A 72,089-nucleotide genomic window follows, 5' to 3' on the forward strand; every position below is an offset into this window, starting at 1 on the left:
ATGTAAACTTATGTTATATGTTATATATATATAAACAACATATATAAGTATATGTTAAATTAAACATGTTATATATAAACATGTTATGTATGTTATATATAATATGTTAAATATAAATATAACATATAAATATATATAAATGTAATCTCATATTTTTAATTCTAGCGTAAACCTATCCCATACCTCCCAAGTGGTATATCCAAGTTACTCAAGTTTTCATTTGTATCTCTCACACCTAACATACCTAAAACTAAATTTCCAACCTTTGTCCCCCAAATCTGCTCCACTCACAGCCTTTTAAATCCTCAATAAAGGCCGGGCGCAGTGCTCATAGCTGTAATCCCAGCACTTTGGGAGGCTGAGATGGGCGGATCACGAGGTCAGGAGTTTGAGATCAGCTTGGCCAACATGGTGAAACCCCATCTCTACTGAAAATACAAAAATTAGCCAGGCATGGTGGCAGGCACCTGTAATCCCAGCTACTCAAGAGGCTGAGGCAAGATAATCGCTTGAACCTGGGAGGCAGAGGTTGCAGTGAGCCGATATTGTGCCACTGCATTCCAGCCTGGGCGACAGGGCAAGACTCTATCTCAAAAAAAAAAAAAATTCTATTGGTTTTACTTTCAAAAATGAACAAATCAGATACTCTAATACCTCAGAACCTTTGCTCAATCTGTTCCTTTGGCCAGAAATGTTCTTGTCTCAGATAAATGCAGTTTATTCCATCTTCTTCTTCAGATTTTCTCTCAAATGTCACCTTCTCTATCAATCACACCCTGAACATTACATTTAAAACTATAATCTTTCTCCCAGAGCTCCTATTCCTCTTTACCCTGCTCTATTTTTTCCTCCATACATTTTTATTACCTTTTAACATACTCTACTAAATTCTTATATGACATATCAGTGTCCAGTTCCTGCTTTTAGAATTTAAACTCTATGAAGGCAAAGATTATTCTATTCCAGTAGCTAAAATAGGGTCTAGCACTTAATAGATACTATTAAATATTTAGGCCAGGTGTGGTGGCTCACACTTGTAAACCCAACACTTTGGGAGGTCGAGGTGGGTGGATCATGAGGTCAGGAGATCGAGACCAACCTGGCTAACACGGTGAAGTCCTGTCTCTACTAAAAATACAAAAAATCAGCCAGGCGTGGTGGCGGGTGCTTGTAGTCCCCCTACTCAGGAGGCTGAGGCAGGAGAATGGCGTAAACCCGGGAGGCGGAGGTTGCAATGAACCAAGATCGCATCACTGCACTCCAGCCTGGGCGACAGAGCGAGACTCCATCCCCCCCCCACAAAAAAAGCCATTAAGTATTTAACAAATTAATGGACTATAAACTAGGATTTATACATTCTATTCATTCAAGAAATACACATTGTCGGCTGGGCACGGTGGCTCACGTCTGTAATCCCAGCACTTCAGGAGGCTACTGGAGTTAGAAAAATCAATAAGAGGCATAGGTAAAGAACGGCTATTTATTAACTATCTACTATGTGCCAAGCACACACATTATTTGTCAGAATCTAAAGTAATTTCCTCAAGGTTACATAGCTAATAAGTAGAAAAATGAATTTCAAACATTAGTCAACTTGACTCTGAAGTCCACATTCACTCCACTATACCAGGCTGCTCCTTCATAAATTATACTAATCTCTGTCGTAAAGCAAGATTTGATACTTGGGTATTATTATTTATCCCAAAATACAAATGTTTCTAATACTTTGGGATACAATTTTACCTATTCCAGAATACATTGTAGAATCAAATATCGACTTTATTCAGAGTATCAATTAGAGAATTAATGAAGAAGGCAAGGCAATCTTCTTAACTTACACCTTTAACATGTTCGAAGGTGACATTTTTCATCTGGACAGGATCTACTGCAGAATCAAGCCCCATTGTTGTCCAGAAGCGGACTAAAGGGAAGAAAAGAAATGTTTATATTTGATAGGTTAATAATATTCCAATCACTTTACTTTTTAGATGTAAGAAAGCAAAGCCTAGAAAAATTAAATATCTAAGAGAACTAACTTCACATGTCAAATCAGAATGAGAAATAGAAACTAGGTCTCCTGGATTTCTAAACTATTTTCAAAGAGTAAGCGATTCACATTAAGAAGACATATTTCAGTTGCTCTGCCTATGGAGTAGCCATTCTTTTATTCCTTTACTTTCTTAATAAACTTGAAAAAATAAAAATTAAAAAATAATAAGACATATCTGTACTTTCCAGTTAATAAAATCAAAAATTATTTTCCACTTCTCATTGTAGTATCTAATGATAGAAATCTTAAATCAGCATTTCTCAATCTTTGGTGTGAATAAAACTCACTTGAGAAATATGTTAAAATGCAGGTTCTCAGGCCACAGCACAGAACTATGTTTGGAAATTTGAGAAAGGGCCCAGCAGAATTTGCATTTTTAACAAAAACTTTGATTATTCTGATATAAGTGGTCACAGATCTACACTTTGAAATATATTGCCTTAAAGTTAGCAGAAAATACTGACACACATTAATAAGAAACTGAAGTTTAACACATTATTACACTTTTCTTGTAGTCTTCTTCCTCTGAAAACTGTTATTACTTGCCCTCAAATGGCCTATCAGTTCTGACATCATTAAGTACAACCAAGACAGAACAAGTCTGATAGGACAGGAAAATATTTGAGATCAGTTTTGGAGAACTATTACAAGGATTTCTTAAATATTTCCCACTCATGTAGAAACTTCCAAACTAGAGCAGTTATAAATGAGTAAATTGAGCAAACTCTAATTTCCTCAAAAGAAGCCCAAAAATACTTTTAAAATAGGCTGAAAAATGAGTTGGCAAAATACAGGGTTAAGAAGAAATCCTTAATAAATCAAGAACACGGAAGCTGGGAGAGCAAATTTAAAATAGTAATTCTAGAATGAACACTAATAGTTTTAGCCCACTAAAGTATTTTTTAAAGAATCTGTACATATCCTTAATAATAAAGAGAATAGAGAACACAGGGTGAAAACTGCATGGTGGTTGAAAAGGTAATTGGAACCACTTAAGTCTGACACTATTACTTCATTTCAGATAAGCAAACTATAAAAAAGGGAAACATTTAATGTGATTTTATTAGTTTATCTTTGAAATAGAAGGCTTGTATTGCTTGTATCAGCTTGTTTTGCTATTATAAAATTCTTCCAAGTAATTTTTAAATTAATTAAATAATTAATTTTCCTTTCACCTTGTTGATCAGGATAATTTTTAAATTTTACAACTGGACAGGTATCATTTCCAAAAATCTGGAAAACTAATCACTACTAGGAATGAAAGCCTAGCTTCTAGAACTATAAACATTAATGTGTTCTTTCTTTAAGGCTTAGATTAAGCATTGAAAAGAATCACGTATTTAAAGGAATAAGAAGCTAATACGTTAGATTAATAAGAAAACTTTTAACAGATAAAAATGGTTTTTTTAAAAGTCCATAAATGCTGAATAGCAGCAGAATGAAGAGAATCAGACAGGTTCATCTTAGGGAATCTAGGGGAGAAAGAAAAAGCCTTACATCAAATAACATTAATGAAATATGACAGCTCAATGAAATGCAAATATTAGGTTATTGTTGATAATCACATTTCATCACATGCAATTTTGGAATCTGGCATTCTTTTTCATAACTGCTATGATTTCCTGTAAGTACCCTATTACCAGAAACTTCATTAAAGCTGAGCATCGTGGCTCATGCCTATAATCCCAGCACTTTAAGAGGTCAAGGCAGGAGGATCACTTGAGCCCTGGAGTTCAAGACCAGCCTGGACAACATGGCAAGATTCCATCTCTACAAAAATTAGCTGGATGTGGTGGCATACGCCTGTGGTCCTAGCTAGTCAGGAGGCTGAGGTGAGAGGGTCACTTGAGCCCAGAAAGTTAAGGCTGCAATGAGCCGTGATTACACCACTGCACTCTGGCTTGGGCGATGAAGCAAGACTGTGTCTCAAAAACAAACAAACAACAACGATGACAACACACACACACACACACACACAGAAACAAAAAACAAAGAAACAAAAACCTTTATTAAGCCACTCACACTTCCTGTTCTTCAATTTGGTTTTTCTCTTGAGAAAGGGAAACCATCAGTAGAATCTCCATTTCTACATAAAATTACAAATATAGTGGAATTCAATCAGTAGAAAGATGGATGGTCTTAGAAAGTTACTTAAAACTTCAATGTAGGATTATGACTTCCTTTCAGTTATTCTTCTCAAACATGAATGGTTTCAAATCAACTTATCATTGGTTTTTTTTTTTTGAGAGTGCTTGAGCTTTCAGAAAAGCTTCTGCAAACCCAGTTTTCAATGCATCTTGGTGAGCTTCAGGAATGTTTTTGGTTTTCATGAGTTTGTCCAAACTCTCAACATCTGATCCTCTGTCCTGCAAAAGAAACCCCTGAATACACGAACAACACATCAATACTGGTTAACAACACAGTGACACTCCCCAGCAATATTGTGACCACTCAAAAAAATTCACTAAAATTCCATACTTTTTACTGTCAATGTGAAGAAACAGATTAAGACTCAACAATGAATTAATCAATAGCTCGGAAACTAACACTAGATCCTATTCCTGTATTAATCAATTAATAGTATCAAGAAAGTGGCATTATTCTCTGCAAGAATACTATACTGCAAATAGGTCACATATTATCTTAGGGTTTGATTGGCTTAATGTTCACATCACCTTATCTCTGCTAGAGGAAAAATTTCATTAATTTACTAAATGTCTACTAAGCACCATTCACATACTTGGCCTTATATAAGTTCTGAAGATGTGGCCAGGCGTGATGGCTCACACCTGTAATCCCAGCACTCTGGGAGGCCAAGGTGGGCAGATCATGAGGTCAGGAGATTGAGATCATCCTGGGTAACATGGTGAAATCCTGTCTCTACTAAAAATACAAAAAATTAGCTGGGCGTGGTGGCTGGTGCCTGTAGTCCCAGCTACTCAGGAGGCTGAGGTAGGAGAATGACATGAACCCAGGAGGCAGAGCTTGCAGTGAGCTGAGATTGAGCCACTGCCACTCTAGCCTGGGAGACGGCGCAAGACTCTGTCTCAAAAAAGAAAAAAAAAAAAGTTTTGAATATGTAAAGATAAATAAACCACTGGTCTTTAAGTTTTCAGTCTAGTGAAGAAACATATGTAAACAGCTGGGTTTCTTAAATCATTTTGATACCATATTAGAAGTATTATGTATGGTGGTAAATAAATGCTACCTCAGGAAGACAGGAAAGGCCTTACAGAGCATAGGACATCTGAAACACCACTATACAAATTCTACTATATTTGTAACTTAATCGATGTAGAAATGGAGATTCTGCTGATGGCTTCCCTTTCTCAAGAGAGGAAATAAACACCATGAACAATCTGACAGGGGTATGAAACAATTAGCCTCCAGTGCTCAAGAACTACCAGCAATCTTATGTAAGACTTCAATGCCAAGAGAGGAGCAGGAAACGGAGGGGCATATCAAATGGTGAGAAGAGAAACATGGCAGGTAGAGACCAAATAATGAAATACCCAGCGTATCAGGTGGAGGTAAGAAATAAAGCAAAGTAATGTAACTAGATCATCATTTTAGAAGGACTGATAGGTAGCAGTCTGGAGGTGGGACTGAATGCAGCAAGACTAGAGGCAAGGAGACTAAACAAGTATTAGAGTAATTTAGGCAACAAATGGTTATAGGGTATCTATGGCAGTGGGACAGATTTAAGAAAGATTTAGGAGGTTGGGTCAACAGAACTTCAGTGGTTAATGGATGTGGGAGGTGAGGCAAGATGAACAAATGTAGGTTGACAGCCAGGTTTTTAGCTTGGGTGAATGCTGCTCATTAATACAGAGAACACCTAAACAGGTCTAGGTTTGTGGGAAAAAAATATAGTAAGTGGAGAGGTAAGTCTGGTGCCCAGAAGAGTTAGAGGTATAATGATGACACAGGTTACTAATCCCTTATTATTAGTGGAAAGAAGGAAAAAATCTATCAGCCAACAAAAGAAATCAGATATTGAAGCTCCTCATTTTTTGTTTGTTTGTTTGTTTGTTGTGGTTTTTTTTTTGAGATGGAGTCTCACTCTGTCACCAGGCTGGAGGGCAGTGGTACAATCTTGGCTCACTGCAACCTCTGCCTTCCGGGTTCAAGTGATTCTCCTGCTTCAGTCTCCCAACTAGCTGGGACTACAGGCATCCGCCACCATACCTGGCTAATTTTTTGTATTTTTAGTAGAGACAAGGTTTCATCATATTGGCCAGGATGGTCTCGATGTCTTGACCTCGTGATCTGCCCGCCTTGGCCTCTCAAAGTGCTGAGATTACAGGCACCAGCCACCGCACCTGGCCAAATTAAACAAATTTAAGTTGCACACCTCCTGACCAAATAAGATTTTCAAAAGATGTTTATCTAAGAAATTAGATGCTTACTTCATTAAGACTTCTCAAAAGTTTTATTGGATCTGCTGCAAATTAGTTTAAATTTAAAAAGCAATTGAATGAAGTATATAAAATAACTTAAAGTTGTGTTCCCATAGATAAAGGCAATTTTTTTTTAAAGGTGTACCATTTAATCTCAATCAGTCATGCTTGGTACCTGTTACACTTTCTTTCATAAATGTCAACAGGTCACATTTTCAAAATCCTTGCTATCCAAATGTAGCCAATAAAATGCCTATTATTTTATTTGGTTTTGTTTTCTTTTTCTTTTTCTTTTTTTTTTTTTTTGCTTCTTTTTTAGACGGAGTTTTGCTCTGTTACCCAGGCTGGAGTACAGTGACGCGATCTTGGCTCACCACAACCTCTGCCTCCCGGGTTCAACAATTCTCCTGCCTCAGTCTCCCAAGTAGCTGGGACAACAGATGTGTGCCACCATACCTAGCTAATTTTTGTATTTTTAGTAGAGATGGGGTTTTACTATGTTGGTCATGCTGATCTCGAAATCCTGACCTCATGATACGTCCACCTTGGGCTCTCAAAGTGCTGGGATTAACAGGTGTGAGCCACTGCACCCGGTCCATTTTCATTTTTCAAAAGCATGTTCTTTAGACATCAATGTTCCATTTCTTTTAAAGTTTGAGAACATAGAGGAAGCATATTTCAAAGAAAGTTATACATGGTATGCACCATCAGATTTGGCCTTATCATGATATCTACTCATATCTGAGCACCAAAACTCACCAGTGGTTCTCTATTTTTGACCAGACGGATTATTTTTACTGAGTCTTCCTCATTGTCAATATCTTCAGGCATAGGAGGCAACACAGGGTCATAATTCTTCTGAGCCACAGTATTATGTACAGAGAGCAAAGCCTGTAACATTCAAAGGTATATATATATAAAAATGACACACACACACACATATATATATATCATTTAAAGCACATCAAACTATAAAGAAAATCAAAACAGCATTACGGTTTTGACATAGCAGTGGTAATAAGGCAGTTACTTGAACAGGTGCCTTTTACAAATGGAAAAGTGCTTGTCCAGAGAGCAGATGGCAGCTCTACTTAGCAGTCACCTCTATCCCCAATGTCACTGATGTATGTAAAGAATCAACATATAATCTCCTCTAACCTGTACATTCTCTGGTTTATTCTTATAAGGGTATCATTTTGGGGCAAGAGTGCAGGGGATGTGACTTTTGGAGGAAGGGAGAATACGAGGGCTAAAGATGCATTGTCAATGAGAGTCTGAGAATATTTTATATTTTTTTCTTTCCTACTATTTTTCCTCCTATTAGCAGAAAACACAACAATGATCAATATGATGGATTCTTTTGTTTTTTTTTTCTCACTTTAATTGTTTGTGCAACTGGTGACCACTATGTGTATAAAAGAATAAAAGTAATTCTGGACCAAAGATGAGAAGAACACTGGAACTTTGACATGTCACTATTCTTCAATGAACTTGACCCCTAATAAGCAACACCATTATTCATAAATTACTCAAACCAAAAACCTAGAAATCATCCTTGATTCCTCTCCTCTTACTGACATTCTCAACATCCAATACATATTCTATTTAAAAAAATTTTTTTTTAGACACAAGATCTCTCTCTGTTACATAGGCTGGAGTTCAGTGGTGAGATCATAGCTTGCTGCAACATCAAACTCCCAGGCTCAAGCGATCCTACTTTGCCAGTCTCCTGAGTAGCCAGGATTACAAATGCATGCCCCAATGCCCAGCTAATTTTTTAATCTTTCTTTCTTTCTTTCTTTCTTTCTTTCTTTCTTTCTTTCTTTCTTTCTTTCTTTCTTTCTTTCTTTCTTTCTTTCTTTCTTTCTTTCTTTCTTTCTTTCTTTCTTTCTTTCTTTTTTTTTGACAGAGTCTTGCTCTGTCACCCAGGCTGGAGTGCAATGGCATAATCTTGGCTCACTGCAACCTCTGCCTCTTGGATTCAAGCAATTCTCTACCTCAGCCTCCCAAGTAGCTGGGACTACAGGCACCTGCCACCACACCCAGCCAATTTTTTTGTATTTTTAGTAGAGATGGGGTTTCACCATCTTGGCCAGGCTGGTCTTGAACTCCTGATGTCATGATCCACCCACCCCAGCCTCCCAAAGTGCTGGGATTACAGGCATGAGCCACTGCACCTAGTCCATATCCTATTAAATCTACTTCCAAAGTACACCTAAATTTTTTCTTTACTCTAGATCAGAGATTGGTAACTACAATATCTGTCTTTGTAAATCAGGTGTTACTGGAACACAGCCATGTTTGTTCATTCATGCATTGTATATGGCCACTGTCATGCTACAGTGGTGAAGTTTAGTAGGTGGAACACACTGTTTACATAAAAAACTGGCAGGTCCCTGGTCTAGATCATAGATGCCATTATTTTTTGCCTGGAGCACTGCAGTAGTCTTTAATGGCTCACCGGAATTCAACTCTGGCCCATTTTCAAGTCCACAATTCACAGTGTAGCCAGAGTAATTATTTTTAAAACTTAATCACATAACTAACCCCTTAATAGCCCTTCTAAAGTTGCCCATCGATCTTGGGATGAAGACCAAACTCTCCAGGATGTCCTAAAAGTCCTGCATGCCTCTCCAACCTTATCTTACACTGCCCTCCACCTCACTCAACTTGAATAACTCTTTCTTGTAGAGGTCTGGCCAAAACATCTCATAAAAGCAGATACCTTGGTGACTCGATCCCCTAACACCTTGTTCTTTGCCTTCATATATGTCCATAATTTATAATCATATGTGCATTTTTATGTTCATATGGTTAATGTTTGCTGTTTAGTGAAACAGAAGTTAAAATGGCAAATACTGTCTGTTTTTAATCAAACTTTTGAATCGACTATAACATGTATACAAAAAGTACAAATCATAAGTATATAGTATACAATTTCAAACATGAACATGCCCACATAAACACCCCCCAAACAAGAAATACAACATTAACCAAACTCCAGTTGTCCCCACTTATGCTCCTTCCTAGTCATCATGCCCTCTATACCCCCCAAGGTGTGAATCTTTGCAACTATTTGAAAATTATACAATTAGGATTCCAACTGTATGTAATTCATTATATAATTGCTGTTGGGAATAAGCCCCCCAAAATCTGGCCATAAACTGGCCCCAAAGCAGGCCATAAACAAAATCTCTGCAGCACTGTGACATGTTCATGATGGCCATAGTGCCCACACTGGAAGGTTGTGGGTTAACCAGAATGAGTTAAAATTCAGGGCAGAAAACTGCTTAAAGGCATTCTTAAGCCACAAACAATAGCATAAGCGATCTGTACCTTAAGGACATGTTTCTGCTGCAGTTAACTAGCCCAAACTATTCCTTTAATTTGGCCCATCCCTTCGTTTACAATAAGTGATATTATTAGTTAATTTAATACCTATAGAAACAATGCTAATGACTGGCTTGCTGTTAATAAATACATGGGTAAATCTCTGTTTGGGGCTCTCAGCTCTGAAGGCTGTGAGACTCCTGATTTCCCATGTCACACCTCTATATATTTCTGTGTGTGTGTCTTTAATTCCTCTAGTGCCGCTGGGTTAGGGTCTCCCCTACTGAGTTGGTCTCGGCAATTGTATAATGTACATTACATAATTATATAAAAATGTGTATTCATTGCCCAGGCATGGTGGCTTACGTCTGTAATCCCAGCACTTTGGGAGGCCAAAGTGGGTGGATCACCTGAGGCTGGGAGTTCAAGACCAGCCTGACCAACATGGAGAAACCCTGTCTCTATCAAAAGTACAAAAAAATTAGCTGGCATGGTGGCGTGTGCCTGTAAACCCAGCTATTTGGGAGGCTGAAGCAGGAGAATCACTTGAACCCGTGACACGAAGGTTGCAGTGAGCTGAGATTGCATCATTGCACTTCAGCCTGGGCAACAAGAGTGAAACCCCATCTAAAAAAAAATGTGTATTCATTTTTTTCCAAAATTAAGTTAGTGAAATTCACCCATGCTGTTACTGATGGTAGAAGTAATTAATTTTCCTTCTTATATAGTATTCCAACATACAAATATCTTACAGTTTCCTTACCCATTGTGCCTTTGAGGGGCATCTGGGTTGTTTTCAGTTCTTGGCTAATATAAACAATGCTGGCATAAATGTTTCATGTTTTTTGATGAACATCTATACATATATATATACACACACACACACACACATATATATAAAAATACACAATGTTAGTAAAGTATATTTAAGAGTAGAACATCTGGGTCATGGGTTATATAGTAAGTACATTCAAGATTAGTAATGTTTTCAATTATACTTCCACCAACAATATATGTGAGTTCTAGCTGTCTAACATGATCCCAGACATGCCTCCTTAAAATATTTGCATGTTTTTCATATTAATTTGCATCTTTTTCTTATTAATTTGTAAGAACTATTTATAATACACTGATCCAAGTCTTTGTCAGTTATATGTACTACAAATACATTCTCCCTTTTGGTAGCTTGCCCTTTCACTCTCCTTCTTGGTGATTTTTGCTCAATAAAGGATCCTAATATTTATGACCTCAATTAATGTTTTTTCCTTTGTGGTTCATGCTTTTTGTAGCCAATAAGACTTTCAAAGTGGAAAAAATAAACAACATCAAGGTGATAAAACACCTAAGAAGATAATGGCTGCAAATTTTTGAGAACTGATGAGAGAAAGACTCTAAAGGTTCAGGAAAGATATATCAGGAAGCCTGATATATCCTTTAGGAACAAGGAAAAATAAAAAGAAACCTATGCTTACTACATCATAGCAGAACTGCAAAATGGCAAAGGCAAAGAGAAGATCTTAATAGTACTCAGAACAAAAAAGACAGATCATCAGAAAGGAAAGAAGAAAATTGATTGACAGCTGAATAACAGCAGCAATGGACACCAGAAGATAGTTCAAATACTTTCAAAGTGCTTAGAAAAAATAAAAGCTAATCCAAAATTGTGTATCTAGCAAAAGTATCTTTCAAGAATAAGGATGAGGACAAAGATGAGGTTAACAGGGATCCACCTGAAAAAACTAAAAATAAATAAAAATAAAGGATAATGAAACAATAGTTTTCAAAGACGCTGGACATCAAGCAACAAAGGGCAGAGATCATTGAGAGACAGGAAGCAACGTGAACTTATGATTGCACCAGCATTACCACCTGCAGTTTCCAGGCTGTGATGGGGAAAAAGAAACACAGTCAAAATTCAGTGGTCTCCTTGAGTTGAGAAAACAGAGCTGAGAATCCAGGAAGGCCAACTGACTAAAGTTCTCAGGGAAGCCTATAGAAGAGGAAAGGGTGGCAGATACAAAATTTGGGAGATCTGTAGGAGGTCTCCCTTGAGTCCTGAGCAAAGTCTTTAGTCATGGCAGGCATATAAGAAAACTATCAGAAAGGATTAGAGCAGTAGTTCCTAATTGAGAGCAACTGTATTCCCTTGGAGCCACTGGCAATATCTGGAGACATTTTTTGATTGTCACAATTTAAAGGATATTATGGTCATCTACAGTACTGAGGCCAGGGATGCTCTTAAACATCTGATCATATACAGGACAGTGCCCTCTCCTCCAGAAACCATTATTCAGCCCATGAATGTCAGTAGTTTTAAGCTAGAGAAACTGCATTACAAGGAATAATCCCTGAAGTTAGAATAGGGAAGAAATAGCTCTTGTTATCATCAGTTAGCAGGAAAAACTTCATAATTCATAGGCACTGAGAAGAGTTATGGGACGGATATTGTCTCAATAGTGGAAAAAATAAGCCCAAGATTTAATGCTGCTATGATTTCACCTAAAAAAAGGCTTAGGGCCAAGTACAGTGGCTCACACCTGTAATCCTAGCACTTTGGGAGGCTGAGGTGGGTGGATTGCCTGAGCTCAGGAGTTCAAGACCAGCCTGGGCACACGGTAAAATTCCGTGTCTACTAAATAATACAAAAAATTAGCCAGGGCATGGAACTGGGAGCCTGTAGTCCCAGCTACTCGGGACACTGAGGCAGGAGAATCACTTCAACCCGGGAGGCAGAAGTTGCAGTGAGCCGAGATCACACCACTGCACTCCAGCCTGGCGACAGACTGAGACTCCATCTCAGAAAAAAAAAAAAAAGAAAAGAAAAGAAAAAAAAAAGCTTAAAAACAAGCCTCTGGAAGATCAAAACGTTTCCCATTGATTTAACTGTATAACAAAATGAAGCTCAATAGTACTATCTATACAGGTGTCTTCAACCCAAGGCCACAGACCAGTACCCATTAATGGCCTGTTAGGAACCAGGCTGCACAGCAGTAGGTTAGTAGTGGTGAGCGAGCAAAGCTTCATCTATATTTATAGTTGTTCTCCATCACTTGCATTAACGCCTGAGCTCTGCCTCCTGTCAGATCAGCAGCAGCATTAGATTGTCAGAGGAGCATGAACCCTATTGTGAACTGAGTATGTGAGGATCTAGGTTGCATGATCCTTATGAGAATCTAATGCCTGATGATCTGTCACTGTCTCCCATCACCACTACATGGGATCATCTAGTTGCAGGGAAACAAGCTCAGGGCTCCCACTGATTCTACATTATGGTGATTATGTAATAATAATAGAAATAAAGTACACAATAAATGTAATGCACTTGAATCACACTGAAATCACTCCCAACCCCACATCTGTGGAAACATTGTCTTCCATGAAGCCGGTCCCTGGTTCCTAAAAGGTTGGAGAAGGCTAATCTACAGAAACACAAAAATACCCGGCATCCAACAAGACAAAACTCACAGTTACTGGTAGTTGATCAAGATAAAACTCACAATGACTCAGAATTACTAGGTATGCAAAGACAACAGAAAATATTGCTCCTAATAAAGGAAAAAAACAATGAAACCAAACCCTGAAATTACACAGATGATAAAACCAGATAAAACCAAAACCTAAAATTACACAGAGAAAAATATTAAAACTTGTTATTATAACTATATATCAAATGCTAAAAAAAGTTAAAGACTGAACATGAGATATGGAATATATAAAAATCACTCAAATCAAACTTCCAGAGATGGAAAATATGAAATAAGAAAAAAGTACACTGAATGAGATTAATATAGATACTGCAGAAGGAAAAGTTATCTTGTAGAGTAAGTAACACAAGCTGTCTACAATGAAACACAAGGAGAAAATATACTGAGAAATTATGAACCAGACTTAGTGCCTATCTGGGGAACTACTTTAAATGGCCTAATATTTATGTTAACTAGCATCTCCAAAGAAAGGGAGAAGTTGCTGCAAACTATCTAAAGAAATACAGCAGAAAATAGTCCAAATATGATGAAAAAAGTATAAACCCACATGTTCAAGAAACTCAATGTACCCAAACACACAGAAAACATACAATACCACCAAATTGCTTAAAACCAGGAAGAAAATATTAAAATCATCCAAAGGAAAAAAACACACTCTATATAAAAGAATAAGGATTTAAAATGACAGCACACTTCTCATCAGAAACAATGTGGGCCACAAAACAATGGAGCAATATCTTTAAAATACTTAGAGAAAAATACTGTTGACTTAGAATTCTATATCCAGAAAAACTATCTTTTAGAAATAAAGGGGTATTGAAGACTTTTTAAAGATATGTAAAAGCTAAAAGAATTAATCACCAGCAGACTTGCATTGCAAGAAATGTCACAGGAAGTCTTTCAGACAGAAGGAAAATGTTGGCAGAAGGAAATGTGAGCACATACAGAGGAATAAAGAACACTGGGAATGTCTACTATCTGTGTATCTGTGGCAACTATCTTGCCCATAGTAAAATAGAGATAGCTGAATAAAATGTTTTTAAATAAAGCAATTTTGATAATTGACAGGCAATATTAAGAACATCAGCTAAATATTTTTTTCTCCTTAGCTTTGTTCCACATATAAATTCCAAAACAATTTCATAGACATTAAGTTCATAATTTTAATAGCTTTATTTTACAAATATTGTTGAATAGCAACATTTTTAATTTTGGACAACTAAAACAAATTTTGGATTCCATTATCCTGTTTTAATTGAGGTGATTTTATTCTTTAATATACAGACTTGCCTTTCAAAAGGCAATACTTAAATGGAAATCGTATTTCCTTTTTTTTTTAAAAAATTATTATACTTTAAGTTCTAGGGTACATGTGCATAACGTGCAGGTTTGTTACACATGTATACTTGTGCCATGTTGGTGTGCTGCACCCATCACCTCGTCAGCACCCATCAACTCATCATTTACATCAGGTATAACACCCAATGCAATCCCTCCCCCTTCCCCCCTCCCCCTCCCCATAGTAGGCTCCGGTGTGTGATGTTCCCCTTCCCGAGTCCAGGTGATCTCATTGTTCAGTTCCCACCTATGAGTGAGAACATGTGGTGTTTGATTTTCTGTTCTTGTGATAGTTTGCTGAGAATGATGGTTTCCAGCTGCATCCATGTCCCTACAAAGGACACAAACTCATCCTTTTTTATGGCTGCTTAGTATTCTATGGTATATATGTGCCACATTTTCTTAATCCAGTCTGTCACTGATGGACATTTGGGTTGATTCCAAGTCTTTGCTATTGTGAATAGTGCCACAATGAACATACGTGTGCATGTGTCTTTATAGCAGCATGATTTATAATCCTTTGGGTATATCCCCAGTAAAGGGATGGCTGGGTCATGTGGTACTTCTAGTTCTAGATCCTTGAGGAATTGCCATACTGTTTTCCATAATGGTTGAACTAGTTTACAATCCCACCAACAGTGTAAAAGTGTTCCTATTTCTCCACATCCTGTCCAGCACTTGTTGCTTCCTGACTTTGTAATGATTGCCATTCTAACTGGTGTGAGATGGTATCTCATTGTGGTTTTGATTTGCATTTCTCTGATGGCCAGTGATGACGAGCATTTTTTCATGTGTCTGTTGGCTGTATGCATGTCTGCTTTTGAGAAATGTCTGTTCATATCCTTTGCCCACTTTTTGATGGGGTTGTTTGTTTTCTTCTTGTAAATTTGTTTGAGTTCTTTGTAGGTTCTGGATATTAGCCCTTTGTCAGATGAGTAGATTGCAAAAATTTTCTCCCCTTCTGTAGGTTGCCTGTTCACTCTGATGGTAGTTTCTTTTGCTGTGCAGAAGCTCTTTAGTTTAATTAGATCCCATTTGTTAATTTTGGTTTTTGTTGCCATTGCTTTTGGTGTTTTAGACATGAAGTCCTTGCCCATGCCTATGTCCTGAATGGTATCACCTAGGTTTTCTTCTAGGGTTTTTATGGTATTAGGTCTAACATTTAAGTCTCTAATCCATCTTGAATTAATTTTCATATAAGGAGTAAGGAAAGGATCCAGTTTTAGCTTTCTACTTATGGCTGGGAAATTGTATTTCCATATGCCAGAACCACCAATCACAACTGATGGGTTTACCTGTTGCTCAGAAGAATCTGCAGGAAATTGAACCCTAAGCCTTGTAACTCATCAGACTCACAAGAACTCACTGCACTATACCCCCTGGGGTCAACTTTATGTTCTAAGTATCTGTCAGGTTCCCAGAATTAAGTGTCCAGCTTATAAGGATGAGCAACATTGATTTATCCCTCCAGAAGGAAGCTTAACTTTTTCCTTCAGCTTGCTTTAATGAAGCTTCATCCATCCTGCATGCTCAGGCAGTGAGTAATTTCTGTTAAGTGAATATTTGGAAGCTAAAAATTACAACAAATCTTCTTATATTATTGCCCTTTAAAAAAAAAACCAAATTTTCCATGACTTCCAAAATTATAATGCTGCATTCTAGAGATGATGTCACTTCATTGTTTTATCAAAAGTGAGTCCCCGGAATGATGACTCATGCAGGTTAATTTGCCTTTAATGTGGTAATTTGATGGTTAGAAGTGGTTCTGATTTATTAATGACTATCTTCGCTTCCCCTAGAAACAAAGTCTGTGTATAGAACAACATCCCTCCATCAATGCTCCTAAATGTTATGAACATTATTGCTTTTGTCTATTTCATTACTGCAGGAAGAATTCACATTTAATCTAGTTAGGCCTTTGGCTACTTACTTTTACATTTTCAGACATCTGTTTTTATACTGTATTTATTTTCCTGAATTGGATTTTGTAGACATTATTGACTAATAAGAATAATCCATTTTTTAATATGGCAATTGACTGATCAATTCATTCTGGGTATAATCTTTCAATTTTTGACAGTTCTCTGGTGACACTATTGTTACAGAATAATAAGTCATTTCCTAACTATCAAAGACTTGACAGTAACAGGTTATACAAAAGAAGTATTGGCATTCTTCTGAACAAAGCAAGAGATTCCTAAAGAGTAAAATGAACAAAATTGCAATCTTATACTACTATGAATTAAAGAATATGTAAGAAAAGTTTGAATGTCATATAAATGTACAGAATTATCTTATATGAGGAGACAAAGGAGGCTATAATGGAATAAAAATTCCACCAAACATTTAATAATTTACATTGAATTCAGTTTACTGGGAATTCCAATGTTCCAAACACAGTGCTACGTGCTAGAAACAAAGATAAGAAGACCATCCTGTGCATCAGTAAGAAAGACATACTTGTGTTCTTTATTAAGTGTGGAACACAGAAAATCCCTGAAATACACACACACACACACACACACACAAACACACACACACATCTGTTAAATGTCCTGTTTAGTTTCTGGATACATGTTTTTGAGCTTTAGTTTTCCTAATCTTTAGAAAGAATTAATATTAGTTGGGCACGGTGGCTCACACCTGTAATCCCAGCACTTTGGGACACCTAGGCGGGTGGATCATGAGGTCAGGAGATCGAGACCATCCTGGCTAACATGGTGAAACCCCGTCTCTACTAAAAATACAAAAAGTTACCTGGGCGTGGTGGCAGGAGCCTGTAGTCCCAGCTACTCAGAAGGCTGAGGCAGGAGAATGGTGTAAACCCAGGAGGCGGAGCTTGCAGTTAGCCGGGATCAGGCCACTGCACTCCAGCCTGGGTGACAGAGTGAAACTCCATCTCAAAAACAAACAAACAAAAAACAGAGTTAATATTAGTACCTACTTAATAGGGCTTCGCAATGATTAAAGAGATAACACATGAAAGTGCACAGCAAAAAGGCTGCTCCATTGAAAGACTTCATCTTATTGGTGTATTAGCTGTTACAATTAACTTTAATGATTATCTTATTTTCAGGAATAGTCATTTTGAATATTTAAGTTTGTCTATAAACTTGTAGAGGACCATATATACATTTAAGAAAATTCTTTCCATATAGCTATTCTTTTCCTTCATATATTTGCAAAAGTTGGCCAAACTAGCAAACCTTTAACAAATTTTACATTAAAAAGGTTAACAAGTTGTATATTGTGATAAAAATGCATCAAACTAGAAATTAGCATCTGTAAATATAAAAAAAAGAAACCCAAACAACCTCCCAAATTTAAATAAGTCAGGATATTGAAGTTATCAAAATTTATTATAGAAAATCAAGAAATTAATATCAATGCCAATATGACATACATGATGTCCATGGAAGATGACAAAATTTAAAAGAAAGCCACATACTCTTAAATGCATTTGTAATTAAACAAGCGTGAAAGCTAAGTATTCCACTAAATGAAATCAAAGATAGATATAAAGAAAAGAGTTAGACTGGGTGCAGTCACTATCTCATGTAATCCCAATACTTTGGGAGGCCGAGGCAGGCAGCTCACCTGAGGTCAAAAGTTTGAGACCAGCCTGGCCTAAATGGTGAAACCCCATCTTTACTAAAAATACAAAAATTAGCCAGCCATGGTGGCATGTGCCTGTAATCCCAGCTACTTGGGAAGCTGAGGCAGGAGAATTGCTTGAACCTGGGAGGCTGAGGTTGCAGGGAGCTGAGATCACGCCATTGCACTTCAGCCTGGGTAGCAGAGACTTAGTTTAAAATAAAAAAAGGAAAAGAAAAAAAGAAAGAAAGAAAAATATATTTGATAATAAAGAGCCAGTTCTTTTGAGAGATGAGATAATAAGGCATTTCTGGTATGCACAGCAAGAAACCAGAGGAAAAAAATATTGTATATTAATAGCACTGAGAAACCAGACAGAACTTCAGATACAAATCAACAGAATAAATTGAACACCATTCCAACGTGCTTGAAATCATAATAAAATATTAAGTTTCCTGGGAAAAAATAAATAATGAAGTAACTCTAGAAGAACTTGAAAGCTGGATTAACTAGATAACTACTGAAGAAATTGAAAGCACTATCAAAAAATTTTCCCCAGAAATGGCATTTGAGCCAAATGAAGGGTCATATTAAAGTTTACTGTTTTATTTGTAGCATTCCAACACATAATAAAACATAATGTTTCTTTTTCAAAGGTCTCACAAGCCAAATGCAAAACCTAACCAGAAAGTATAAAAAGATGACAGCACAACTTTGGTCTCAGGATGATTTTTTAAAATACCAAAGTAATATATTACAAAATCAGATATAAAAATCTTCTTTTATAGAATACATTTATGCAGCCAACAAACATATGAAAAAAAGCTAATCATTACTGGTCATTAGAGAAATGCAAATCAAAACCGCAATGAGATACCATCTCATGCAAGTTAGAATGTTGATCATTAAAAAGTCAGGAAACAACAGATGCTGGAGAGGATGTGGAGAAATAGGAAAGCTTTTACACTGTTGGTGGGAGTGTAAATTAGTTCAACCATTGTGGAAAACAGTGTGGCAATTCCTCAAGGATCTAGAACCAGAAATACCATTTGACCCAGCAATCCCATTACTGGGTATGTACCCAAAGGATTATAAATCATTCTACTACAAAGACACATGCACATGCTTATTGAGGCACTGTTTATTGAGGCACTGTTCACAGTAGCAAAGGTTTGGAACCAACCCAAATGTCCCTCAATGATAGACTGGATAAAGAAAATGTGGCACACATACACCACGGAATATTATGCAGCCATTAAAAAGGATGAGTTTATGTCCTTTGCAGGGACATGGATGAAGCTGGAAAACATCATTTTCAGTAAACTAACACAAGAACGGAAAACCAAACACCGTATGTTCTCACTTATAAGTGGGGGTTGAACCATGAGAACACATGAACACAGAGAGGGGAACATCACACACCAGGGCCTGTCAGGGGATGAGGGGCTAGTGGAGGGATAGCGTTAGGAGAAATACCTAATGTAGATGATGGGTTGATGGTGCAGCAAACCACCATGGCACGTGTATATACCCATGTAACAAACCTGCATGTTCTGCATATGTACCTCAGAATTTAAAGTATAATAAAAAACAATCTTCTTTTATCAAAAGGAAGATTTAATCCCAATAATTTAATGTTTTGTCAATATAAATATCTGCACATTATTATTTATACTAACAACTAAAAAAGTTTCTATGATCACTTTGATAAGTACCATAAAGGCATTTGACAAAATGTAATATAATCTTGATTTTTTAAAAAAAGACAGAACAAAATTTTGTAAAATATTCTATCAGAAAACAGTAACAAACATCATACAGGATGTTTGATGATAATAACATGAAGCACAGAAGTATAATAACAGGAAGCACAGAAGTATCCCTACAAAAGTACAGAAAAATAGGAGCATACCCTTTACTGCATGTTTTCAGCATTTTTTCATGTAAGCCATATCAAGGCAATAAAGTAAGGGAGGAAATGATCTATAATTACTAAAAATGAAAAGATTTTTTAAAATCTTGTCAATAATGTAACACTGAAAATTTTTAAAAATGAAATATTTCAGTAAGGTGATATAAAATAAGTATTATGGAAATTAACATGTTTACCATATAGAAACAATATGCTTGTTAGAAAATACTCAATAAATAGTATATATTGGAGAAAATTAATTTATACATATGTATATGTGTGTATACATATAAATATATGTGTGCATGCACACACACATACACATCAGGTCTGGGAACAGACCAGCAGGAAATATTCCAGGTTTATACAAGAAACTATTTGACCTAAATAAATATATTGCCATGTTCTTTGACTGGAAAATTCAACTGCATCCCAATGGGTTTTTTAAGGACATGAAGAGAGAATTCCAAAGTTCTTCTGGAAAAATACATTTGCAAGAATAATGATAGAAATTTGGCCTTAGCAGGTATCATGCTGTAATTACTAAAACGATAAGATAACCAAATTTACAACAATCAACCAATAGTTCAAAACAGATTCATATACATAATAAAGACAAATCAAACTGTGAGAAAATTGCTATCCACTTGAATTAAAAAAACTAGAACCACATCTTATACCATACACCAAACTTTCATACAGATTAATGATTTCAAACTGTAAAAAATCAATTTAAGTCAAAATAAAACAGGAAAGCAAATTTTCCTGAACTTGTCATGAAGAATGGCAGTCCTAAGTTAACTCAGTGCCCAGAAGTCATAAAGAAAAAAGCATACCAAATTCTCCTACATAAAAGTACATATTTCTACAGTTTTAGAAAATGCATGTAAGACTAAAGAAAAATAACTGAGGAGAACTATATAATAATGATTTTATATCTTTTTATCACTCACAATTCATTAGGAATAGCACAAAATTTTTACTAACCATTATTTAATCTTGCAGTACTGACTGAAACCTTGCTGTACGTCTGCAATTTTTATTCCCTACTGTCATGTAGCTTATATTCTAGTGGTGATTAACTAGCAAAGCTAAAAAAGAATATTACTTGAGGCTGTGTATGGTGGCTCATGTTTGTAATCCCAGCACTTTGAGAGGACTAGGTGAGTGGATCACTTAAGGCCAGTAGTTCGAGACCAGCCTGGCCAACAGGTCAAAACCCCGACTCCACAAAAAATACAAAAATTAGCCAGGTGTGGTGGTGTGCACCTGTAGTCCCAGCTAGTTGGGAGGCTGAGGCAGGAGAATCGCTAGAGCCCAGAAGGTGGAGGTTACAGTGAGCTGAGATTGTGCCACTGCACTCCAACCTGGGTGACAGAGCAAGACTCTGTCTCAGAAAAAAGAAAAAGAATATTAATTAAAAATAGTTTTTACAAATTGCAACTGCATAGGGAAACAGGCTTTCTCATGTACTATACAGCAGGTGCTCAAGAAGGTCTGTCTTAACAACAAGCTGGAAATAATGATCAAAACTCTAAAATGTACAAACATTATGTATGCCCCAATAATTTACTGTCCTAATTAAAGCATATTTTGACAAAATCCATAAAATTGTCTAATAAACAAAAGATGTGCATCATAGTCTTATTTAAATAGCAGAAAAGCAGAAATAATAAAGGTTCATCTATAAGAAAAAGTTAAATAGATAATTTTGTTGACACAAAGAGAAGGCTACAAAATGCCAAAAATATTAAAAGCACACACACAAAAATCACAGTAAGTAGTGCATTCTATGATCCCATAGAATAAACTAGAATAAACTATGTGTATATATATACATATACACACATACACATATACATATACATACAGAAATGGTTGCAAGGTAATGCAGCCAGCCAAGAGCAGTTATCCCTAGAGGTATATGAACACACAATTCACAGAAGAAATAAAAACATATAACTTTAGGAAAAGATATTCATCCTCACTAATAAAGCAAGGAGGATAGGGGCTATCGCTTTCTTTATAAATTAAATGAAAAATACAATTATGTATTATCAAAAAAGAATATCTCTATTTCCTTTTAAGTCTTATCAAGTCACTTTGTAAAAGGTAAAATAAAGTGAATGTAATAAATTAAGACATCTTATTAAGGACAAATATCATAAATCATGTATATTAATAAATGATTCCTTCTAACCTCACTTATGGATTTTAAAATATTCTTTCCTTTATGGGTGCATGTTTGTGTGTCTGTATGTGTGTATTCCTGTCTTTGTGTTTCAAATGTTTCTCTATTCCATGATCACATAACTTTATTTCTTTTCTTTTCTTTTTCTTTTTTTTTTTTTTTTTTTTTTTTGAGATGGAGTCTCCCTCTGTAGCTCAGGCTGGAGTGCAGTGGCACAATCTCCACTCAGTGCAAGCTCCACCTCCCAGGTTCATGCCATTCTCCTCCCTCAACCTCCTGAGTAGCTGGGACCACAGGTGCCCGCCACCATGCCCAGCTAAGTTTTTGTATTTTTAGTAGAGATGCGGTTTCACTGTATTAGCCAGGATAGTCTTCATCTGGTGACCTCGTAATCCACTCGCCTTGGCCTCCCAAAGTGCTGGGATTACAGGGCGTCAACCACTGTGCCTGGCCCATGATCACATAACTTTCAAATTTTCTTCTAATATATATTTTTTCAATTAAAAAAATTTTTTTTTCTTTTGAGATGGAGTCTCGCTCTGTCACCCAGGCTGGAGTGCAGTGGGGTGATCTCGCTCACTGCAACCTCCGCCTCCCAGGTTCACACCATTCTTCTGCCTCAGCCTCCTGAGTAGCTGGGACTACAGGCTCCCGCCACCACGTCTGGCTAATTTTTTATATTTTTAGTAGAGACTGGGTTTCACTGTGTTAGCCACGATAGTCTCGATCTCCTGACCTTGTGATCCGCTTGCCTTGGCCTCCCAAAGTGCTGGGATTACAGGACTGAGTCACAGCCCCCGGCCCAATAATATTCTTATGGTTCAACTTCTTACACTTAAATTTTTAATATTTTTGGAGTTCACACTAGTGGCAATTGTTCTTTTTTTATCCCAAAGTATTAGTTATTCCAAGACCACGTATTGAAGTTGTCCCTCAAGTTGCCCATCCCCCATGCTTCCTTCCACCCATCCCACACTCTTTCATTAGGACTTCAGTCGTATGCTTGTGTGTGTGTGTGTGTGTGCATGTGTGTGCAAGTGTGTGTGTGTGTGTGTGTGTGTGAGATAGAGTTTTACTCTTTCACCCAGGCTGGAGTGAAGAGCACAATCTCAGCTCACTACAACCTCCCTCTCACAGGTTTAAGTGATTCTCCTGCCTCAGCCTCCCAAGTAGCTGGGATTACAGGCATCTGCCACCACGCCCAGGTGATTATTGTATTTTTAGTAGAGACAGAGTTTGGCCATGTTGGCCAGGCTGATCTCGACCTCCTGACCTCAGGTGATCAGTCCACCTTGGCCGACCAAAGTGCTAGTATTCTATCTGAATTATTTCTACAGGCTACCACTGGCCTTTCTCCATTCAGTATTGCATTTCTCCCATTCTACACCTCCCAATGCCTTAAAAGGCTGGTCTTAGACTACATATGGAGTGACATATCACTTCCTGCTTCAAATCCTTTGAATGGTTTTCCACTTTTTAATAAGCTCACGATTTCAGGTGTGGCCATATAATTTATCCCCCAAATAGGGAAATGATTGAAAATGGGAGAAAGGCTATTTATTTGTAATAATGCTGGAGCTGCAGGCATGAAGCAGACTGTCCTTGACAAACCCTGTTACCCCTTCCTCCTTCGCAAGCCATCCATTCACCTGTTCTAAGGCTGGTTTTGCATTTTCACATCTTCAAACTGAAAGTTTTTCCTTTATGGGACTTTACGTGCTCTTCCCTGTACCGAAATCATTTCTTTTTCACATCCCACCCCTGACCCATCTCCCACTTCTTTGTCCCCTTCTGTTTCCCTCATACTCCACCATGAGGTCTCACTTATATGCCACTTCCTCTGTAAAGTTTTCTTCAATATTCTCCCCCTGCCCAAGTTTGGGTTTAGCACGGTTCCTATGTATTTCATATCATTTCCATGCACTCCCTCTTTTAAATCCAGTATTTCTCCTATCACCTTCACTAGTGTACATATATCTTCTATAATCTGCATCCATAGGGCCTGGCACACAATAGACATTAATAGAAAAATATCTAAGAATAAATGAATGGGCCGGGCGCGGTGGCTCAAGCCTGTAATCCCAGCACTTTGGGAGGCCGAGACGGGCAGATCACGAGGTCAGGAGATTGAGACCATCCTGGCTAACACGGTGAAACCCCGTCTCTACTAAAAAATACAAAAAACTAGCCGGGCGTGGTGGCGGCGCCTGTAGTCCCAGGTACTCGGGAGGCTGAGGCAGGAGAATGGCGGGAACCCGGGAGGCGGAGCTTGCAGTGAGCTGAGATCCGGCCACCGCACTCCAGCCTGGGCGGCAGAGCAAGACTCCGTCTCAAAAAAAAAAAAAAAAAAAAAAAAAAAAAAAAAAAAAAAAAAAAAAAAGAATAAATGAATGGCTGGGCGCGGTGGCTTATGCCTGTAATCCCAGCACTTTGGGAGGTTGAGGGGAGTGGATCACAAGGTCAGGAGATTGAGGCGTTCCTAGCTAACATGGTGAAACCCCGTCTCTACTAAAAATACATAAAAATTAGCTGGGTGTGGTGGCACACACCTGTAATCCCAGCTACTCAGGAGGCTGAGGCGGAAGAGTCACTTGAACCTGGGAGGTGGAGGTTGCAGTGAGCCGAAGATCGCGCCATTGCACTCCAGCCCAAAAGACAATGGAAGACTCTGTAAAAAAATAAAAGAATAAATGGATGAATGAATATCTGTCCCTGGTGACATTTAGGAATTGCCAAAGAAAATTATACATTTTTTCAGGAAGAATTGCCAGATTTTTGAAATATGTGTATTATCTACCAGAATGGGTGCATATTTGGTTGTGTGTGTGTGTGTGTGCGTGCAAATGCATGCATCTGTGTTTTTTTAAAGTTCTATTACTTTGAAGATATACTTCAACTTTACTTTTAGTACAATGAATTAAGTATTTAAAATGAAGTAGCAAATCTTTACAAAGTAAATAACTTCCCTAACCCACTAGAAATGAAAGATAATATTCAAATTAACACACTAGAGTTGGATTTTTCATATTTTGACTATCAATAAAACTAACAACCTACATACCTTGCTTCTGTTTAAAAGGAAAACAAACAAAGATTTTAGTTTACTCCAAGGACAAAATAGATTAACTGATTATATCTTGAAATATTCTTTATTTGAGGGTTTAACTTCTTGAAGTAATATGGAAATGAGGTCAAAGTGATGGTAGATAATATGAATGACTTCAAGAAAAGCAATGTTAAATGTTAGATCAAAAAGGGAAAAAGGATATTTTCTTCCCAAGACTAGCTAACTACAAACTGACATTGCCAAATGAAACATCATGTATCCTGGAATATTATCTATTTTGTATACATATTTCCTACATATATGAATATATGTCTTTCATGACAACTTTACACCATTCTTTAGTCACATTGCTAGATAAATATGAAAAATAAACAAATTATCTACCTAAAATATTTTCCACCTAATAAAATTTAACTATCTAATTATAATGTTTTATCAAATGGCCCTTCTTAATACTGTCTAAAGTCATACCTCTTTCTTGAGCCAAATACCAGTTCTCATCCAGTATAATATTACATAATTAGCTATTCCATTTGAAACACTCTTGAACCAAATACCATAATCAGGGATTTTTGTGTATGTGTGAAACATGCTGTTTTCATTTCTAATACCCTTAAACCAAAACAATAATCTCAAAAAGGAGTTTAAGAAACTACTCATAGCTCACCTCTCCCTCCCGTGGATGATACTAACTTCTCAGGTGCAGACTAAGGCCAAATGAAGAAATCTTCAGAAAATTCTCTGGCTAAAAATCTCCTTCTCTTAATGTTTTTACACACTTTGCTTTTAACATCAAGGAACTTTTCTGCTCTAATCTGATCCTTGTTCTTTTAGAACAAAAATTTAATGACTTCCTGAACCACTACAGATCAATTACCCTCACATCATTAATCATAGCCTATTTAGCCTTTATAGCAATATATTCATGTACTTATATTTACTTATAGGGATTAGGTTTTACAGTCCATGCATGTTTTTAATGTCATTTTTTAATTTAATACCATCTCTCTTTTTATAAAAATAAATGTAAAACCAACTACAGCACAATTCCAAAAGCTATTTCTCAAAAAACGTAGGAACTAGTTTTTGTATCTAGGCAGAAATTTTCATTCAACACTCTACATATGATCACTAGTAATCATCTCAAGCTAAATGATCATTTTAATTATGTAATTATGTAATCCATATGCAATTCTGACTCACAGAACAATATCTGACACATAATTGTGACAGTGTGAAGTCCAAAATATATACAGTGCAGGATTTAGTGCAGTAATGACCTCAGAATAACTGCAGGAAAATTCTTAAAAGCCTGCTGTAAACTGATCACATTTGGATGAAAAATAAGTGATTAACTCAGGAGGCAATGGGAAAGGGAGAACTGAAATCTGTCTGCCAATATTTTATGGGTATTTTACACTGGAAAAATGCTCTTCTCTGTAAAATGGAATGATATTTTGAAACATAAATTAGTAAAGGGACAGGAAATGGGGAGGTGAAAGGGGAAATAAAGAGGAATATTGAAATGATCCTACAGAAAAATAGGTATATTTGTCAAACATATTGGAATCCCATTAACTACCCAAGTAAAATGGACCTAAACAAAATCACTAGTAGGTTCTGTATAATGTGCTCTTTATTTAAAATGAAAATGACCTTGAAGCTACATTATATTTATCAGAACTTCAATTCTGAGCTTCCCAATTAGAGTATTTTATAGTTTCTCATCACATTATAATCAAAAGCTCACCTCTTTCTTATTCATAGGATTTAGGCTATTAAAATACTATGCCTATGTGAAACACATTTACTTGAGAATTGATGCTTAAAACAAAATTCATCTGAAGGCTCAGAAAGTGGCCCTGTTTGAAGATATTTATTACCAGCGCAATATGTCCTCACCTTCACACTGGGTTTTGACAGTAGTTTCAACAGCTCTCTGATCTCACTGTTTAATGGATTGTTCTGAAGCTCTTCAGCCAGCTGCAAGGGACATTACATTGACACAAAGAACATTTAGTATGAGCATCGTTAGGTTGTGTGTGTGACAACTGAGAATCTGTCTTGCTCAAGGCTATTGCTTTCCAATGTTTAAGGAGAGGTCACCATAAAAGAAAACAGATCATCAATCATTGCTCTTCCTTTTAGGCCTTCCCTAGTCCACATTCGACCCCAGGCTCTCGGCTGAGTACAAATCAAGTAATCTTATCCGCCAGATCACCTTCTGATTTATTCCAAGAAGGGCAAACCCTAGCACTTCGTCCATGTGAATGGTCTTTTGTATCTAGCCAAAGGACCACTTGTGAGAAGAACTGGATAAAGCCTTGACACGTAACCTCCTGCATCCCCCACAAAAACAGAGCTTCTGAATGAGGCAGTGAAATCCACAGGGTTTCCAAAAACCTATGGGGATTCCAAAAACCCATAGTAGCTGTACTGTTTAGAGCTAGGGTAAAAATAATTAGAATGCCCCTAATAGAACAAATGGCCTGAAACTCTTATTATGTTTACTTATTCAGATGAAGAAGTCTGTTAAATACCAACCAATTGTAATATCAATTGTAAAATGAGCTATAATGGGTTGACAAATACCCTGGTACCAAAAATGCTGACTGTACTCTACTATAATAACCAAGACTTCTCATTTGGGTTCTACATAAAGAAAATGTTAGAACTTCAAACCTGCCTCATGTCTGCCATTAAGAGATATTCCTATCAATATTCCAATTCAGTTTTCTTAAGAAGAAAACCAAGACTCGAACAGGAAAAAATGTTAGAATTATGAAATATGTGGTATATATATATAAGTGCATTTTATTTAAAAACCCTTCTTAAAATCTTGCATGAAATTTCCATTTGCCCCTATTTTGTCTACCAAGCTAAAAATAATTGTTCATATCTCTCTGGAAAAGGACTTTTCTCTAAAAGAAGGGCATAATATAATTTATACACAAAAAATAAAATCATAAAAAATTTTACAGTCATTATCATTAACTACCTTTCACAAATTGCTTTTACTTTTTTGAGGTAATATTTCTACAGAACTTTTAATCTACAAATGACATAAAGGTTATTTGCATACTTCAGTCACTTAAAACATAATATATTTTAAAATTTAAATATACTGCTCTGACAAATTACAAGATACTATGGTTTATCATATTTACATAGCAGTCTCTAATTTTTTATAAAGCAATATTGTTGCAGTATAATTGGGCCACAACAACATTGGTTTAAAAACAAATGTTTCCCAAAACTTTGCTTTCTTGGGTGGAAACTGCACCTTACTTGAGCAACCATATCTACATCTTTATTCACCTTCATGTAAAAAGTTTTGGTTCAATAATGCAGAAGTAAGTTTCCTCATTAAATATATATTGAAACATACTTGTAATCTTTGTAGATAAAAATAGAAAGGAAAATGTTTGGGAACTAAACAAATAGCACACAACTTGGATATTTATTACATATGCATATTTTCTAAATTAGAATATAAAGTAGGTCAAATAAAATCAACTTCTCAAGATGGCCAATTTTTTAACTATATTATGGCCTGGATATTTTACCACATTGAATTATAGCTTGTTTTATCAAAAATAAAGGAAAAAATATTAAAAAGCAATAAATAAGCTATGGGATGTCATTATAACCAGCCTTCACACTAAACATATTTCTCGTTCAACTTTGGGTCCTTTATAATTTATCCTGGTGCATTCTCAATTCATTTGAGTCTGTAAGTTAACAGTAAGAATCAGTGAGTTAGTGTCCTTCCCCCAAGTTTAAAATAAAATTATAGCTACAGGAAATTAACTACTCCATCAATGTCAACTGCTTCTAAAATTTATTTTTTGATTATGAAGGTAATTTGGAAAAATCTAATATCCATAAATAATTACTATGTTTTGCAATCCATTTTAAAAACAATCCTGTCTTTTTATGTATTTCATATGCTTAGTTAGTATCCTAGTATCTGTCTTTTTTTTTCTTTTTTTTGAGATGGAGTCTCACTCTGTTGCCCAGGCTGGAGTGTGGTGGTGTGACCTCGACTCACTGCAAGCTCTGCCTCCTGGGTTTCACCATTGTCCTGCCTCAGCCTCCCGAGTAGCTGGGACTACAGGTACCCACCACCAAACCTGGCTAATTTTTTTGTCTTTTTTTTAGCAGAGACGAGGTTTCACCATGTTAGCCAGGATGGTCTCAACCTCCTGCCCTCGTGATCTGCCCACCTCGCCCTCTCAAAGTGCTGGGATTACAGGCATGAGCCACTGTGCCTGGCCCTGTCTTTTTTTTTTTAAATATAGAAAAGAATACAGACCTTAAAGCAATAAACTTTTGTAGCTTTAAGGTTTTGTTTGATACAAGAATAGCTATTCCTGCTTACTTTTAGTTTTCATTTTTGTGAAATATCTTTTTCCACCTTTTTACCTTAAGTTTCCTAAGTCCTTATGTGTTAGGTGACTCTCCTGAAAACAGCAGATAAGTGGTTGGTGGAGTTTTATCCATTCTGTCATTCTATATTTTTTTTATGTGGAGCATTGAGGCCATTTACATTCAATGTTAATGTTAAGATGTGAGGTACTGTTCAGTTAATCCTGTTAGTAGTTACCTAGACATTTTTTTTTTCATTGTGTTATTGTTTTACAGGCCCTGTGAGGCTTATGCTTTAAGGAAGTTCTATTTTGATGTATATAAAGCTTTTGTTTTAAAATTTAGAACTCCCTTTAGCATTTCTTGTAGTGCTGGTTTGGTAGTGGCAAATTCCCTTAGCACTTGTTTGTCTGAAAAAAGTCAATGTGAAGGAAAGAGTTTTCTGTGAGAAAGATATTCTGTGAGACAGAGTATCAGTATCAGGTAACCTATAAAAAAATCTGTCAGACTAATAGCAGATTTCTCAGCAGAAACCTTACAAACCAGAGGGATTGGGGCCCTCCTGCTTTTAGCCTGAAACCATATAAATGCCAGTCAAGAATTCTGTGTCTGTCAAAACTAAGCTTCATAAATGAAAAAGTGATAAAGTATTTTTCAAGCTTTTTAGTATATAGTTTGTGGTTTTGTTTTCTTCTATATAATTGCCTATATACCAAATACAGAATTTTCAATTCTTTTTATTTTTAACATACACATTTTCTATTTCATTATAAAATTCTTTTAAATATTTTAACATCATTTAATTGACTACATCAGTAGAATTTTGCATAATTTTCTTTTACAGTATTCTGTAAATCATATGTGCCTTTTATGCCTAGATAAAATAATAGATGCAATAGTACTGCAAAAAAACTAAATAGATATAATCCTTGCCTTTATGAAACTTAAAGTGAAGGGAATAGAGATTATAAAATCATACACATATTAATGTTATCATAAAAGTAAAGTGTGCTTTAATAGAATTTTAAAAGGTAACCACTGAGATTAACAGTTTAGGGCAGGTGTCTCTGCAAAAAGGACACATCAACTAATAAGAAATCCTTAGAAATAATTTCTGTTGTTTTAACTTATTCAGAATTCCTTTCATTTCTTTCCCAAATCACATTCTCTTTTCTATTGGTGAGTTGAACCTTCCACATTTCATACCCTCTTGGCTCATGAGTGAACACGTTACCCATGCCAAGACAATAATAGTTTCTCTTAGGTGTTTAAACCTTAAACGTGTACTCAAAAGAGCAGAAAATGATCAGACCTATGTTAGTCCAATGATAGTAAAATGAAGCCTATTGGTTAATTCTTGTTCATCTAACTCTTAAAACCAAGCTTATTTCTGTCATTCCAGAATTACGAAATAGGCTTTGCCTTTAATTCTCTACAACAAGCATAAAAAGGCAATAGATTCCTCTTTTTGCTTAAATTGCACAGAATTCACTTCTGTGGCTTATGTAACAGTCAACCCTAGCTGATACAGTCATTATTGTATAGTAAGAAAAGAAATGAGATGCTCACAAATGAAGCTAGGAGTCAACTGGTGTAGGTTTTCAGGGCATAAAGGACTTTTGAATTTCATTCTAATGGAAAGCCATTTAAAAATGTTAAGCAGGAGACTGCACAATCAGAAGTATGTTTTCATAATAAAACAGCTTCAATATCTGGACTAACACTTGAGGTTCACTGTCTCACAGCTATGGTAAACAAAGTCATGAACACACAAAGAGTGAGGTTGAGAGCAGAAGTTTAATAGGCAAAAGAAAGAGAAGAGCTCTCTGCTGCAGACAGGAGACTGGAGAAACTGACTGCCGGTCTGTGGTGAAATGCAGGGGGTTTCATAGATAAGCTGGTAAGGGGTGGTGTCTGACTTACACAGGGTGTAAAAAACTGGTTAGACCAGGTGTTCCATTTGCATAGAACACAAATCTTTGGTAGCTCCCACCCTAATCTTTTATTATGCAGGTGGGTTTATTATGAAGGTGTGTTAACTCTTGTTGAAAGTGAGCTAGGGGGTTATATGCTAAATCAACTAAGAAGTCTCTTGCCCTAAAAGAAAATCATTTGTAAGAAAAGATCATCATCATCCATGCTGCATTTCAAAAGGGTTCAGACCTAACTTTGAAGGGATATTTCTTACCCACAGTAAAGCCATGGAAAGAAGAGTGACCCAAAGAAGGCGTGTTCCTTGGGACAGTTGTGTTGCAGGGCTTTTACAGGGCTTGAGGAGGCCCTGCATTTTTGGATTATTAATAATGGCTTCTAGCCCTTTCCTAGAATCCGGCTTTACGGAAAAAAACCTGGGATCCATAAGGTGGATCTGGACTGGCTTAGTGGCTATAACTTGACCTATTCTTTCATGAGTTGCCCACACTTCTGGATTAATATTAGCTTCCACCAGGGGGAAACAAAGAGTTTGTCCTGGGGTTATAAGAACGCTACCCCCATGTGAGCTAAAATATCTCTACCTAATAAAGAAGTGGGGCTTTTAGGCATGATTAAGAAGGCATGTATAAACAATAGGTCCCCCAAACTACAGCTAAGGGGTTGAGAAAAGTATCTGGTTAGACTCTTTCCTGAGATGCTTATCACAGTCATGCTACAGGAAGAGAGGAGACCTGGATTAGAGAGAAGTAAAAGACTGTCTGCAGCATTCAGAAGGAAGTCCACTGTCTTTCCTTCAATTTCCAGAATCACCAGGGCTTCTGAGCAATAATGGCAGTTTGAGCCACCGGAGTTGGGAGTCTGATCCCAGGGACCCATCAGTCCTGTTGGACCATTGGTGAAACCAGTTTTGGGACCTGGTGACCTCCATCTCTGAGGGCAGTTTGATTTCCAGTGGTCACTACCATGTGCTGGACAGTGTCAAGATGGTTTCTTCTTGCTGTGTGGGCAATTCTTCTTAAAGTGCCCTGACTTGCCACATTGGTAGCAACTAGCAGATGCACCTCAGGGATCCTGGATCTTGCAAGACTGTAAAGCAGCTACTACAGCCTCTGTCCTTCTCTGGGTTTCCTCTGTTTCTCGTGGGCTTCCTCTTGGTTCCTATCATAAAATACCAAGGTGGCCACCCTCAAGAGGTTTTCCAAGGTGGTATCTGGTCCTATAACCTGCTTCTGCAGTTTCCTTCTAATATCAGGAGCTTCCTGTGTAATCTGTGTAATAAACTTATCTTTTAAAATTAGCTGCCCCTAGACTGATTCAGGTTGATATGGAGTTGTGTTTTATTAGTGTCTCTCTCTGCCTTGCCATAAAGGTTGTGGGATTGTCTTCTGGATTTTTGTCTATTATGGAGATTTTAAAGTAACTAAGAGGTTTGGCACTAATTCTTCATAGCCCCTCCAATATGCACATTAAAAAGTGTTTTCTTTTCCATTCATCTGTGGAGTCATTGGGATTCTAATCAGGATTGTCAAGAGATATTTCCTCTCTTTCAATTGGGAATGGTGTTTCCCCTTTTATTTGTCCTTACCTATTTTCTCTTTTGCTTTTTGGCCTACTATAGGAGACATATTGCTCATCTTTGAATTTCTCTGGTGCCTGCAGAGTTGCCTGTTTTTCAGCAGCAGTTAGAGCTTGGCTTAGGAGCAGCATAACATCCCTCTATGATAGGTCGAACATGTGAGATAAATTTTGGAATGCTTCTATATACCTATCAGGGTAATCAGAAAATCGGTCTAAGTCTCCCTTTATTTGCCTAAGGTCCTGAAATGAGAAGGGAACTTGAACCCTAGTGGCATCACCTTCATTAGACATTTCCTATATGAGTAAGAGCAAAGCTGGAGGAGTATGGAGTTTTGGAGATGGTGGAAGTGGAGGAGCCTATGGTGTGGTTAGAAGATGCCCTGAATAAGGGTGGCAGGAAGGGCTGGGACACTAGATTGCTCCCTCACATGGTTCTCCTAGAAGTTGCCTTTCTAGTTTTGGAGAATTATTCCTTTTGGACCTGCCTGATATGACTGCTAAAAGAGATGGGTCAATTGTGCAATGCTTGCAAAGGTCTGTCTAGGTTGTCTCATAGGGCAAAGAAAACCTCTATATAGAAAACCTTGAACCATTTGCTCTCTAATCTACAGAGAAAATCTAATTTTTGATAGTATTAAAATCAAGGCTTCCCTCCAAAGCCAGGTTAGTTCAAGATGGCAAGAAGGCCACACCCTTGTGTAAAAGAAAATGAACCGCTTTTTCTTTAAAGTCTTTGGGTCATAGAAGTCCTAGTGCTTCAGAAGGCACTCCAGAGGAGTACAGGCCAAAGATGGTCTGTTACCCATCTAAAAAGAGAAGTGAGAAAAACGTATCCGTTTAGTCTCCTTCCTTTCTTTTGGAATGATCCAGGGTGAAGGGGGTGACAATGGTGGTATCCTTTCCACTGTTTCCTTCCTTGGTTCCCTGAGCCCCAGCATCCATTAAATGTGGATGCAGACATCACCCTCAGGTATGGATCCAGAGGAGCTAAGCAATGGGATTAGTCCCATTTACCAATGAAACTTTAGTCCTCTGTTGGTGATTTCCCTTTGACTTTCTAGACTTCTGTGATCCGCGTGACTTCCCAACAGATGGCTCTCAGGACAGACTATGTAACAGTTTTATGTGAGCAAGGCCCCTTAATGGAGAGAGAGTACTGGGTTGCGCCCTATATTCTGTTTTTATTTCCCAGATTAAAGTATATATTCTTAGGCAGTGGTTCTGGTTAATATCCATACTACATAAAATCCCCTTATTATTTAAGTATCATTCTAACTGGAGGTAGAATAGATGCCTTAACAAAATGTAGGGCCTGAACGGCAGTTTTTCTGCTGAAGGGAAATTATTGACACAAAATTTGGTTTTGGGAAACACTTTCCTCCTTGTTGTTGAGTTTTCCCATTCATAGATGGGGCATAAAGCTTGGTTTATAGTTGAGGGGTGCAAAAAGGGAATAGAATTGGGAAAATAGAATGTTCCAGCAAAGGCCTGATGAGGAACCTCTTGGAGAGGATTCCTATTTCCACTAGGTGGCACTGTAGGTCTTGAAATACCATGTGCTTTCCAGACAAAGGATAGAGAAAAAGACGTACACTGGGTGGGGGAGGGGAGACCTCCTGTTCCTAGAAAAATCACAAAAATGGCAATCCCTTAAGCTATACTCCCGGTTACTATGGCATTTGCTGATCTTGCCTAACAGGATTATTTCCTTTAATTGTAAACATTCCCGCAGCATTGCATATAGAGAGGGGACAGGAGACATAGTGGTTATGAAGAAGAAAGAAAAATTGATGATAAAAACTTGGTGATTCTGCTGCTAATGAGCAGTGAAATGCTGGAAGAGTAAGAATCAAGAAGCATTTGGGTAACACTGGGATGTAGCCTTGTCCAGGAATAGCCAAATGTCTCTGGATCTCTTCCAATCCTACATGATGGCTAGGCTCTTTGTGAAAGTCAACCAGTTCAAAACAGAGCCAACATTTCTAGCACTCGGAGGGTGCTGGGGGATTCACTCAGTATTCCCCAGCAAGCCTGTCACCTGCATCTTGAGAATGCAGGTAAGCATGACTGGCCATCTCTTAACTGTCCATCAGACACACAGTTTTAAGTTTTACTATACAACTTAAAATTGAGGACAGAAGGCCTCAAAAAAAGTAGAGAGTTGGGATCCACTCCTATACTTACTCTTCTGATGAATCTACCTTGGATCCTGGATGAGCCCCCACAATGAAACAGCTTCTTCTAGAGTAACACCCATGAGTAACACCCATGTTCCTTGTCTTATGGCCATGGAAAACTAGGATGCAGACACACAAAGAGTGAGGTTGAGAGTGGAAGTTTAATAGGCAAAAGAAAGAGAATAGCTCTCTGCTGCAGAGAGTTGTTCTGGAAAAATGGGTTGCCTGTCCAAGGCAAAATATAGAGGGTTTTAAAGATCAGCTGGTGAGCAGGCATTGTCTGATTTGCATAGGACATGAAAAAGTGGTTAGACCAGGTGTGCTATTTACATAGAAGGTGAAACTCTGGTAGTCCCATTTTAAGCTTTTATTATGCAGGCAGGTTATCTGCCTGAGCTGTGCCATGTTGCCCATTTCTTTGTTCCTGTAAACACGGTAACTAAAAGGGAAGATGGAGACTCCATGTTGAATATGTGTGGCCAGCATTCCCCGGTGTAAGCTTCCAGCTTGTTTATTTATGTCTGAAGCTTGATTTTTCAGGCTGCTCTTTGTTAGAAAAAAGAAATAATTTTCTGGGCTGCTTTTTGTTAGAAGGGAAGCTCTGTCAAAGACTCTTTATCCCTCATTATCTGCCTAAGTAATTTTTTTCCACATAGCTCCTGTATCAATAAGATCACTTTGGGCCAGGCACGGTGGTTCATGCCTGTAATTCCAGCACTTTGGGAGGCTGTGGCGGGTGGATCACCTGAGGTCAGGAATTCAAGACCAGACTGACCAACATGGTGAAAACCCATCTCTACTGAAAATACAAAAATTAGCTGGGCATATTGGTGGACACCTATAATCCCAGCTACTCGGGAGGCTGAGGCAGGAAAATCACTTGATTTCAGGAGGCAGAGGTTGCAATGAGCTGAGATTGTGCCACCACACTCCCGCCTGGGCTATAAGAGTGAAACTCCACCTTGTTGGGGGCAGTGGCTCACACCTGTAATCCCAGCACTTTGGGAGGCCAAGGCAGGTGGATCACCTGAGGTTGGGAGTTCGAGACCAGCCTGACCAACATGGAGAAACCTTGTCTCTACTAAAAATACAAAATTAGCCAGGCATGGTGGTGCATGCCTGTAATCCCAGCTACTCGGGAGGCTGAGGCAGGAGAATCGCTTGAGCCCAGGAGGCAGACATTGTGGTGAGCCAAGAACATGCCATTGCACTCCAGCCTGGGCAAAAAGAGCGAAACTGCATGTAAAAAAAAAAAAAAAAAAAAAAAAAGAAAGAAAGTAAGAAAGAAAAGAAAAGAAAAAGAAAGAAAAGGTGTGAAACTGTACCTCAAAAAAAAAAAAAAGTCACTTTAACTGTAGTGTGGACAATGCCTTGAAAGACAACAGAGGAGTACTATCAGGGAGATCACTTCAGTAGCTATTGTCATATTGGAGACAAAATATTTTAAGTACTAAAATCTGGTAAAAATTATGGAGTGAGAAAGGCAAATGCCCAAAGAATTTTTATGCAATTTAGGATACAACAAAGCTATGGGAAAACTAAAAATTGCCAGAATAGTAAGACGATGGAATACTTTGCAGCCATAAAGAAGAATGAAATTATGTCCTTTGCAGAAACAGGGATGGAACTGGAGACTGTTATACTTAACAAACCAGTGCAGAAACAGAAAGCCAAATACCAAATGTTGTCACATATAAGTGGGAGCTAAATGTTAACACATAGACCCATAGAGGGGAGCAACAAACACTTGAACCTGTCAGAGGGTGGAGGGTGGGATGAGAGGGAGGATCAGAAAAAAAAATGAATGGGTTAATACAAGATAATAGGCTTAATACAAGAGTGATAAAATAATCTGTGCAGCAAACCACCATGACACTAGTTTACCTATATAACAGACCTGCACATGTAGTCCTGAAAAAATAAAAGTGAAATAAAAGAAGAATGAGAAAGTCAAGCTAAGCACACTGTTACAAAAACAAATATATTAAAATATTAAAGTAAAAAATGTTTCTGACAGGAATGTCTCAATGAAAACATTTTTGATGAAATGTTGCCTAAGATGAAGACAAAATATTCACTGACTTGGCAACGTGAAAGTCATTCCTGACCTGAGTGGAGTTGTAGTTGTAGAGGTCACTAAAGATTGGTTTGTAAAATAAATCACTGAAAGAATTTCTGTTTCCGGTAAGACGGCAAACTAGACAATCTAAAATCTATCCTAATTAAGATTACTTAAAATGAATACCTGAGTCCACAAGAAACTAAGAAAAATCTTTAGGGGTCAGAAATAAAATGCAAACCTTAAAACTTAAAGCTCAAACAGGTTGCCTTAGAGAAGTTATCCTGTCTCAATAATGTATGAACTTTGGTTTTAATGTTCCAAATAAAAAGACATCAGGCTTCTAATGAATGGAAGGTAGAAACTGATGAGACCTTGTTCATATGGCTGAGAATTTCAAAGGGGTGCCCTTTCAGCGATAGGGTAGAACATTTAATGATAGAAACAAACAAACAAAAAAACATACATGCACAGAAATCACAAAACCCAAAATCACAGCATTGGGAGACAATAATAAAGCTTGCCCAATTTGCTCTATGCTCTGGAGAGGAAGTAAAAAGTGTGCTATAAAAATGTAGAGCCAAACAGGCTATAAATAGATTTTGGGTTTGAATTTACACTATGTACCTGGTTTAATAAACCCCAAACTTTAAATTGACGTGAAGAATCAGGTGGTGGAGTAAACACAAAACCTCAACCCAGACTGAAACATAAATTTACAATAGAAAATAAGAAAACATGAAAGGAACCAACCCCTATGATGACAAATTAATGGATACAAACATTTAGACTACTCTCCAAGCATCTTACAAAATAGAAAGGCAAATAAAGATGATAAGATAAGTATTTTCAGTGATTAAGGACCTAAGAGGAGGAATTTAAAAATATTAGAAACAAATAACACTCTATATAAATGAGAGGCACCCAGAGTATCTTCTTGGGGTAGGCAAAATTCTCAAGAAACCCCCATTTCCCTATCCACATGTAATTCAAGGAAACACGAATGTAGGTTCTGCTGCAAAGGGACTTTGCAGATTGAATTAAGGTTACTGGTCAGCTGACTTCAAAATAAGTAAATTATCCTGCATTATCCGGGCATACCCAATGTAATCACATGAGCCTTCAAAAGCAGAAGGGGAAGGCAGGAAGCCAGTGGAAGACGTGGCAGAAGAGAAAATAAGAGACATATAACAGAAGGGGAAGTCAGAGAAATTCTAAGCATGAGAAGGATTCAACTGGTCTTTCTTGGCTTGAAGATGTAGGGACACATGCAAAGTCCTTATAAAAGCCTCTAGGAACTAAAGGTGTCCCCTGTCCTGCAGCTGACAGCCAGTAAGGAATGGTTACCTCAGTCCTATAAATGCAAGAAAGGCAATGGATTCTGCTAACAGCATAAATGGGCCTGGAAGAAGTTTCTTTCCAGAGTCTTCTGATAAGAGCCCAGCTGGCTAACACCGATTTCAGCCTTATGTAATGTTTTCTTGTAGAATGTTTTCAAGGAGTTTTAGAACTTGGCTCTGAAATTCTCGTTTTACTTAGAAATTACTTATGCTTGCTCAGCAATCATTGTGTATACTTGAGAACTCTTGAGATATAAGAAAGCCTGTAAGTTGTTTCTAAATATGATAAACTTATCGTGCTTCCTAAGCTTAACAATTCTTACAGCTGATATTCATTTTACAATGTTTTAAGTGTTTCTTAATTTTATTATGCAGAGGTTTCCTGCTCCCCAATTTTTGGAGCCTATAAATATGTATTTTTTCAGGTCCCAAAGAATGTTGTAGGTCCTTAAAACTCTAGTAGATTCTGAGCCCTGTGCTTAAGTCATGTGAAAGATAGAACAGTCCTGTGCCTGCCTCAGCCACATGTAGTGGTTGTATATACACCTGCAGTAAAATCAGCCTGCTATCCCCACATATTCACAATTTTAAGCTTATTGAATACAGTGCTTTTTGTGTTGTTGGCTGATTATTTTTTAGTGACTAGCATAGGTACTATAAAATAATGGCTTAATAAATGTACTTACTTAAAGTAATCAAAAATCCACAACTTCAACTATATGTCATAATCTCCTTCCTAAAATATCTATTTGAAATTATACTTCTAAAGACTCTCAAAATTTTTGGATCCTCTTTAACAAAAAAATTGCTTATCTTTATTGTGTTAAAAGATGGTACAAATAAACAAAATATAAAACCATACGCAAAGTGGGAATCCCTATAAATATTTGACTTCTAGATATGTGTTTCATTAGATGTTAGTTACAGATTTCTTTCTAAGCATTTATAGAATCATATTCAGAATATTCTAGACATTCCATATCCTTAATACAGCAATGGCTTCCTAGTACTCTGAAAATTTTTCTCAGGACCAGGGAAATTTTCCTTGGTGGTATAGAGATTTTAACAGAGTGTGCTCTGAGAGCATCTTAACATACATGATGAAACAAAAACTATGCACAGGCCTAGCTGTTATGTGCAGGGAAGGGCAGGCAGGCTGATATTCATGAGCAATTAGCAACACAAGCAGCAATATTTGTTCCAAAAGTTCACAGGATCCTTCTCAACCTCAGTAGAAAGTATTAATTAAAAACAACTCCCTCACCTCGGTATGCTGAAGTGAGATTAACAATATTTAAATGAATAATAACATGAATTATTTCACGTGCAAACCTTCATGTGTGATACTTATCCCTGGGTACAATAATTGGGTCTGAAATCCAAAGGCTAGGCTTTAACTCCTCTGTGGAATCCTGCTAAACCTGGACCTTTCCACTTTAAGATAATAATGCTATGACATTGATTTTTTTTGTACATGGGTAGTTTTGCTCACTTCTAAACCCAATAAAACCCCCAGTCTTTTTTTTTTTTTTTTTTTTTTTTTTTTTTTTTTTTTTTTTTTGAGACGGAGTCTCTCTCTGTTGCTGAGGCTGGAGTTCAGTGGCGTGATCTCAGCTCACTGCAACCTCCGCCTCCCAGGTTCACACCATTCTCCTGCCTCAGCCTCCCAAGTAGCTGGGACTACAGGCGCCTGCCACCACACCCAGCTAGTTTTTTGTATATTCAGTAGATATGAGGTTTCACTGTGTTAGCCAGAATGGTCTCTATTTCCCGACCTCGTGATCCACTTGCCTCGGCCTCCCAAAGTGCTGGGATTACAGGTGTGAGCCACTGTGCCAAGTCAAAACGCCCATTCTTACCTAGGGACAGACCCTGTGACCCCGAAAGTAAGATTTCATGCGGCCAGTGAAAGAGTGCAACTTAAATCTGAGAATAACCAAAATGCTTAAAACTCAGCATGTTGTGCTTCCATCGAAAAGCAAGATGGGAAAAAAATGTATAAATAGAAAGAAAAACAGGGAAAGGGACAAGGAGAATTTGTGTTCTGTAAGTATCGGGATGAAGCTCCCTACCTCTTTCATTGCTGTTCCACAGCACTGCTTTTGCCAGGACTGGAGACTTGGTTTCCAGCTCTTGCACCTCCTCCAGCAATGCCTTTTTGCAGATGTGCTTGGCCTTGTATAAAGAGGAAAAATGAAACATGGCATAAGAACTTGACACAGCTGAAAAGAGAGGTTACTCCCATCTTGGGCCATACCCAAATGCCCTTTGATAGAGGTTGAGGTTGGAGAAGTGTTGTAGCATGTACAGTCTCCATGCATGACTTGTAATCCATCTCCGTAGCCTGGAGGCATCCCAAGTGCTGCAGACCAGACCCGGACAGTAAATGTCAAAAGTCACCACCACCCCAAAAAGAACTAAAAGTCTGTAGATCTGCTGATGAGCCCAGTCATTCAAGGACAGGTTGAGGTTCACAAAGACCCAGGGTCTTCCTGTAAAGCTTTTCTTGGCAGGATCTGAAAACCCAGAAGATGCTTTATATCCTCATCCTAGTGAACAAACGCTGGTTCCCTGTTCCTTGGCCTGACTGCAGTCAGAGATCCCAGGAGTTAGCTGGTTTTCTCCCTCCCTTTTGGTGTGAAAAGAGCCACTGCCAGAGCAGCCACGGACTTAGGATGCTAGAGTGCATGGTTTGGAAGCAAAACCTTTGGCCTGAAATGTGGCCTCAACACAAATACACAGTGCAGATTTTTCATGTTACCCTGGTGATGACTAACCATTAGTGTCCACATACGTAGGCTTTGATGAAATACTACATCTTATGAAATAACTCTCAGCCAGGAAAGCTCACTCTTCTGGAACTGTAGGAAGTGTTCCTGTACCTTTTTTTTTTTCTAACTAAACTGATTAGTACCTTACAATGTTCAAATATTTGGCTAATTTCAGGGTTTTTCTATAATTGAGACTGAACAAAGCTAAAATTGATCTACTATTGAAAACAATCTAGGAGAAGAAAAGACATTTAACAAGATATAGGCTATATAGGAGGAAAAAACTGTAAAGAAAATAGGCTCATGAATTAGTAACACCTCAGGGTAAAAACCTTTGCATTGGTTTAATTTCAACATATACACATGTGAGAATCTAGCTGGGTACCAGAACTCAAAGACAGAATGAGAACAAAAACTGAGCACATTTGACCCGAAATAAAATGTATCAGCAGAACATTCTGAAGACGTGGGCCATTTCTGTAGAATCACATTCTACCCCTACCCCCTCTCCACCTTCAACAAAAGAAAGCATGTTAACATAATATGAGTCATCTCCTGACATTGTGAGTTAATCCATCATGGAGTATTAGCACTGAGACACCGTATATGTTCCTGGAATCCTTTCCCCCAAAGTAAACAAGAGAAAGTCACACAGGCTTTAACACATAATACCTTAATTCCATCAAACAGTGTCCTCAGACTCAGGATAGATAAAATACTGCAGGTCAACACAGAGCCTGTGGAATTTTAATTTAAACAATAAATGAGAAAATGCCTTTTGCTGGAAAAGAGGCAGTCAAAAAGGATGTTAAAATATACCCTGTTTATTATGAAATATTTGGGAACTCAAACACTGCCTTTATCTTATGGACTTCTGGAGCTAAACTGACAAGGCCACTGAGTGTGTTCCCCACCTGCTGTGAGCCATCAGCTTGCACAGGTACCAGGAGAATATTCTGGCTACCCCTGAATAATTAGCAGCATTTGTCACTCTTCCAGGATACCTCTTCCTACTATCATCCTTCCACTCCCTACTTTTGTACCCTTTCCAGTGAACAGGGGCAAAAAGCACCTATTGCTATCTCCTGATCTGGGAAAAAAAAGAGGTTTCTAAGGAAGCTGAAATAGGAAGGCTGGGCACTGAAAATCTACAGCTTAGGCCAAGAAACAAAGAGAATCTGACCCACCGTGGAAGCTGCTGGTTTCTACCCATTCAAAACAAGGCCTCAGAGGGCAATGGTCTGAGCATCTATATGCTCCCAGGCATTGTTCACGGTCTCAGTGGATGAAACTGCATTCATATCTTAGAGTTTCTCAGCAATTTGTTAATATTTCCACTAGGTTAGCCCCTGTGAGCTAGTCTGGAAACTTTGCTGCTATTGAAGAACACTGCATTGCAATGCTGGGGATAATTCAACCTCTCTTTCTGCATGTAGCACTTGAGTAGAAGTGGTGCTGGTGATTTAAAACAGTGTTTTCAAGCATTTTTTATCTCATAAGGCCTGAATTAGGAAAAAAAATGATTCTAAAATCTTCCCTGTCTGAAGTCTACATGAGAGTGGCCTAAAATTAATATTTATAGGTTATAAAGTGAGTTAAGCATTAGCCACTGGCATGCCACTTAAATCTCACCAGAAGCCAGGATTTGGAGTGTTCTGCCACATGATTATGAGACTTGTGACTCTTCAGATCTACCTGAGTGTCTCCAGGTTTTTGGGGACTTTTAACATAAATAGATTGATTTAGGATCTTACTTTCCATCTTTTTGTTTTGGAATTTTTTTTCCTGGACTCTTTGTATGCAAGTACAGTCAGTCAAAGTGTTTAATTCTAAACGTGGATGAAAATGTAAATGTAATGTGCTTCAAAATAAATCAGTTTAGTTAGAAAGTTAAACAAACAAGGCCTATTTGCATATAGAAATAGCTCATTATCTCCTATTTCCATTTAACTGCCTATCTGGGATTACAGTAAGAAAATAAAGGCCAGGTGCAGTGGCTCATGCCTGTAATCCCAGCACTTTTGGAGGCTGAGATGGGTGGATCACTTTAGGTCAGGAGTTCGAGACCAGCCTGGCCAATGTGGTGAAACTCTGTCTTTACTAAAAAGTATAAAAATTAACTGGGTATGGTGGCGCACACCTGTAATCTCAGTTACTTGGGAGGCTGAGGCAGGAGAATCGCTGGAACCTGGGAGGAGGAGTTGCAGTGAGCCGAGATCATGCCACAGCACTCCAACCTGGGTGAGAGAGAGAGACTCTGTCCGAAAAAAACAAAACAAAACAAAACAAATCAAAACAAAACAAAAAAAAAAAAAAAGAAAAGAAGTCATTCTAGAATTGGAGACTGTATTGTTTGAAGAATGGCAAAATATAAGAGATGCATTTAGATAAATGAAAATAGGTTTCTCTGTATTCAGTGGCCTTGAGCTTATATTGTTTTGATAAAGCAATACTAACAAATTTCTCCTAAATGAGAACTGGTACACGGCAGCTTACCTAAGAATGCTGTCATAGGCAAACATTTTCTGTGAATATATGCTAAGGGATTTTGAAACAGTTCTGGGTAATTTAAACTTCATACTTCTAAGACAAATAACCATTAGCTAGGCATCACATATACTCAATCAATTATTTTAATAAAAGATAGATTTAGTTCCTCATGAAAACTTTGGTTAAAAGGACAATAGTGTAGGCATTTTATGAAGTTCCAAATCTGACTTAAATTGTATAATAATAGTGCATCTGCATTCAGAAAGTTGACAGACTTCAAGAAAAAAGTGACTGAATTACCTTATTCTGGTTCTCTTTTCTTACTCCTAACAGGCCTGGTCCTGAAATGCAAGTGAGAAACTGGGCAAAAAAATGGAGAAGGTGCAGAAAGATGGAGCAATTCAGTTTCCTAAGTGCTCACAGAAATATATTTGAAAAGTTGGGCCTGCCTTGCACTGGAATTTAAAAACTCTTTCCAAAGAGAGTGATGGCCATGAAAATTTAAAACAAAACAAAACATCCTTAAGATTAACCGAAGGCAGCTGATTGCAGTAGCTCACACTTGTGATCCCAGCAGTTTGAGAGGCCGAGGTGGGCAGATCATGAGGTCAAGAGTTTGTGACCAGTCTGGCCAACATAGTGAAACCCCGTCTCTACTAAAAATACAAAAAATTAGCCAACTGTGGTGGTGTGCACCTGGAATCCCAGCTACTCAGAAAGCTGAAGCAGGAGAATTGCATGAACCCGGGAGGCAGAGGTTGCGGTGAGCTGAGATTGGTCCATTGCACTCCAGGAAGGGGCAACAGTGTCAGACTTCGTCCCCCCCCCAAAAAAAAAACCCAAGAAAACAAACAAACAAACAAACAAACAAAATTGACCAAAGGCAAGATGAAAGAACAGCAGCATCACCTTGGAAGTTCCATAACATCACCGTGTGTTGCCATCACAAAATAAGACCTTCAGCTGCTCCCCAGTTCCCTCTCACTACTGTAAACCTATTCTGGGAACTTCGAGGTACATTGTAGCATATTGTGCCTCAGTAGATATTTGACAACTTATATCCAATGATGGGTGGTTGATGACAATCAGGATTAATATTTTTGTTCAGTGTATAGGAAGAAAAAAACAAGTTTTCTGAAACTGCAATTCAGAAAGATAAATCACAGAGAAGCACTGTAGCCTTCTCAGAGGAAAGCAATTCACAATATGCCTTTTCTCCTTAGGAGAAGCCTCTGAATTTACTTGCCTCAACAAATGTTTTTGGTTTTGAGTACAGTATGAGACATAACATGGGCCTCATAAACAAAGATAAAATGCCCAAATAAACTCACCAAATTCTGGTTTTTGATGAGAGGGGTGAGTATAGTTTAGATATTAAATAGATATTACAAATTGAGCATACATGTACTTTGGGAAAATACTCCAGGTGACAGCCAATATACACAATATTCCCCACAACTCTCAACAGAACAAGACAAAGATGCCTTTCAGAAAGTATCCCTGGACTTCAGTAGGGATTATTTTTTGGCTCAGCCCAGAGATGAGATGCTGAGGGCTACTGGAAATCTCTGAGTTCTCGGGCTGTGATGCCAGGCGGTGGGCAGCAACTTGTTCCTGTGGGCAAGACTAATCTATATTTATCTAAAACTAACTTATCTTTGCAAAACTGAACAAATTCAGTAAGGTAATACGTTGTGTCACAATTGGGCATATTAGCTGAAAGAGCAAATAACAGAACTAATATTTTCATACAGTATATCCATTATATTAAGAAAATAGCTTTTCTGGCTATAATCTTTTCATAATCAACTCTGATTCTGCTATTTTCAGAAATGGTTTTATCAAAGAAAATGGAAGTAATGGTAAATCAAAACATTTAAGAAATTAAGTGATTTAATTTTTATGAACAATTAAAAAAAGAATGGGAAAAAAAAACAAGAAAATATGGCTGTAATATTCTTTCTCCCCTGTGTCTTTCCATCATATATAATTGGTTGTCAAGATAATGCCAAAATGAAGATTTTTACAAGAGACATCCATGACTGTCAGGCAAGAAAACTTCTCAATGAGAGTGGGAGAAATGGTGAGATAAAAATGAAATCTGATGTCTTTTCTTGGAAGGTTTGAATTAAAGTATCAATTGTCAACCTCAGGAACCCAAAATAATTGTGTTTGCCCAAAGTAAAGCTGAGCTCAGTATCATTTCTTTTTTTTTTTTTTTAAAGAAGGAGTCTCGCTCAGCTGTTCAGACTAGAGTGCAGTGGTGTGATCTCTGCTCACTGCAACCACTGTCTCATGGGTTCAAGCAATTCTCCCATCTTAGCCTCCCAAGTAGCTGGGATTATAGGTACCCATTATCATGCCCAGCTAATTTTTGTATTTTGGTAGAGATGGAGTTTCACCATGTTGGCCAGGCTGGTCTTGAACTCCTGAGCTCAGGTGGTCGGCCTACCTTGGCATCCCGAAGTGCTAGGATTACAGACATGAGCCACTGTGCCCAGCCCAGAGTCTCAATTTTCAAGGTAGTTGCCACCTATTTGCAGGGAAATTGAGATCACCCAAAACAACAACCAGTATTATGTTTTTCAAGCAGTCCCTCCTTTTGCTCATGGATAAAATTAAAATTTACATGATCTTGGAAATTAGTCCTTGCATTTGCATTGTACACAATATATCTTGGAAGTAATGTATTTTAGAACTGAAAGCAAAAATTGAGTAGTATTTTCTATTACTCTACACAATAATGCCATCTTTGTGACTGATTTTCTCATAGACCTGTGAGCTACGTCTCAGAAGAATTTATTGTAAATATATCTATTTTGGGATGTTTGGAAAAATGAAGAATACTTCACTCTTCTAATTTGAAATGCCTTAACCTATACACAGTTTTTCTCTAAGCATGGGATGTGAAGCCGGGCCATATTTGTGATCTTTGTGATCACGTAGCACTGAATTTAAGGTATAAACAGAGATAAATTTTGAGTGATACTTTCTCTACTGGATGGAATGGGTGTGTACTTAGAAATTCTGCCTCATAAGGCAGCATCCCTATTGACTTCACAGGTTCTCTCAAAGCTCCTTTTTGTCTATATATTTCCTTATCATAATATATACTTTCTTTTCTTTCCTTTTTTTTAAAAAAAGATACAGGGTCTTGCTTTCTCGCCCAGGCTGGGGTGCAGGGACATGATCACAGGTCACTGCAGCCTCAAACTCCTGGTTTCAAGTGATCCTCTTACTTCAGTTTCCCAAGCGGCTCATATGACAGGTATGCACCACCATGCCCAGTTAATTTTTAAATTTTTCTATGGCTGTCTACAATTTCATATCAAGATAAAGAACAAGTTTAGATTTATCTTTTTTTTTTTTTCCAAAAGTAATCTTTCACTGGGAGGTGGCAAGAGACCCATTTCTTCAGAATTCTCGTAGTGCTCATATTCTGTGGCAGGATTGTGGGAAAGCCAATTCCAGGGATAGATGAGCCCTGCACTCATCTTTGATGATGCACTTATGCTCTGCATGCCACATCTTCAATCAAACAGGCAGTAGAAACCAGGAATAATCCCAACCGGAAGTGTGCATAGCTCAGGATCACAGCGGCTTGCAAGAAACACAAGTGACACATGCTTGAGTATTCTCTCTTTCAAAAACAATGCAATGCAATTTCATCAAGGCATGTATTTCACTACACCAAAGCAACAAGTACTATTAAATTTAATGAGAGGTATCCAACGCACTGTCAGGAAGTTCAAGGGGCAGAAGAGACTTGCTCCACTCTGGAGCCCTATCTCCTCCCACCTCCATTCTTCCAATTTGACATGTAATCTTGTCTCTCTCTTTTATAAAGTGCTTCCAAGGCCAGGTGCGGGAGCTCACCCTTGTAATCCCAGCACTTTGGGAGGCCAATTAGCCAGGCGTGGTGGTTGTGGGCCCCTGTGGTCCCAGCTACTCGGGAAGCTGAAGCAGGAGAACTGCGTGAACCCGGGAGGCGGAGCTTGCAGTGAGCCGAGATCAGGCCACTGCACTCCAGCCTGGGGGACAGAGCGAGACTCCGTCTCATAAATAAATAAATAAATAAATAAATAAATAAATAAAAACAAATTTAAAAAAAAATGCTTCCAAGTCCTTCTGATTAGGATGCTGTCCTAAATCCTTCCTAAAGAGCTTTTGTAGCCACCAATACTGCTTCACTGTAGAATAAACTTTTTCTTATTAAGATTCCTCATTCATTCATCATCATCTCCTTTTTCCTCACTGCTCATTGATTTGTGGAGCTAGTACCCATGTCATAGTTACTTGGTCAAGGCATAGTGATACTTCACACTTAGGAAAGAAAAATGACTAGGTTACAGTGCTTGCCTTCAAGAAATTAAAATCCCTGTGGTGTCACTACATTACACAGTGGAATATGGTATATACCACAAAAATATCCTATGGGGTTTCTGAGAGGACTTCTTAAAGATGAAAAAATGAGGGATGTACCTGGAAAGATGAACAGGATTTCAGCAGATAGAGACAGGTAGAATGAGAGTGATCCCAGGTGGAAGGATAAAGCAGACAGAAGAGCAGCAGAGAGTGCAGCTTTTAAGATTTCCTGGTCTCTGGCATTGGTCATGGATAGCTTGAGAGGAAAGAGGCAGAGAGGGTTTTGGGGAAACAGAGCTGCAGGGCCAAGTTAAGTGTTACATGAGTTGAAAAAAGAACTTAGGGCAAAAGCAGAGGGAGGGGGATATTTACTCTTAGCAGAGATGGCAGGGTGGGGAGGACAGATTGGTTTAAGTAAGCACAGGCCAGGAGCATGAAGCGAGCTAGGTATTGCGAGCCTAGCCTAGAAGCATGGACCACTGGGAAAGGGACAAAAGTTAAAGTATGACAAACCCTTTGTGTTCACCACATTTCTTTTCTGGATTCCTTAACCATTTGCTCTTACTGAAATAGAAGTTATACTAGAATTCACTGCAAAGTGGAGTGAGGCTCACAGAGGAAAAACAGGAGAGGGCCTAACACAAGATTAACCTCCTCAGGGACCCCTGCAGGCACTGGGGGGCTAAGAATTGGGGAAACCTGGAGCAGCTCACTTTACAGTACAGTGAGAACAGGACTCACCTGGCTCAGACCTGACATCCAATCATCAGCTCACTCTGGTTTCCATCCTTTGCTCCAGCTGAATGGCCACACGTACTACAGCCATTGTTGCTCCCTGTGCCCTTCAGGGTGTCCTTCCCTAGCACCTGTGCCCACAGCACCCCCACCCACTCACTCTAATTCTGAGCACTCAGCTTGCCCATCAGTCCAAGCCTTCTCCTAATCACAGCCCTCCTACCTCTGAGCCCCTCCACAGAGGCCTGTTGGTGGTGTTTGGCATTTTATGACAACTAAACCAAAAAGCAGTGAGGTTTGAAGAAAAGAGCCAAAGTCAATCCTGGCAGGGGAGGATTTGCTCTTTGCCTTAAAAAGTCAAGAGTACCAGCTTTTGATGGAAAAATTTCAAACCTCAAAAAATGTGAGTACATTTTGCCCCATCAATTACATCTCTCAGAATTCATCCTAAGGAAAAAAGAGAATGTGTAAAGATCAAGCACAAGAATATTCATGAAAGTGCTATACTATCACATAAACTAGAAATAGATGTCCCTTGGCTGGGCGCGGTGGCTCAAGCCTGTAATCCCAGCACTTTGGGAGGCCGAGACGGGCGGATCACAAGGTCAGGAGATCGAGACCATCCTGGCTAACATGGTGAAACCCCATCTCTACTAAAAATACAAAAAACTAGCCGGGCGAGGTGGCGGGCGCCTGTAGTCCCAGCTACTCCGGAGGCTGAGGCAGGAGAATGGCGTGAACCCGGGAGGCGGAGCTTGCAGTGAGCTGAGATCCGGCCACTGCACTCCAGCCTGGGCGACAGAGCGAGACTCCATCTCAAAAAAAAAAAAAAAAAAAAAAAAAAACGAAATAGATGTCCCAGAAGAAGATCTATAAATATACTGTGGCACTTACATTCAATGAACTTCTATGCAGCAATTAAAGTAATATAGAATTATCATAGAGAGATGTCATATTCTATGGCTACTGCATAATATGGGATCTATGACAACAACTCATAGAGGACCTATGAAAGGGAAGGGAAGCATGATTGACTTAAGCCTCAAAATTAAACTTGAGGTGTTATCCCCAGATGAGGTAGGTATACCCAAAAGTTATATCATCTTACACATCTTTATTATGTCACATCTGTATTATGTGACACATCAATATATACCATAATTTTCATAGTCCTGTTTAGGTATTTCCTCACCTTAGCAAAACCATTCTGGAACTTCAAAAACAGTGGACATCCAAGCCATGATGGACTTCACAGTACCTACCTTTATGTACACACTTATATATTCAAAACAAATGCATGGAACAGTACATGGAAACAAGTATCTGGGTGGCAGGACTGTATTGTCATATCTCTTTCTCTGTCTCTATTTCCTGTTTCTTCTCCATAATAGTAAAATTCAACTTTTCCTCCTCAATCAGGGAAACTACAAGACAGGAGTTGGATACACCTGCTCCTTCTGCCTCCTATTGTCATGCTTCTGAGGTAAACAGGGTCTCTGAAGTCCAACCAGGACCTTGGATTTTGCTCATGCTACAAATGCCCAGGGTGAGGCGCTTGGTCCATGGAAGGTGGACTTGTTCAAGTGTACTTCTGATGACACGTGGGATCATTAACAAGGTATATTTATTTTAAAAAGTACTGTTGATTTTACAACACTAAGGAATTATTTAAAATAGATTATGACTCGTATGTATCCCGTAAACATGTAAAATATCATGTATCAATAAAAAAAGATTATTTAATTTAGAACTGTAGTTGCTGAAAAAAATGAACTTTGAACTCTCCTGTTGAAAACACAAAGCCCCTCTCAAATGAACAGAGGTTATACGGAGATCTGGAAGTATTGTTGTGTTGCTGGTCTTCAAAACTAAGGGCTGTAAATATAACATACATATAACTAATTTTAAAGGTTTGTCTCAGAAAGTTTCCTACTGCCCTGATTTTCACAGATGAATTGAGATCTGGAATCCTAAAATAATTCTAAGGCAATCTACTGACCACTTAGGTATCATATGACTAGGAACCCACTGCAGTAAATTACAGGAAAGTGAGGCTCAGGGGATGGAATTATTCATACATTGGGAAACAAGCTGGTGAGAGCTGAAGATGGAATTAGAGACTTGTCTGGTTGTAAGGCCACTGTGCTGTGCAGCACTGCCCTAGGGTCAAATTACTAAGAATATTAATGAAAGACACCCATGAACCTGGGGATCAGGTTAGAGAATGCATTAGCTTCAGCCATGCTACTAATCATACAAACCACAGAGCCCCAGGACCAGCTGTTTATAAATGTGGTGACAGACTATAAAAGTCTTTCTTTTCTTTTCTTTCTTTCTTTCTCTTTCTCTCTCCCTCTTTCTTTCTTTCTCTCTCTTTCTCTCTCTTCCTTCCTTCCTCCTTCCTTCCTTCCATCCTTCCTTTCTCTCTCTTTCTTTCTTTCTTTCTTTCTTTCTTTCTTTCTTTCTTTTTCTTTCTTTCTTTCTTTTTCTTTCTTTCTTTCTTTCTTTCTCTCTCGCTCTCGCTCTCGCTCTTTTTTTTTTTTTTTAACTGGAGTAACCAGCGCTGCATAAGATCAGTTGGTGTTCCCCAGCATGTGGTGAGTTAGAAAAGATGTGATAAAGATGGAGCAGTAACAGTTCACCTATGAGGAGAAGAAACCTGAAATGTCTTCACGCATCATTCTGTGCCAGGACTTCCCATGAAGTACCTTATTTAATGCATCACAACCCCCATTTTATGAAAGAAAATTTAAGTCTGCAACATCCCCCAGGCACCTGCAGCAGAGAGAGGATTCATCAAGATGCAAAGCTGCTGGTCTGCCCCTGCATGCTGCTTCCTGCCCCGAGTGTGAGGGGGACGAGCTGCCCTTTTTTCATCTACACCTCCCTAGGCAGAACAGAGCATATCCATAATACTTTCTGCAGAAGTATCACTTCTATTTAACACCAGAAACACTGGGCACCAACTTTAAATTTTAAGTAAAGGAAAATGTGGAGCACTTGCAAAGTTATAAAATAAAAAGAAACACAGGAGGAAAATATTCCAATCCATTCCCCACCCTCAGCATTAACACAACAAAATAAAAGAGAACCCACAACAACAATAAGATTTGCAAAATCTTGTAGTCAGAATCCCCAGCTTCTCTTCTCAGCCTTCCCTGTCCCTCAACTTTGCCTACTAACATTCTGTTCCATTCAAAGGTCAAGGGAGACTCTGTATTGTTTTTGAGGTTTGGCTTTCCAAAAACCTTGGTTTTCATGAATGTGCATGTCAAAAGCTAAATCCCTTTCTCTTGTTACTGTGAGCTGTTTCAGAAAGGGTGGGAATGTAAGTTTCAAATGTACCTGCTAAAGGTGGCTGTGTAACGCTGACAGTAACTGTGCATGCTTCAAAGAGCTTGGCTGAGCTGCAGGTGTGTTGAGCTCAACCATGATCTGCTGGGAATGCACATTCTCAGTGAAAGAGAAATGAAATTGGTTCTAATTCTGCAATGCTGCAGAAAAAAAATGGCTAGGCATTATGAATTATGCCTGAAATTCCAGCACTTTGGGAGGCTGAGGCAGAAGGATAGTTTGAGACCATTGTAGAAAATAGAATGGTCTATTTGAGGCCAGTCTAGGAAATATAGTGAGACTTCTGTCTCTACAAAAAAATAAAATTAGCTGGTTATGGTGGTACACCTGTAGGTCCCAGCAATTGGGAGGCTGAGGAGGGAGGATGAGGATTGTTTGTGCCCAAGAGACTGAGGCTACACTAAGCTATGATTGTGCCACTGCACTCCAGCATGGATGACAGAGTGAGACCCTGTCTGGAAAAATAAATTACCATGGGCAGATTAAGCGCTTAGTGAGCCCACATTAATTTGCCACAGAAGGAAGGAAGCAAATTTGAGGCTGAAACCTAGTTCTTCATTTCCTGAAATCATTCATGCTCACTCTCTCCTTACACGAAATGCCAACAACCTGGTTTCAATTTTAAGCTTACATTTGCAGCAAAAGGTGCAGGTATCTCAGTTCAATACCTTGGAACCTCCTCTAAGGATGATTCTACTAGCACTCATTTGAGAAGCCCTGTGTGAATGCAAAATAATTTTTACATAAACAATCAAGTAATCCCATAGCACCTGCATACCTATGAAAACTCAAAAACTACCTACTCACCTGAGCATGATGGTTAAATACCAAGCCACTGGTACGTCTGGAACACCTGCACAAAGGAGATGTATACCCACAGCTTCTAGCACAAACATCTGCCAACTTAGCTTCCCTGTCACCTGCAACTGATGGTGGGCGAGATTGAGTAATCCCATGAAAATATCATTCCTACAAATTTAGAGTCACTAAAAACAAAAGACATAACAAACACACTCTTTTTGACAGTAGGCATTATCAATGTTATTTGTCACTACGGCACAAGGGAGTTTCATCAATGGACCTTGCTTTTTTGAAGCCACAAAAGTTAGTGGTGGTTTATTGACAGAATGACAGAGAAAGAGTTTCTCAGAATCATCCCCACATGCTCTTAACAAGCATATATACCCTCCAGGAAAATGAGGCAGTTCTTCCTGGGGTTATAATTTAAATACACTAAAATGCACAAATCTTACACATTTAGTTTTCAGCATTTTAGCAACTGTTTAGACTTTTGTAGCTACCACCCAAAACAAGATATAAGACATTTTTATTATTCCAGAAAGTCTTCCTGTGCCCTTTTCAGTCAATCTCCACACTCGACAGGCTGCTGTCACTATAGCTAAGTTTTGCCTATTCTCAAACTTCACATAAACGGAATGACAGGGCATGAGTTATGTCGAATCTGGCTTCATTCACTCAACATAATGTCTTTGAGATGAATTCATGTTGTTACACGTAACTGTAACACATTCATTTTATTTTTGGAATAGTATTCCATTGCATGAATATACCACAATCTCTTTATCCAATCTCTTGTTTGTGGACATTTGGATTATTTCCAGTTTAGACCTATTATTAAGAATAAGGCTGCTATGGAAAAGCTTCTACAAGTGTTTTTGTGGGACATATGTTTCCAATGTTTTTACATACACAACTGGTAGTGGGATTGCCCTGTTATTTGGGAAGACTATGATTAGCTTTATAAGAAACAGCCAGAGTTTTCCAAAGTGGCTATCAGGACAAAGTAAATACACATGCATTCCAGTTGCTCCAGGTCCTTGCCAGCATTTGGTATGACATCTTTCTGATGTGAGCCACTCTATTTTATCTCACTGAAAAGTTTCTATCAATCACTTATTAGGGCATTCAGAATATCCTTTAAAATGCCAGTATGACCTGACAATTCATGGATCCTAAATTAGTGTACTACTTTTGGGTAGTTGCATTAAGCCAAATGATCAAGAAGATCAAGACACATCTTCCTGGATCTTCAATCTCACATAAAGATTTGGAGAACATATCATTTTATAAGAAAACCAGTAAAATTTTCAGAATACATTTGATTAATTTCTGTTTACCTAAAAACAGAGTCTTTAAATAAGTATCATTTTTGAGATGCAATGCCATACTGAGGTGTGTTCTCTTTCTTTTACCCTACTAGAGGTATTTCAGGGCAAGTTTGAGGAGCATGGAATTAACATCATCAATGCATTGCTGGGTTTGAAAACGATTTACATCAATCAGCAGAGGACCTCCACTGGTGATGTCAGCAGGAGCTCAGGATGTTCAGGTAGACATGGAAGGCTTTGAATCCCCAACCTTGAATGATGTTATGACTGCGCTTATAACCAGGCTTCCCTTGTTGTGGTCATTGCTGTGAATCAAGGTCGTTTTGCCTTCCATGCAGTGGATTTGCTGAGCTGCTTCTCAAATCTGTATCTCAGAATTGAGACATATGAGAAAGATTCTCAGGAGGGGAGAGATATTCTCTTGGGGACACGACGATTGACTTCCTTGGCCTCACTGAGCAGCAGTGAATATGCACTGGGGGAGGAGAGTGGTAGGACTCACAGGGACGGTCTCAGCACAGTGGAGCACGGTGGCAAAGAGTGAGGACTTGAGATTCAGATGAACCTTTCCTGGAACTGTACCTCTGTGCCTTAGACTGAAACACTTAAGAGGTTAATTAACCTCTCTTTGCCTCAATTTCCCTCTCTGGAAAACCAAGACAGCAGTAGAACCTGCCTCACAGAGCTGCCCTGCCTAGCATAGTTAGCTGCCCTCCTACTTCCACACGTTCCATTTCACCAGAAGCCCAAGAAGCTGTGGAACGAAAACTTCAAAACTGAGCATTTGCTTCTTCCTTCCTCGAATTCTACTTCTCCACCCACAAATATCTGTACAGTACCTTCCAGTGATCTTAAAACAGCTCTGGTTGTAAAATCACTTAACTGGAGCCAATGAGGTAAGAGGCTAGAACACAGTACCAGGAATCTGACCATGCAGACTGGCCATGATCCATCTGCAGGCTGGCCATGATCCATCCCTCAGGCAGCCTTCCCAGAGCAGAAAAATCCGGGGAGCTGCTTAACGAGACATTTTCCCTAATGTTTTCTTTAACTTGGACAACTGCAACTGAAATTTAGCAGCAGCTTTTAGCCCCCCAAAATTCTTTCTCTTTCTGTCTCTCTCCGATTCTCCCTCTTGCTGTTACTCTTTTTACTGCCTTTACACACGAAACTTCATGTTTGTTTGTTTGTTTGTTTTAATAGAATGTTGTTCTTGGGGAAGAAAATATTTAAGAAAGATATCATGGTAACACCAATGAAAATTGTAAAAATGTCCACATTTAAAAGTTAAAATAATGCTATCTACTTTTAACATTGATTTACTTCCTTTATAAAATGAATAACATGATCTGTGCCAAGATGGCCGAATAGGAACAGCTCCAGTCTCCAGCTCCCAGTGGGAGTGACATGGAAGATGGGTGATTTCTACATTTCCAACTGAGGTACCAGGCTCATCTCACTGGGGCATGGAGGACAGTGGGTGGAGGACAGTGGGTGGAGGACAGTAGGTGAACCCAACGAGCGAGAGCTGAAGCAGGGCGAGGCATTGCCTCACCTGGGAAGTGCAAGGGGGAAGGGAATTCCCATTCCTAGCCAAGGGAAACCGTGACACACATCACCTGGAAAATTGGGTCACTCTCATCCTAATACGGCGCATTACCAAAGGTCTTAGCAAACGGCACACCAGGAGATAATATCCCATGCCTGGCTTTGAGGGTGCCATGCCCATGGAGCCTCCCTCATTGCTAGCACAGCAGTCTGAGATCTAACTGCAAGGTGGCAGTGAGGCTGGGGGTGGGGCACCTGCCATTACTGAGACTTAAGTAGGTAAACAAAACGGCTGCGAAGCTTAAACTGAGTGGAGCCCACTGCAGCTCAAGGAGGCCTGACTGCTTCTGTAGACTCCACCTCTGGGGACAGGGCACAACCAAAGAAAAGGCAGCAGAAACCTCTGCAGATGTAAATGTCCCTGTCTGACAGCTTTGAAGAGAGTAGTGGTTTTCCCAGCATGGAGTTTGAGATCTGAAAATGGACACACTGTCTGCTCAAGTAGGTCCCTGACCCCCAAGTAGCCCAACTGGAAGACATCCCCTACTAGGGGCAGACTGACACCTCACACCTCACATGGCCGGGTACACCTCTGACACAAAGCTTCCAGGGGAACGATCAGACAGCAACATTTGCTTGTCAGCAATGTTCACTCTTCTGCAGCCTCTGCTGCTAACACTCAGGCAAACGGTCTGGAGTGGACCTCCAGCAAACTCCAAAAGACCTGCAGCTGAGGGTCCTGACTGTTAGAAGAAAAATTAGCAAACAGAAAGGACATCCACACCAAAACCCCATGTGTATGTCACCATCATCAAAAACCAAAAGTAGATAAAACAACAAAGATGGGGAAAAGGCAGTATAGAAAAGCTGGAAAAATCTAAAAATTAGAGTGCCTCTCCCCCTCCAAAGGAACACAGCTCCTCACCAGCGATGGAACAAAACTGGATGGAGAACGACTTTGATGAGAAGAAGACTTCAGACAATCACACTTCTCCGAGCTAAAAGAGGAATTACAAACCCTGTGCAAAGAAACTATAAACCTTGAAAAAGGATTAGATGAATGGCTAAGTAGAATAATCAATGCAGATAAGTCCTTAAACGACCTGATAGAGATGAAAACCATGACACAGGAACTATGTGACAAATGCACAAGCATCAGTAAATGACTCGATCAACTGGAAGAAAGGATATTGGTGATTGAAGATCAAATGAATGAAAAGAAGCGAGAAGAGAAGTGTCGAGAAAAAAGAGTAAAAAGAAATGAACAAAGCCTCCAAGAAATATGGGACTATGTGAAAAGACTGAATCTATGTCCGATTGATGTACCTGAAAGTGACAGGGAGAATGGAACTAAGTTGGAAAACACTCTGCAGGATATTATCCAGAAGAACTTCCCCAACCTAGCAAGGCAGGCCAACATTCAAATTCAGGAAATACAGAGAACACCACAAAGATACTCCTCCAGAAGAGCAACTTCAAGACACATAATTGTCAGATTCACCAAAGTTAAACGAAGGTAAAAATGTTAAGGGCAACCAGAGAGAAAGGTCGGGTTATCCACAAAGAGTAGCCCATCAGACACAGAGGAGCTCTCAGCAGAAACTCCACAAGCCAGAAGAGAGTGGATGCCAATATTCAACATTCTTAAAGAAAAGAATTTTCAACCCAGAATTTCATATCCAGCCAAACTAAATGTCATAAGTGAAGGAGAAATAAAATCCTTTACAGACAAGAAATACTGAGAGATTTTGTCACCACCAGGCCTGCCCTACAAGAGATCCTGAAGGAAGCACTAAACATACAAAGGAACAACAGGTACCAGCCATTGCAAAAACATGCCAAAATGTAAAGACCATTGATGCTAGGAAGAAACTGCATCAACTAACAAGCAAAATAACCAGCTAACATTATAATGACGTGATCAAGTTCACACATAACCATATTAACCTTAAATGTAAATGGGCTAAATGGTCCAATTAAAAGCCACAGACTGGCAAATTGGATAAAGAGTCAAGACCCATCAATTTGCTGTATCCAGGAGACCCATCTCATGTGTAGAGACACACATAGACTCAAAACAAAGGGATGGAGGAAGATCTACCAAGCAAAAGGAAAACAAAAAAAGGCAGGGGTTGCAATTCTAGTCTGATAAAAAAAAATTTAAACAAACAAAGATCAAAAGAGACAAAGAAGGCCATTACATAATGGTAAAGGGATCAATTCAACAAGAAGAGCTAACTATCCTGAATATATATGCACCCAATATGGGAGCACCCAGATTCATAAAGCAAGCCCTTAGGGATTTACAGAGAGACTTAGACTCCCATACAATAATAATGGGAGACTTTAACATCCCACTGTCATCATTAGAAAGATCAACGAGACAGAAAGTTAACAAGGATATGCAGGAATTGAACTCAGCTCTACACCAGCAGACCTACTAAACATCTACAGAACTCTCCACCCCAAATCAACAGAATATACATTCTTCCCAGCACCACATCACACTTATTCCAAAATTGACCACATAATTTGAAGTAAAGCATGCCTCAGGAAATGTAAAAGAACAGAAATTATAACAAACTGTCTCTCAGACCACAGAGCAATCAAACTAGAACTCAGGACTAAGAAACTCAATCAAAATCGCTCAACTAAAAGGAAACTGAACAATCTGCTCCTGAATGACTACTGGGTACATAACAAAATGAAGGCAGAAATAAAGATGTTCTTTGAAACCAATGAGAACAAAGATACAACATACCAGAATCTCTGGGACACATTTAAAGCAGTGTGTAGAGGGAAATTTGCAGAACTAAATGCCCACAAGAGAAAGCAGGAAAGATCTAAAATTGACACCCTAACATCACAATTAAAAGAACTAGAGAAGCAAGAGCAAACACATTCAAAAACTAACAGAAGAAAAGAAATAACTAAGATCAGAGCAGAACTGAAGGAGATAGAGACACAAAAACTCTTCAAAAAAATCAATGAATCCAGGAGCTGGTTTTCCGAAAAGATCAACAAAATTGATAGAATGCTAGCAACACTAATAAAGAAGAAAAGAGAGAAGATTCAAATAGATACAATAAAAATGATAAAGGGGATATCACCACTGATCTCACAGAAATACAAACTACCATCAGAGAAAACTATAAACACCTGTATGCAAATAAACTAGAAGACCTAGAAGAAATGGATAAATTTCTGGACACATACACCCTCCCAAGAAAAAACCAGGAAGAAGTTGAATCCCTGAATAGACTAATAACAGGCTCTAAAATTGAGGCAATAATTAATGGCCTACCAACCAAAAAAAGTCCAGGACCAGACATATTCACAGCTGATTTCTACCAGAGGTACAAGGAGTAGCTGGTACTTCTGAAATTATTCCAATCAACAGTAAGAGAGGGAATCCTCCCTAACTCATTTTATGAGGCCAACATCATCCTGATACCAAAGCCTGGCAGAGACACAACAAAGAAAGAAAATTTTAGACCAATATCCCTGATGAACATTGATGCAAAAATCCTCAATAAAATACTGGCAAACCGAATCCAGCAGCACATCAAAAAGCTTATCTGCCATGATCAAGTGGGTTTCATCCCTGGGATGCAAGGTTGGTTCAACATATGCAAATCAATAAACATAATCCAGCATATAAACAGAATGAGAGACAAGAACCACATGATTATCTCAATAGATGCAGAAAAGTCCTTTGACAAAATTCAGTTGCCCTTAATGCTAAAAACTCTGAATAAATTCGGTATTGATGGAACGTATCTCAAAATAATAAGAGCTATTTATGACAAACCCACAGCCAATATCATACTGAATGGGCAAAAACTGGAAACATTCCCCTTGAAAACTGGCACAGGACAAGGATGCCCTCTCTCACCACTCCTATTCAGCATAGTGTTGGAAGTTCTGACTAGGCCAATCAGTCAAGAGAAAGAAATAAAAGGTATTCAATTAGGAAAAGAGGAAGTCAAATTGTCCCTGTTTGCAAATGACATGATGGTATATTTAGAAAACCCCATCTCAGCCCCAAATCTCCTTAAGCTGATAAGCAACTTCAGAAAAGTCTCAGGATACAAAATCAATGTGCAAAAATCACAAGCATTCTTATATACCAATAACAAACAAACAGAGAGCCAAATCATGAGTGAACTCCCATTCACAATTGCTTCAAAAAAATAAAATACCTAGGAATCCAACTTACAGGGGATGTGAAGGACCTCTTCAAGGAGAACTACAAACCACTGCTCAGTGAAATAAAAGAGGACACAAACAAATGGAAAAACACACCATGCTCATGGATAGGAAGAATCAATATCGTGAAAAGGTAATTTATAGATTCAGTGCCATTCCCATTAAGCTACCAATGACTTTCTTTACAGAATTGGAAAAAACTACTTTAAAGTTCATATGGAACCTAAAAAGAGCCCGCATTGCCAAGACAGTCCTAAGCCAAAAGAACAAAGCTGGTGGCATCACGCCATCTAACTTCAAACTATACTACAAGGCTCCAGTAACCAAAACAGCATGGTACTGATACCAAAACAGAGATATAGACCAAAGGAACACAACAGAGCCCTCAGAAATAATACCACACATCTACAACCATCTGATCTTCAACAAACCTGACAAAAACAAGAAATAGGGAAAGGATTCCCTATTTAATAAATGGTGCTGTGAAAACTGGCTAGCCGTATGTAGAAAGCTGAAACTGGATCCCTTCCTTACTCCTTATACACAAATTAATTCAAGATGGATTAGAGACTTAAATGTTAGACCTAAAACCATAAAAACCATAGAAGAAAACCTAGGCAATACCATTCAGGACTTAGCCATGGTCAAGCACTTCATGTCTAAAACACCAAAAACAATGGCAACAGAAACCAAAATTGACAAATGGGATCGAATTAAACTAAGGAGCTTCTGCACAGCAAAAGAAACTACCATCAGAGTGAATAGGCAACCTACAGAATGGGAGAAAATTTTTGTAATATACCCATCTCGCAAAGGGCTAATATCCAGAACCTACAAAGAACTCAAACAAATTTACAAGAAAAAAAACAAACAACCCCATCAAAAAGTGGGCAACGGATAAGAACAGACACTTCTCAAACGAAGACATTTATGCAGCCAACAAACACATGAAAAAATGCTCATCATTACTAGCCATCAGATAAATGCAATTCAAAGCCACAATGAGATACCGTTTCACACCAATTAGAATGGCGATCATTAAAAAGTCAGGAAACAACAGGTGCTGGAGCGGATGTGGAGAAATAGAAACACTTTTACACTGTTGGTGGGACTGTAAACTAGTTCAACCATTGGGGAAGACAGTGTGGTGATTCCTCAAGGATCTAGAACTAGAAATACCATTTGACTCAACCATCCCAGTACTGGATATATACCCAAAGGATTATCAATCATGCTGCTATAAAGACACATGCACACGTATATTTATTGCTGCACTATTCACAATATCAAAGACTTGGAACCAACCCAAATGTCCATCAATGACAGACTGGATTAAGAAAATGTGTTACATATACACCATGGAATACTATGCAGCCATAAAAAGGGATGAGTTCATTTGCTTTGTAGGGACATGGATGCAGCTGGCAACCATCATTCTCAGCAAACTATTGCAAGAACAGAAACCTAAACACCGCGTCTTCTCACACATAGGTGGGAACTGAACAATCAGAACACTTGGACACCGGAAGGGGAACATCACACACCGGGGCCTGTTGTGGATTTGGGGGAGTGGGGAGGGATAGCATTAGGAGATATACCTAGTGGAAATGATGAGTTAATTGGTGCAGTACACCAACATGGCACATGTATACATATGTAACAAGCCTGCACATTGTGCACATGTACCCTAGAACTTAAAGTATTATTAAAAAGGAAAAAAAAATCATAAATCAGCAGCCTTAGAAATCTGACAAATGCACTCGAGTGTCCAGATAAGCACCAATTTTCCTGAAAATATGTTTCTTAGATCTCTATGGGCAAACATTTTAGGGCAGTTCATTTCAACGAAAGAAAATTTTATATTGTGAGCTTTGATTTAGGGTTTTACATCCTCAGTCAGATCTTCAGGCAAGGTTAGGTTCTCAGTCATACTGGAGCACCTTAGCAATGGATACATATGTGCTTTTCCCTGCATGATACCAATAAATCAGCACTGATCCATTCAAAAAAAAATGAATAATGTTACAACCACTACTACCACGCCTTCCTTCCACCAGCAGTTTTTGAATACTTATTGCACGTCAACCTCTTGATTATTTCTCAGAGAAACAAATACGAAAAAGCACAATCCCCAAAGGCTACTGATAGGCACAGGCTCTACATGTTTGCCAGAATGGGATGTGTATCCTAGAGTAGTGATTCATTTATACACACACACTTCTGGGTGCACAGGAGGATTCACCAGCACACCCTGCAATCACTCCGAACTTCCAACAAAAGTTTTCCCAATTATAAACACATACAAATGTAGTCTATAATCAACCCTCACTTTCTCCCTTTTCCCTAGTACTTCCTATTTTCATCAATGACCCACTGCCCCGGAGCATAAGTGAGAGATGGGTCTTGGTTTCAGTTTCTACTCTCTTCTATCCACACCTCTTCCTGGGTACTCCCACATATATTATTTCAAAACCCTTGCAATAGAGATACTAATTATTCCCATTTCACAGATGAAGCAAATAAAGCAAATAAGGCTCAGGGTATCAATCCAATGTCATATAGTAAAGGGCCGAGGCAAGATTTGAATCCAGGTCTCTCCAATGCTAGAGTCTGTGACTGTTTCATGGATATATATATATATAAAATATTTTTTAATAAAATTTTTATGAGTGACAGAGTTTGGCTATATTGCCCAGGCTCAGGGAAGTGGCTATTCACAGGTGTGAGACCACTACTGATCAGTGCAGGAGTTTTGATCTGATTTGTTTCTGACCTGAGCTTGTTCACCCCTGGTTAGGCACCCTGGTGGTTCCCTACTCCCAGGAGGTCACCATATTGATGTTGAGCTTAGCATGAATAACCTTTCAGCATCACCTTCTACAGCCCAGAACTCCTGGGCTCAAGCAAGTCATCCTCCTGCAGACCTATATATATGCTTAGTAGACAATGGCTTTAATTTCTACTTCATAATTTACTAATATTTTCTATATTATGACTTGCTATCATTTTAATAACTTTTATTTTCATCAATGGCAAGTCTTACAATTTGTATTAGTTTCAATTTTTAGCCCAGCAATCCTAGTCTGACTTTATCTCAAACACATTAATTATTTTACTATATTCCTGACTATCGTCTTTTTCTATTTTGCTTAAAGTGTAACAGTTTAAAATGATAAGTGTAATAACTGGACTGTTTTCAAGGAATGTTGCTATTCCTCCAGCACACTGCAGCTGTGCTATGTTAGCAACTAGTCATGCATCACTACTCAGTAAAGCAAAAGCTGCTGTATCTTGGTGCTCAGTTAATACGCAACACAGAGCTCATTCATAAATAGAAGATTGGGAATCTAAACAGTCCATCACATTTTGCTGGATTTCATGGTTCCTCACTATTCCTTAGTAGAACAAGTGCTATTAGGTGTGATACCTATGAAGTAAAAATAAAATTAGTCTTCAAATCATGCCAGAGGGGATCAGCAGTGTACAAAATACAGAGGCATAGCACTTAACAATGGAGATGCATTTTAAGAAATGCATCCTTAGGGGATTTTATTATTGTGGGAACATCCTGTAGTGTACTTACACAAACCTATCCAGTCGCTTTGCCTCTTCCACCTGTTTCCCTTCAGCTCCTCCTTCCTCACTAGAGCAATGAAGCCACCCTACAGTCCACCTTTCAGCACTAACTATACCACCCCCTGGCTTCTCTTACACCAAACACATAGCATTTTATCCCATAATGATCCAAACCCTATGAAGACACTTATGGGTGCTCTGATGCTTCTTGATGTTACCTACATTAGCAACTGATATGGTTAGAATGGAGGTGTTCCCTCACAGTCCCCCTTCTTTCTAAGTGATTTCCATCTTGGCCAACAGCTCTACTATCTCCCTAGCTTCTTTCTTAGGCAAAACTCTAGCAGATGCCTTTGATTCTTCTCTTTCCCTAACCTTTGAGAAATACAAATAAAATCTTAAGCCCCCTAGTCAACTGAAAATACCCCTCTCTTGGCCAAGAGGATTCCAGAGAAACCTTAAAAACTGAGTTATTGGCCATGTCAGATGGGAGGTCAAGCGTGCCTCAGCATGTTCCCTCCTTGTTGGGAACAGGTCCCCAAATCTGGCCATAAACTGGCCCCAAAACTGGCCATAAACAAAATCTCTGCAGCATGTGACATGCTCGTGATGGCCTTGATGCCCCGCCTGGACGGTTGTCAGTTTACCAGAATGAAGGCAAGGAACACCTGGCCCACCCAGGGTGGAAAACCGCTTAAGGCATTCTTAAACCACAAACAATAGCATGAGCGATCTGTGTCTTAAGGACATGTTCATGCTGCAGATAACTAGCCAGACCCATGCCTTTACTTCAGCCCATCCCTTTATTTCACATAAGGAATACTTGTAGTTAATCTATAATCTATAGAAACAATGCTTATGACTAGCTTGCTGTCAGTGAATATGTGGGTAAATTCTGTTCGTGGTTCTCAGCTCTGAAGGCTGTGAGGTACTTGATTTCCCACTCCACACTCTGTGGAGTGCCTTTAATTCCTCTAGTGCTGCTGGGTTGGGGTCTCCACAACTGAGCTGGTCTCGGCACTTCCTTATCAACCCTTAGCCAAAATTCTTCCTAAGGAGAAAGCAGAGACCAGGTCTGGAAAACAAGAAATAGATAACTTGTTTCTTTGTCATTTTTAGGCAATCATCTGAGGCTGCTATCAGACTCCCCTTCCTCTTCACTGCTTCCAAGTGACAGCTCACCAGTCACACAATGCATTTCTTTCTAAACAGTGACCACCATCTCTGGATATGTTTTGGCTGACTCTCAAAGGATGCAGTGAGGGTTTTGGTGTCCTTCACTTTACCTTTTGATGTCAGAGGGGTGAAAACTCCACCTCAGATCTCACTAATGCTGCTATTTTTTAAAACACGCAATTCATGAAGAGGTGTTAAGAATTGTTCCCAAACGGGTGTCTCCTCTCATAAATATTTGTAACTCCTCCTATAGCTCATTAAATTTGTGTACTTGGCCACCCCACTCAGCATGCATTTCTGTCTTGCCTTCCGTTCCCTCCAAGTGCTTCCTCTCAGCTATGCCTCCCAGCGAGCAGGATGGCCAGCCTTCAGTCTGTAACCCTTCGTGAGAAATAGAGCTCTTTCCAAATTTTGAACTTCATGATTCTTCAGTTGACAGCTTCTACTCCAGTCCCACAGGTGCTATCACCCTAAACACAGGCATGTTCCTCATATCCACCTAACTCCCAAATGCAAGTCTTCACCAGTCACCTGGCCTCCCTGCCTCCACTCCTTCCCCTGTACCATCTATTTCCTACAGAGTGTCAGAGTCAGCTTTTAAAGTGAACATCAGAGGATGTCATTTTCCTACTAAAGCTCTCCATAGGCTCTCCATCCCATCTCCAGGAAAAGTCAAGTTTCTTGCTCTTTTACAAAGACCTCCATGGTCCAGCTGCTGTGCACCCCTCTTCTCTCCTTTCTGCCACTCTCCCTGCAACCTGCTCTTTCCTGCCTGTCTGGTAGTCTGTGGCCCTGTCCTCAGAACATACCATATTCTGTGTCCCTGGCTCAGCTTGGCCTCCCCTGCCATGGGCAGCACCAACTCTGTTCCTCACTCAGATCTCTGCTGAGACGGTGCCTCCCCTGGGAGGCTTCCATTATCTCCATGATCTGCAGGAAGTACCCAATCCCTTGCTACTGTAATTCTTGACATAACCATAGTGTATTTTCAGGGCAGTATACCAAACACCTTTATGTGTTTCCTGGCAAAACTATAAATAAATTAGGCCCTATATCCTCAATTTGTCAGACATACTCTGGCTAAGGGGGTTACATGTGTTGTGGCATGTCACGCCACAAGGAGCAGAAAGAATAGCTCCTCTAATACAGAATTGCCAGGGCACACTGGCAGGCCATCTTAAGCTGGTCTGGCTCTATGGAGCTCCAGCATTCAGACTGGGAACCAATGCACCCATGCAGCCATGCTTGTCACTAATAAACTTCTCTGGACTTACGCTAAAACCATATTTTATTGATATGTCCAATATGTTTTATGAAAACAGTCTCAAACTTGGGTCTATCTAATATTACCAGCCACTTAACACTATGTGCTAACTTTTTATGCTTTCAGCCCTGAATATTCTTTGAAGAATATTTTCTATCAAGAGTTCTAAAATCCTTTGGTCCTCATATTGATGCAAAAAAATAAACACACGAACAAAATCTCTGTGCTTCATACCAAGGTAAGATCCAGCCTATGACCCTGTACGGTCACCAGTGTCATCAAATAGGCCACTACAGAGGAGAGGGATGCAGGGGGCAGCTCCAAGCCATGAATGAGAGAGCATTACACTCTGTATGCACAGTGTCCCAGAATACCTGTGTGAAACAGGTGTAGGAAAGAAGGATGACAAATTTGTGTGTGTGTGTGTGTGTGAGAGAGAGAGAGAGAGAGAGAAAGAGAGAGAGAGGTGAAAGTTTCTATTTGTTGTTGCCATTGTCTTTTAACCTATTTTTCATAGGCATCAAGAAAACTCCCCCCTAAAGCCAAATTAAATGTCTCATAATCAAAGAGATTAGTAGGTGGTATGCAAGATAGGCTCTGCATGGAAAGAACTCAAGCTGAAAACACCTACTAATAAAAATGAGAAAAAGGCTTTGAAGGTCACACACCTCTGTCTTTTTAAAAGACTATGAAGCCTCAAAATCAAGCAAACTATACACACACACAAAAGCAATTCAGTACAGCAAATCTGTTAAATATATTATGGTGGAATTTTTTAAATGTATCAGACAATAGAAAACCTTCTTTGGCCTGTTTGTTGTTGTTTTCCCAGAGTGGGACACTTTGGTCATCCCTGTTAAACACTCATAAACTTAAATGCAGAAGCAGTAACTGTAGTATATTCCCTCCAACATCAGTCTGAACCCACTTCAGAGTTCACTAATGATATTTTTATACTGTAAGTTAATAGGGATGAAGGCAAGGATCAAGTGGCTCAGATCTAAGAAGCAACTTAATTTCTACCCCATTCAGAGTATAATGCACTTTCAATCATATCATTTTTGAGTGGCAGAACTTTGCCCTAAAGAAACATCAAATACGTGTTGGGGAAAACCACAGATCACTCTAAAACTGGGTGAAAGCAATGAACAACATGTATTAAAACACACTTCTTTTAAACAAAAGTAAATCTCAGGGACCATCTTTGGCTTCACTAAGTCCACTCAGGAAGAGACACGGCATATTTCTAAGGCAATGTGAGGTTCATTTCCTCATCCAGAGCTTGATAGAGCACTTATGGCCCATCACAGAACGTAAGCACCATTTTGTCATCACAGACTCTCAATTCAGAGCTTTGCTGATTTGTAAAAATGTGTTTTAGGTTGCAATTTGATAGACATAACATAACCTGTGAGTAATGCTTTAAAACAAATTTCATAATATCTACCATGTCATTTTTAACCAATATCTTCAATATCTTCTGTTTACACAGAACTTAAATGCAGCTTTGTTTTTAAATGTTAAAAACATAGGTTTTTCTTTTGCTCTATGGAATATTCACTTTTAGCTATACAAGGCTCCAACAGGCCAGGCATGGTGGCTAATGCCTGTAATCTCAGCACTTTGGGAGGCCGAGGCAGGTGTATCACAAAGTCAGGAGTTCGAGACCAGCCTGGCCAAGATGGTGAAACCCCGTCTCTACTACAAATACAAAAATTAGCCAGGCATGCTGGTGAGCACCTGTAATCCCAGCTACTCGGAGGCTGAGGCAGAAGAATCACTTGAACCTGGGAGGTGGAGGTGGAGGTGAACCGAGATCACGCCACTGCACTCTAGCCTAGGTGACACAGCAAGACTATCTCAAAAAAAAAAAAAAAAAAAAAAAAAGTAACTATGAAAACAAACAAACAAAAACCAAAGAATTTCCAAATATTTTCTTATTTCTATTCCACAGACTTATGGTCAAAGTTAGTATGTCCAATAAATAAAATAATTATTGTGTAAAATGCCATCTAAATCCCTAACATGGATTTCTGTCTCTTAGAAGCTTGAGTTAAAAATGGATCAATTGTGAGAATGATCTGTTGGTCATTAGGACATAAGTACAAATACAGATCTGGTGAAAAAAATATCTACAGCATTCATTTTGTCCAGTGAATCATTGGAAAATATTTCATTAAAATGCTTTCTTAAAATTGATATGGAAATTATTTTAAAAATTTAATTGATGTACAGTTTTCTTCTACTTAATATTTGTGTGCCAAGTATTCTATTAGGTATTTAAAGAAATAAAAAGATAAAAAAGATATATCTCTACTTTCAAAGTAAATTGAGTTGTAGGCAACTATAAGCTATTGTGCTAACAATATATATTTGGAAGTTGTTAGTTTTCAGCCAGATTTGAAGCCTTGGTATATATGATGTAAACTAGAGAGATAGTAAAAAATTTAAAAAATAAAAATAAATTGAAGAGAAAATTATTCAACCCAATTTAAGAGATGAATGATAGAGGAGAATAAATTAATGAAATAGCAGTAAGGAAAGCTAGAAAAGAATTATGCTTCAGGAGCAAAAGACAAAGAATTTTTAGAAGGAATGAATGGGCAGAAATAAGTGCTGCCAGGAGAGTGACCATCGTGAAAGTTAAGGAGAAGTCACACATTTAGGAAGGAAGATGCAGAAGTCACAGAGACAACATGCCACAGGAAAAGAGGTAAGGAGCACAAAAACCTATACCAAGCCTCAGATAATGGTCCATTTTTAGAAAAACACTAATCCACCAATGGACCTGAAGCAAGGGTGAACAGGGTTATGATGAAAGCACATCTCAAAGATTTTTCTAAGAATGGCGAAATTACTGCTTGAAGAGTTCTATAGCCACCAAATATAGAAAAGTAAGGGATTTAGAAACAACACTAGGGGATTTTTCATTCACACTTTCATGCAATGTTTCATCTAGGGGATTTTTCATCCTTTCAACACAAAGATTTAACTTTTTATTAGTTTTAATTAATCATTTAAATTATACATATGACAAAGGATGATCAAACAAATTTAACAGCCACTAAAAGACATTAATCGGTATTAGGATGTGGAGGAAAAAGCTCAGGGCTGAAGCTACAACAACAAAAGTAGTAAAACAAATTACTGTCTCTGAAGGTGGTAAACAAATAAAATTTAAATATTTGTGGAGAATGCAAAAAGGATGTTTCTCTTATGTGGTAGAAATTACACTGCTTCTTGGCATAGCCACTGATAGGTCATAGAAAAAAATGCCATATTTAGGTGAAGAAGCAAAGGAAACTTCAGAAATAGTCTTTCTAGATTAATAAAAGAAAAAAGTTTCTTATTTCAATAAAATTTTCATCTATACAAATGACCCCATAAAACATGCAAGTTTCTATATACCGTAAGGTTGAATAACCCAGCTGCAAAATGTTTGAGAACATTGCATATTCCCAGCCACATCAACTCTCTTGATCAGTGACTGCAGGCAATGTCCATACTTTGTTGCTTTCTCTTCTGTTTTAGCTTTTTTATGAACTTGGTAGAGAAAAAAAGGAAAGTATTTTTGTCAGCCAATTGCAGAAATTTTATACAAAATATTTATAGGCATCTTTTAGATAAAGTTCCTTAATGAGATAAACTCTGGTGTTACTAAATTCTCAGTCAGAATACTGTTTTGGCCCTACCCTGAAATTGCACACAGAATTTTACAACACACCAAAGCAATTTCACTTTTACAAAGTTAAAAGAAGATTGAAATATTCGAGCATTCTTACAGAGCAATCATGACACTCTGTCTTGCTGACCTGTGCTTCCTTTGTTAGGAAGAAGGCTGTTTATCCATTCTGCAAATACTGGCGGTCCCTAGGGTCTGGGATCTGTTTCTTTCTGTCTCCTTGTGTCCATCTCCATTGGTAGTGCTGGTAGCATTCTTCTATGATCTCAAATATCACCCAAATGCAGTAATAGCCAAGTCAGTGTGTTGAAATAAATTTCTTGATTATCTATTACATAAGTAGCCCACTGAAAAATTTATTCAAAAATATTCCATCGAGAGTCAAAAACATATTGATATGATTATTATTGGTCTGTTAAAGAAAACAAACTAAAAAAAAAAAAACTGGGATAAACATTTGATTTGTTAACTCAATAAACAAATCAAAACTTAGATGTGATTATAACCTAAAGGGCTCACAGGGCAAATGTGAAGCAAACTTCTGTCTCAAGGCCTGCATATGGAAGATATATAGTACTTATTTTTGTTGTCTTTCTTTCCTATTCTTGTCTGAGTTTAGTATTAATAAATGTTGAGCTGAGAAAAATTTTTTTTACAATCTTATGGGTTATTTTTAGTATAAACTTTTTAGAAGAATATACATACATAAAGTGCACAAATCAAATGTGTGCATCTCAAATGGTGTTCCATTTTCTAAAAGTGAATACATGTGGACAGCATTTATATTTTTAAAGTCAGAAACTACCTCCTCATTCCCTTTCCACTTCTCACTCATCATCCCTCAACCCAGGCATAACCACCCTCCTGACCTCCAACATCATAAATTAGTTTTTAAAGCTTTGGAACTTTATCCAAATGACTCATACGGGATGGATGTTCACAGAGCCTACTTAGATATTATGGATACTTGCCAGGTATACAAAAAGTGTTGCAGATAAGCCCAACAAACATTTGGGCTGGTGGTGCAGAGGCAAAAGAATTTAACAAGTCAGTTGTAAATAAAGAAAGGTAAATTTATTAGAGAAAGTATAAAAATATGTTGCAAGAAAGCAATCAGTACATCAGCATGAGAGAAGCCAACTGCAATAAAACAAAGTTTTGCTGGAGATTTTATAGGATAGTATTTCTGCTGTGTGCTAGAGAGGGCTTTATGCAGTACTGACAACACCAAGGTTGCAAGTGAGCTAACTTGCAGGTTCCTGGTGGCAAGTTGAGTGCAGGAGGGCTATATGTTCTGAACCATGAAGAAAAGCATACTTATAACTTATCTGCTTTCTCTTTTTGCTTTCCCCTGGTCCTGCTAGCCTGACTCCTTTTTCCCAATAGGACTCCATAAAAAGTGTTCTGGATCAGCTAGTCAGCTGTTGTCAACGTACCTGAGCTGATTATCCTTTTCTTTGTAAAGTTGACCCTACGACGAGCAATCAGAAAAACCATGTAAAGCCTATGGAATACTAAGGGGCTGTGGATTAGAAGCTGCCTCCTGTTTTTCTCACCATTTTCCAAATGGAAATCCTGGTTGACTAGTCTTGGGCCACAGATCCAGACCCCAGAGGTGGTACAGAGGTGGAACCAGCACCATTTGAATGTATGTTCTAAAAGAGGGCAAGGGATTAAAGGCCTGTGATCAGAAGAAAGGGAAATGAATGCAGAGCAAGCAGAAGATGACAAGATGCCACTGCACCCTGCACAAGAGATGTCTTTGCTACTGCTGAGCAAAGTGGTAGGGCCTGTCTTCTGAGGACACGAAAAAGTATCTGTACATTTAAATATGTCCTTCTTTCAGTTTCCATCTTTCATTGAAACCAGCTCGCAACCATTACAGAAGTATTGTGACTCAAAGTTCACATAGGAGCACAGACAAAAGCAACCTAGATTCCTCTTTAGCAAAAGAAATGCCAAACAC

General features: G+C 38.5%; 1 long non-coding RNA gene across 2 annotated transcripts; it reads right to left on the reverse strand.

Moving 5' to 3' along the window:
- Positions 1-7,212: 7,212 nt before the first annotated feature.
- LOC126963137 (uncharacterized) lies at positions 7,213-48,127 on the reverse strand. Of its 2 annotated transcripts, XR_007728954.1 has the most exons (6): positions 43,736-48,127; positions 42,268-42,332; positions 40,897-40,999; positions 27,270-27,350; positions 17,361-17,502; positions 7,213-7,341 (listed from the first exon to the last, which is right to left on the reverse strand). It is a non-coding gene; the product is annotated as an uncharacterized LOC126963137 (long non-coding RNA). The 2 variants fall into 2 exon arrangements; XR_007728955.1 differs by lacking the exon at positions 17,361-17,502.
- Positions 48,128-72,089: the final 23,962 nt, after the last annotated feature.

Source organism: Macaca thibetana, chromosome 9 (genome assembly GCF_024542745.1).
Source record: "Macaca thibetana thibetana isolate TM-01 chromosome 9, ASM2454274v1, whole genome shotgun sequence".
In the NCBI taxonomy this organism is placed as follows: Eukaryota; Metazoa; Chordata; class Mammalia; order Primates; family Cercopithecidae; genus Macaca; species Macaca thibetana.